Raw genomic sequence first — 61,262 nt, forward strand, 5'->3', positions numbered from 1 at the left:
GTGTTCTTTTTTCTTAATCCTTGTTAATATAGTGTTTCGCTGTAAATTTAGGCAAACCAGCACACACAATATGCCAGCCTGAACACCAACGTGCCAGTCCTCCTTGGAAAATCTGTCCTTGCTCAGACCCACGACCACATCCTCCTCATATGTGAGAATGGGTTTGTGTTTCAGTTGTAGGTGTCAATCTGCAGACGCTATCGTGTGGTGTCATTGACTGAAACTATAGATGCAATATCTCCCAGCATGCAATGTGTGTTGTGGCTCGTGTCCTTTCGATTCTTTGAAGGAGACTGGCTGAAAGAAGAGTGAAAGAAATAGCAAAATAGATTTTTTTCATCATTCACTTTAATTCAATCATTCAACTTTATGATACAGAAACCTGGAAAAGATGTGCTGCGTTATATGAGAAAGGAGGTTCGATAATGGAACTGTGTTTTACTTTTATGGCCCTCTATTAATCTCACTGTGAGAATGACTGATACAACTAGATAGAGATGAGATTCCTGGTATTAAGATGTTTGTTTGATTAATTGCGTCAGCATTTCTTTAATTAAACTGGGCCACTTCTTCGACTGAAAGTTAACCCTCTGTTTTCAGCAACCCTAATACAGATTCATAATGCTAACCGTCATACATTATCTGGGGAGGAGTGGGTGATGCACAAAAACAGTTTATTGCCCATTAGGGGCTTGATAATGGTTCTGTTGGTCCATTAAATGTTTGCCCATGTGTGTGTGTGTGTGCGGAAAAAACTTTATCTGGGACTGTCATTGTCCGTTGTGCTATCCCACATTAGCACTTATTGCCACAGTCATGTTGTTAATGTCTCAGTGTTTTGCAAGCACAAAATGCCGTGATGGGAGTGAAGGGGTCTGAGGCCCATTTTAATTATAGATTAATCTGGAGGCCATAAAATGCTTTGCGTCAACAAACAAAACTCTATTTCTCTTTACCCATGGTGGTGTGGATGCTATAAATGTTAATGTGCAGTTACTGTCACTGCTTCAACTGCACAAACACTGACTAGTGATAATACACAATATTGTACTCTATCCTACACGCACGAATGCACACACACACACACACACACACACACACACACACACACACACACACACACACACACACACACACACACACAAATGCACACAGAGACAGAGACAAACAGTCAAATGAAGTTGGCTGACAAGTGTTGTTGGCAAGTGATTTAAATCTCTCCAAATCTGTTTTCGAACACCTGGCAGAGTTTACATTGGTCCTGCTCTTCAGTCTGTGTTTTCATCTGTATTCCCTAGAGATTACTCACCAATCATCAGCACATTGTATGCTCAGCTTTCTTTCTCCACTTGGGCCGTTCCAAATGCGACAACAAGCATCATGGTATGACCACCCGTTTTAATTATTTTAGCTTTGTTTCAGCGTAATAATGTTTTGCCCATCATTTTGGCATGGCTCTAAATAATACTACAATACCCATGAGCCTCGGCCACTGTTGGAGAAAAAGCCAGTGCGAGGTGAGAATTTAGAGGTAGGAAATTCAAAACGTTTTGTCGATGCAATTGAAAACAAAACACAGTCCCAGAATCTCTGAATTCAACCAAAATGAACCAAGTAACTTCCTGTCACTCCTCCATGTGGGATACAGATGTGATCCGATGTCACACTTGGCTCCCCTTGGGTATTGTGCTTGCTACACCGCTTTATAAGCCTGAAACACTTCAACTGGCACTCTCATGCCTTCCATCACGGCTACTGAGCCACGAGGCCATTGAGGACAATTTATAGATCAAATTTCTGCTTACTCTGGACAATCGATCAGCAGCGGTATGCACGGGATTCCTTCTTATCTCAGTAAGCTTAGAGATGAAGAAGAAACAGTGAATCAGTCAGAGCACTGAATTGCTGAGAGAGTAGGTTTAAGATTTCTGCAGTTCTACACTTCCAGGATTAAGCCTCTGTGCTTTCGTATTTACTCCCTGACTGACTGGGCGGATGAATGACAACTACCTTTGCAAGCCTCTGACTTCCCCCATACCCCCGCTGTTATTTAATTTTAATTTTCAGAGCTCTCATTTCCCTTGCATGGAATCAGGTACTTTGTGTGGGCGTATTGAAACATTCCAAAGAAAAGGTTTTGATGACAAAATATGCACAACATGGCAGCTTTCTTCCAATGGTGAAACAGACCAACAGAATTTACGAGCAAGTGCTCCAACTAATTTATAGAGCATTTGATTCACAGGGATTTGGGGATGCCTCATCCACTCTCTATCTTTGAAAAAGCAACTTATAAAGAACTAAATAAGATGTGTTTTTGGAGCATATTTGTCCAGTTCTTGATTCTTCCTATACTTCCTGGTCTGTACAAAAAGGCTGTGATCAATGCTATTGATTCTCCACAGGTCCACTGTGTGGTGAAGGTCAGATGTGGACCTAGCTCAATATGTCCTTTTCCTGTCTGTCTCTGCAATCACCATTCCCCAGCTTCGTTGGCCGCTTGGCAGATAAGGTGTCACTTTTAGTGGACAGACAGGAAGTTCTTTGCGAGTGAGGGTGTTAAGCCACATTCATACTGTGCTGTCCAAACAGCCTATCTGATATAACTACACATATTTGTTCTTGTTGTTTGTATTGAGCTGTTTGCCAGTACGCAAGCACACTGAATCTGAGTAAACAGCTGAAGTCCAACCCAAAAACTGGAAATGAAAATGGGCCGTGACTGCAACTAAAACTAGTACACTGTGGTTGAAAAGTGTCCGTGTATCAGCTACACCCATTCAGCCTCAGTCAGTAAAGTGCATCAGATATCTTAAACCCCCAAGTCAAACATCTTGGTGACGGTAAGCAATCAGGTGACTTTAAGTTGGAACGTTGTGTTTGCTCGAGGCTTTTTCAAACCACCTGAACTCACACAGAGCTGGCGTCCTCAGGGGTCTGAGTATTCACCTCCACAGTTCACTCCCTGAAAAGACAAAAAAAACAAGACGCTGCCAGGTTGCTTGGCAAAGCAGCTCGCTTTAGACATTTGTGGGTCGCTGAGACATTGGCAGTCGCTTTGAAAGAGTGCTCTGTGTATTCTTCCATTTTCTGAGCTGCAGCCATGTAATTACACAGTTCAATAGAATCATGTAACAAATTCACTTAAAAACAATATAAACATTTATTAAAATGATTATACAACACATACTGTGGCTCCAGTATAAAAACCTTGTCTAAAAAAAATATGTAATCAACGCACATCTTTGACAGCAAAATGATTTTTGTTGTGAGACCAACACTGCTTGGCAGAAGAGCAATGTTATATCACTGAACATCTAATTAAAATATGCCTCGCACATTTGTGTGTTGTTTCATAACGAATTGCTCTGTACAGTTTCTTAAAGCAACATAATGTAAGAATTTGTACTTTTGCGATTTAACGACCCTACAGTGTCAGAGTAGAATTCACTTAAACACAGCTGTCGTAAATGTGGACATTTGTTATGGTTACATTACTTCAAAAACTAGAGAGTCGACATCTTTGCTCACATGGCCAAAACATCAAGCAAGTGCAACAACACATGACTAGTAAGCAAGTTAATATTACTAGTCTAACAGTCTGGCAGTCTTTTATTTTGCAAAGCTCTCGCCAATGACTAAAAGCCATAGGCCTACTGAGATTTAGTCTTACAGCTTCTTGCTCGGTCACTTTCTCCTTTCCTCTTCTTGGCTTCAACGTCTTCTTCATGCTCTTCCCCCCGTGGAGACTGCTGAACCCGATTCCATTGCATGCTCGCCCAGGTCCGGTTCTGTTCTGGCCCAACACTGGACTAACAGCTAACAAGCTGACGTCAGCTACTGTTAGCAGCAGCTAGCTTTCTGTTCATCAGGAAACTCGGCAAATCACAGAGAGTTGAGGCAGAGCAGCCGGAGAACAGACCATTTTCATAAACTATGATCCAGTCACACAATCTTCTGTTAATTTGAACAACGTCTTTCTACACAGTATGTCGACAGTATGTAACACTTAAAGCGACACATTTTTCACAGGGATGGATAGCATATCTCAAGCTATTTTCATGTCTAAATTGGTTTAGTGTAGTGGTGTGATAAAATAGATAATGGCTCTGTGGAATGTATGAGTCTAATGTAATCCATGTTTTATGCTCCACATCCTAAAAAGATGAATTTATTAGTCAAAACTTATATTGAATTATAACTTTGTCTCTGATTTGAGTTTTTATAGTGAGATAACAACAAGCAGACAGACAGACATCGCACTTAAAATGGCATCTTTGTCTTCTTTCATTGGGTATGCAGCAGAGTGTTCAGCTATGCTGTGATGTATTTTTATAAACGTTTGACAGGCAGGTTGTTTGAGGTCAGGGAAGAGTCACAGTGACAAAGTAGAAGCCAGGTGGGACAAAGTTGACCCTCGGTCAGAAAGATCACCGGTACAAACACTCAGCAACCTATCATGAATAATAAAACTTCACAGTGGAAAGTTTTCTTGAGACCAATAAATGTTCTGTGGTGGACATTGCCTGATGTGCATTGCTTATTATCATCCAGCATCAGGTTGATCTCTGTGTTTGTTTGTTTGAAATTACAATGGCCACACACTTTGAGAGACCATATATGGTATTTATTTGTTCGACGAATAGTCTCAACAGCTCCGCACAACCATGACATTCACAGTGGAATAATTTTAAATATATTTCAACTCCTTTTAATCACATGTTACAATCTATCCTGTCTCTAAATCATCTACAAAGTCAACCTTTCAAAATACAGATGGCCAAATTCCTCCAAAATGTCATTTCTGTAAGAGAAGGAGCGGCACTTTGAAAGAATACCTTTGATCTTCAGCGACATGCAGTGAGGTTTACCATCCTGCCATCAAAGAGCCTTGCAAGTGAAAACATGTTTGAAATCATGGATGTGTCATTGGAAAGAAACACTTCCATTGGTGACGGATTATTCATTCAGTGAATATGAGAAATATATATATCAGTTTGGCTGATGCCATTCATACACTTCTTCTGTAGTAAAACACATATAAAGAGTTTAAGTGTTGCTTAATCCAAATGTAAGAAAACCCCATTCAAAAGTACACTGACATTTGTATTAACCCGTTAATTATCAGAATGACTAGAACAGTTTGGTAACTTCAGAAAATGACATCACTTTACTGTAATGCAGACTTTAAAACTAGGAAAAAGACAACACTTATGCCATATTACGATAAAATCTAAGACGATATTTTGTCTCATATCACGATATTGGTATAATATCGATATATTGCCCACCTCTCCTCTGAACATACCGTCAGTCAACAGTGTGTTGTGTGGTTCAATCTGTACGTCTAGATAAGGACGGTGATCTTTTAAAGAACAATCAAATATTGTTGTCTATTAAATATTTCAGTTTTTAGTTGCCTTCAACAAACACCATTTCCACAAACTCAGACCATAGGCTAGACCATTGTAGGTTAAATCATAGACATAAGAAAAACCCTTGAATGTAAATTTAACCGAACCACTGAAAGAAAATGAACCTCAGAATTCAGTTCTTTGCATATTGTGTATACTGCAGCCTCTCACACACACCACACAAACACACCACTGCAGATGGAAACCTCAGAAACGATGTTTAGAGACTGATTGCCCCGGCCAAACATGGAGTACAGGTTGATGATGTGCATGAGTGCCTTAAAGTTGACCAGGAAGCTTCAGGACTGTATGGTGCAAAAGATGGCTCTTTAAAAAAAGAAAAAGCTTAAACTCCAAACAGTCTCAGCGCCTGTGAAGAAAGAAGGCGATATAGTTTGCCACCAAGATAGTGGGACAGGAGGAAGAAATACAGTCTCTCCACAAACAGATGGAGCACCAGAACGAGACCTGGACACGGCTAGAGAGAAACAGAAGGCCATGTCCCGAGAGGGAGGTGGAGGCACTTAAACATCGTCTGGCAGACATGGAATATATACTCCAGCAGAAGACAGGCCTGAGAGACTGGGATGATACTGAGATACTGTATGTTTAAAAGAGGTGACGGAAGAACTCACAAAGATGACAGAATCAACAACTATACCTTGAGGTGAAGCTCCCAGATGACAAAACACAAGAAAAATAGGAAACAGCCAAAAAAACAAAATGCTGAAGATTGTTTACAAAGGGAGCAAAGTATTGCAGCACAAAGGTCCACACAGAAAAAGAAAGTTTTGTATCTTGAAAGCAAACATACGAACTTGAGAGGGAGATATAATCAATTATACAAAGTTTGTCTCAACACCTGGGGGCTGAATAAGAAGTTGAGGGGCCGAGAGGAATGCCCTCCAAAATACAATATTTGTTTCTTAATAATATAGCAATAGACATGTTAAAGGAATGAATGCTGGTCCTTGATTGACAATGATAGATTAGTAATTGATATATCTGTGGTCGTTATATGTTTGATTGGTATAATTTACAATCATTTGACAGTGACACATATATATATTAGATAACAGATTGGGCAGTTGAAGCAAAGACAGAAAACAGGTGAAGAATGCCAATAGCACTACACTCTTTATCTACGTATCATACCACTTCTCTTCCTGCGTTTTTGTTCTTCAGATGTTCCGGCCAAAGCTTTGTGTTAAAAGGTGTGATGTGTCTCCAGCAGTTGAAAAATCCATCCCTGAAATTCTCTCTATTATACTCCCTCTGGCACAAACAGACCTCCACCTACGCCGTGACTCGTATCGATGTGCCTGACATTTTTAAATGTTTGACTGACGCTTTATCACTGCCAAAGATTTTGTCTGAAGGATGGCGTCAAGATTATGCCAATTTCCCATCTTGTGTCAGAACACTGCGATGTGGAATATTTTTGGACTGAGACTAGAAAAAAAAAAGGAAAGTATGTTTATTGAAGAAAAATAACAATGTCGCTATCAGTTAAAGCTGTTTTATTGGCAGTTTATTTCTTTAAATAGAAACATCTTAGGACACATTAAACATCAATAAAAGAAAGTTGTTCAACAATACTATCAAAATAGTTGCCCGACCTTAGTGGACCTGACTTAACCAAGCCATGAGAAGTTGTTAAGTTTGGCATGTTACACTGAAAAATAAATGTGCACTACAATAGTGTTACATTTAGGCAGCAGAAAGCTCTGATGAATGTCAAAAGGAAAGGAAAATACAGCGCTAGACATTTACTATTTATCACTGCTGGTGCCACAACAGTTTATTTTATTTAGCACAATGGAGTTACCATGGGCTGATCATCACTAGTATGAATTGATGAGCTCTTTCACAACTTTAATTTCTATGTTTGACAAACAAAAAGTATAGCTTCCTTCTTAAATGGATTTGACTTTGCAACACAGTTTTGTAATATTAATATATATAATATAGTGGAACAGAAATATGCTTCATGACATTTGTTCTCTAAAAGTTTCAGACAGTGCCTATGTATGTAACGATGGGACCAGAACACAGGAAAAAGAACTCAAATGCACAACTCAGACAGATCTAGTCACTCAATCAAAAAAACGTCGTCATTTCAAGATTATACAATTCAAATGAAATTTCATTGTCCTGGCTTACTGTAAAAGTGACTGAGGTCATACTATTTAAAAGTGTCGTGGTGCTGATGCATAAATTAAATTGTGTACTTAAAATATAAATGTACTTTATATAAACAACATATATACACACACACTTAAGAGTTCATTAGAGTGAAGTTCACATCAAACTGTTGCAGAATCTGGTTGTTCTGCTCTTTATGCTGCAGAACCTCTTGCCAGAGGGCAGCAGGGAGAACAGACCGTGGTGGGGGTGAGTGGGGTCTTTTATAATGTTCTGGGCTCTGGTGAGGCAGCGTTTTTTTAGCAGTGTAAGGAAGAGACGTCCCGATGATCCCTCTCCGCTGTCCTCACCACTCTCTGCAGAGACTTCCAGTCTGAGGTGTTGCAGTTTCCAGACCAGGAGATGCAACTGGTCAGTATGCTCTCTATGGTGCCTCTGTAGAACGTGGTGAGGATGGGAGGGGGGAGCTGTGCTCTTTTCAACCTGCGCAGAAAGTGCAGGCGCTGCTGTGCCTTTTTCACCAGTGAGGAGGTGTGAAGGGACCAGGTCAGACTGTTTGGGAGTTGCACCCCCTAGAACTTTGTGCCGTCTGTAGTCTTGACTGCTGAGCCGTTGAGGAGGAGTGGTGGGTGACAGTGCTGTTTTTTCCTGAAGTCAACAATGATCTCTTTTGTTTTGTCAACATTCAGGATCAGGTTGTTGGTGTGACACCAGTCTGTCAGATGTTTCACCTCCTCCCTATAGGCCAGTTCATAGTTGTCCCTGATGAGTCCCACCACAGTTGTGTCGTCCGCGCACTTCAGGATGTGGTTCGTACTGAACCTGGCGCAACAGTCGTGGGTCATCAGGGTGGACTCAGAACGCAGCCCTGTAGGGAAACGGTTGTCAGAGAAATGGTGCTGGAGGTGCCGTTTCCAACCCACACATGCTGGGGTCTGTTGGTGAGGAAACGCAGCAGCCAGTTACACAGGGGGGTGTTGAGGCCGAGGGGTCCCAGTTTGCTTACCAGATGCTGGGGGATGATTGTGTTGAATGCCGAGCTGAAATCCAGGAACAGCATTCGCACATGGGTGTTCTTCTCCTCCAGGTGGGCCAGGCTCAGGTGGAGTGCAGAGGAGATGACATCCTCTGTGGAGTGGTTTGGGCGGTAAGCAAACTGGAACTGGTCGAGTTTGGGAGAGAAGTATGGAGATGATATGGTCCTTGACCAGCCTCTCAAAGCACTTCATCATAATGGGTGAGTGCTACCGGCCGGTAATCATTCAGAGAAGTGATGTTGTGTTGGCAAAATAGTCTTTACTAGTAACAAATAACGGGTTCGGTACACGGGTAGGCAGTCAGGTATCAAACAAAACCAGGTAGGGAGTAGGCAGAAGCAGAGTCATGTCACGGAAGCAGGATCGAGGAAACCGGGACGTCGAAGGCAGGAACAGGAACACCGCTGGACCACTACGACACAAAGGTACGAAGACGAACTGGCAACGATGGAAACACACAGACTAAATACACCAGGAAGTGGGCGGAGTAACGAGACACAGGTGTAGACACTAACGAACAGATTGGAAACACCTGGAGCCAGGAAGTAGCCACAACTGAAACAAGCGAGAACAGGTAAGTAACAAAATAAAACAGGAAGTACAAACAATAAACATTTAACGGAAAGCAGGAACCCTTACAATGCATACCAAACTGACCATATATTTCTATTATAGAATTACTTGCCAAAATGTTAAACTAGTTAATGACATTTTCCACAATCCATCTATTATAATGTGTTTTGTCTCACAATTAAATGTAATTTCACATGTACATATGAAGAAAGATATGTACAGGAGCCCTTGCAGTCAGACTGCAATGTGGGTTACACACTAAAACTTTGATCAATTATATATTTGGGTATTTCATGCCTTTATTAGATAGCCAACAATAGAGTCGACCAAATAATGAAGGGAGACACATTAACCACGGTCACCAGAAAATGTGGATAATTTCTTGTCCTTAATTTCGCAATTTGAACAAATTATAGAAGAATTAAAAGTTATGATAAAAAAAATCATAGTTATGAAAAATTTAGATTTAGTGAGGAGACAAAGAAAGTAAAAGAAAATGTGCATGTTCTCTACTTTTTATATTATTACATTATTACAGGTCATTTTTATCATCATTTTTTATATACACAACAAAACATATTGATCTATATAGTAGCAGTTTCTGACTTAGTGCTGTGTGTGTGTGTGCGTGTGTGTGTGTGTGTGTGTGTGTGTGTGTGTGTGTGTGTGTGTGTGTGTGTGTGTGTGTGTGTGATTGAGTTTCACCATGGATACAGCACATATATTTCCGGTGGCTGTGAATCATTCTGTCAGACTAAATGAGTTGTCTGATAATTAGGGTTCCTGCATCATCATGCAGTCATTGGTCAGTGGCAGACAGCTCCATCTCTCACAATCCTGTCTCATTCCCATGCAACTCTCCTTCCACACGCACTCTCAAAGTCATTCATTATTTTCCTTTTTTTTCTGTCTATTTTTTTTTAAGTTGGCCATTGTTTCACTAACATTAATCTCAGCCTTTCATATCATGATATTAGAATATGATTTATTTTCCGTATGCTCCAGTGATCAGTAATTTAGAAAGCTGACGAGGTCTTGTTATTCTGTACTGAGAGAACATTAACCCAATCAGTTTACTTGACATCAGTGGGCTTTGACTCATAACTGTTTCCTTTGAGCCAGTAGGAGCACACACACCTTTGGAGATTGTATTCCACGTGAAAAGTTTCTCATGTAAATATGTTGAAGCTGCAGCACTGATCACAACATCCTGATTAATTACAGATATGATGGAAAACACAACTTTAGTTTAGTTATTGCTCTTAATGTTTAACACTCTCTCCATCAAAGACATCTTTGCGGTAAAGGTGTTGAACAAACAAACTATTTCTATTTCTGCTAGCTAGATAATCATTCAGATACCCAAACATTTGTTTATTTGAGCTAAATAGTTGCAGTCAGCACTGATGTAAATGGAGGCATATCATTTGATTTCATGGTTGAGAAATTGTTGCATGGGAGTTTAAATTGGATTTAAATTGTATCTCAAGTGGTTGTTTTACAAGAAGCAGCACCTGAGCCTTCATACAGTACATCCACCTACAAGTAATCACTCACTTGGCCTTCGACAAGCAATCCTTTGAATAGCAAGGATACACACATTTTCTTAAAAGTAAACTTACCAATCTTTCAGCTATGGAAAACACAATTAAAGATGGAGGGCTAAATCATTTGCACATTTTCTTTCTAAAAGTGAATAACAGCCATGTTTGCACTCTTGTTGCTTTTCTGTTATAAGACAAAGAGAAACACAAGCAATACAGCAATACAGTGACATATCGGAGAAATACATGAGATTATTTAGTGAAGTATTTATTTCTTCAAGTCATTTTACCTTCTATTAAATTAAATTAAATTAAATTAGTGACCGCTCAATACTATCCGCTGTAGATTGGATCTGCAGACTAGAGTTTCTCCTGCCTAATTTCTATGGAGAATTAAAAACAATAATATAAAGCGACTGTGAGAGAACACAAGGCGGTTTTTCAAAGGGCGCTCACTGTTTGAGAAAGCTTTTAACGATATTCTGCATAACTAAAATCCTTAAAACCAAAGTTATGTAAGAAGTATTCATTTCCATTTGGAGAATATGAAGAAATATCTAAGCATATTTTAAACCAGGCGTTACAACTGAAACATGATCTCAGAGCAAAATATAGAAAAGGTGTTTTTACAGTGTGATAATCTTTTTAAATAAATAATCACTGAACTGAAATGACTTCTTCTGTCACCTGTGCTGTGCAAATACCTGACATGCATTTCTTTTGGGGTGAATAAGAACTCACTCAGACACAGGGCTCGTGAGCAAACTCCACACAGAGAGCTTTGGTTGATAACGCTGAGTTCGAACCCTTCTTGCTGTGAGGACACAGTCTGTACTGAGACATATTTATAATTCCTGCTTATTAATATTTAGGGTCAGAGGGGCTGAACTCTATCGAAACATGTCCTGGCCTGCAAATGAGCACGCGCACACACACACACCCACACACACACACACACACACACACACACACACACACACACACACACACACACACACACACACACACACACACACACACACACACACACACACACACACACACACACAAACAGCTGTTATTCACCACCATTGTTAGTCAGCTTGTCCCAGTTAGGATTGTTTCATTTGTCCTTGTTCAGCTGGTTTGTACCAGGTTGTAATTATCTCTAAGTCAGTAAATGAAATAGGTGAGAAGATAACAGACAAAAATAGTGTTTTTGTGTTTTAAATTTAAAACAAAAGATATTTTCAGTTTAACTTTTATAAAGACCAAACCTCGTAAATAAAAAAGGACTCTTTAATTTGATTAAGAAAAGAGAAAACATATTTTGTACATTTTTGAAAGGAATCATTCTTTCTTTAATTTCATTTTGTTAAAAGAAATTGAGAGAAAATCATATTGTGAACCCATATTATGAGTTGAGTGTATCGTTACCCTAAAATACAGCTTTATAAAATCTGTAGAAGTTGAGGCAGTGATAGTCTAAAGTTTTGAGAAGAAAAAAAAACGTCTAGACAAATCTTGCTCTTTGCTCATTACCACTGTTGTGGTTGTGCTGGGCAGCTCCCAGGTGTGAATGTGATCCTGCAAAAGGAAACATTGCTCTCAGTGAAACTTTCCTGATTAAAATTGTAGTTGTGGTACAGCTTCATCAAGACAATCTGACATGGATTAAAAAATAGCCCTTTTGCATTAAATATATACCCTACTACTAATACTTTACGCTATTAGTCACACCAGCAAGCCTTACCAGTGAGCTAGTAGGCTCATTATCAGGGCTCTGGCACTGGCACAAGTAATGTATTGCAACCATTATATTATTCATTCCTGTCCCACACACAGTCACAACCCATAAATACTAAGGTATATATATACATACATACATATATATATATATATATATATATATATATATATATATATATATATATAGTATACAGTATTATGAAATGTGGTGTGGTTAAAGTGCAACAGCTGTTCTATAGTCTTCTATATTCTGCATCATTGTACTTATAAATGATTACTTATACTTACAAATAAAAAACAAAAAGTTTTATCATTGAGAGCTTTACGTCATGATCAAACTTATATTTTGTTTCGTAGCTACTTTCTCTCAAACTAATCAACACATGAATGTAAATGCATTTTTTGTTGTTGTTTAATTTCATATTCTTTTTGGCGAGCACAAGTGGAAATGACAGTAAATGGAGGGCATGAAAGAGAGCTGTCAAGTCTGTGACATATGGGATGCAGCAGCAGCCAAAAAACACATTTCTCTCTCCATGCCCATACTGAAGCCTCCATTTGACAGAAGTGATGCTGCCAACATCCATATTCATTATCACCATGGCTGCCACAGTTTTGCGTTAATGATTCATAAATGGACTCATTTGTGGAATATCAGCCTATATAAGATCTGCACATTTCCAGTGCTTTCTAAAGATGCAGCAGCTAGACGCGGTTGAGTGTAAGAAAGGCAGTCTTGATTAAATGAATTCTCTAAATTCTAAGAAATTCTGCTTCAGTATTTGTTTCTGCCTGTCCTGCTGCCTTGTCAGTTTGTTCACGGTCCAAACATCACAGCAATAACACCCTTGATCTGCCAAATTCTTTGAATCTATTGCTCATTGTATGTTAATAATTGATCCAGGAGAAATGTAATTAATGGAAATGCTTGAACATCCAGTTATTTCTCTTCTCTACTGGACAAATTATTGAGACTTTTAGTTTGGAAAGCTTTGCTTCCTGACATAACGTCACTTCTTCAATCAATAATACATGATTAATACGTCTTGGGTATGTATTCAAAGAAAAAGAAACAGTTGCAACAAAGTCTATACGTATGTGTGCAAAGGTAATATTATAGTATAAAATGAAAAAGATCATCTAAAATTGATTAAAAACAGCTCCCCAAGCTCTGACAAACTATCTCATACAGACTCACACACAGACTCTGTACCTGATTATCTTTGCCTGAATGTCTTGGAGAAACAGAATTTAAAAAGTCCTACATATACATTTGAATATTCTAAACAGGTTTACATTCTCATAGTCCTTCTTAAATTCAACACTTTGCTAAGAGGTCCTCTTAGGACTGCAAACTATTTTGTCATATTTATATATGTTGGAAGGAAAGGATAGAGTGTAGTACATTTCAAACAGCTGGGGGAAAATATTCCATTATGAAGACAGCTTACTATGTATAACAGCCGATGCAACCTCTGAGATTTACAAAACTCATTATATGAATTTATGCGATCTCTGTGCACAGTGAAATAATTTATTTACCAATGGTTCTTCTGGATGGAAAACATTTCATGTTTTATGACTCACCAGGGTCCCAAAAAACACAGGACAGTCTGTTCTCTCCACATGTCAGACACAGACGTCGTGTACCTGGGGTTTTGTACAACCTGAAAGTGAAAGAAAGAGAAAGAATGACAAAAAAAACAAAAACACAATAGACCTGGTCTGTTTATCAAGCAACACAGTAGATTTGACATAAACTGCATCATACTGACAAGCTACCTCACAATAATGGACTGATAACATAATATATATGTAACTGTCTACCACATCATATTGGGCCAGTGTCAGTCTCGCTTTATTCAGTGATAGAATATTCTGCGTTTTGTAATGTTTGGATAACAGAAATCCATATTTCCCTATTTTTCCACTACACACTAAGGCAGCAGCTACATACTGATAGCAAACAGGGCACCAATATGTGAATGGTAAACAAGTTTCATAAAAAGATGAAATCCTGGGGGATTCTTGTGCAAGCACCTGCTCCTACTTAGATAAACAGCAGTGAATCCAGAACAGAAAGGGGTGTAGATTGAGTGGGAGGGGGAAAGAATTGCAAGGGATGTATGCTCTATCATTCGACAATGACAGTTTGTAGGATGAGTTAAATTGATTGGAAAATGAATTGAGCTCAGCAGTGAGACGTCAATGAAGTGACTGTTGTCTCAGTTTGGCGATGGGTTTCTTTTGTGTGAACAAACATGGCGGGAAATGAGGTCACTAGGGTTGCTCACCATAAATGCAACTAACTTATAAGAAATAGCGCCGGCCTGTATGGTAAAAAAAAACGTGCATTCACTGTTTTTTTTATTAGCCACACTAGGGGCATGGCTCTGGGGATGGCAATGTCTTTCTGTCAGTGAGTTGGTAGATCCACTACTTTGGTCCAGACTGAAATATCTCGACAATTGTCGGATGCATTGCCATGAAATGTTTGTCTCTAGAGAAATGGATGGATGGATGGATGGATCCTGTATTTATCCCTGGGGAGGAATTTGCATGTGCAGCAGAAGTACAAAAACAAAACACACCGTACAAACAATAATGCAAAAACAAAATACAAAAGTACAAAAATAAGACCAAAAGAGTATGCCCTTTTAAACATGTGCATGGCAGAAATGTGTGCAAAATGAATGTAGGCTAATTATAAGTTAGAAGTTAAAAGCCAGGGTGTGATGGCCACTGGCAGGAAGGATCTTGGGGATATAAGACTTTGGCTGAAGACGCTTCTCTTCTCCATCAGCATGTTGTTGGGAGACGCTGTTTAACCAACCAACTCCGACAGCATTCTCTTCTCCGTCACCGCCTCCAGAGAGACCGGCGCAACTTTTCCCCCAATCACAGAGAAGGAATTTGTGGACAGATGTTTGACAAAGTCATGGTACACCAGCGGGAGGGCCTGAATCTAGCTCTTAGGGTCTTGGTCCAGGGCAGAGAAGATGGTGAGAAGGCCCGGGCAGCTGCTGCTGCTGCTGCTTTTCTACAGAGAAATCACCAGGCTCAGGGCAGTCCTTACCCAACCGAGTCAGCAACTCTCATCTCCCTCATCATAAACATCCACCTTCCCAGAGGAGCCAAAGCCAGAGCTGTCGGCCTTATTTACATTACGTGAGGCAGCATATCTGGAGGAGCCTGGCATGTCAGATCCAAAAGGCAGTGCTGATGGTTAAGCCAGTGATTTTCAACCACTGTGCCGCGGCACGTGAGAGATCATCAGGTGTGCCGTGGGAAATTATCCAACTTTTTTTCTTTTTTTTTTTAATCAATTCTCTCCGACAGCACTCGTACCGGAGCTCTGCATTATTCTTCACCTGCAAAAGAAACTATCAAACTCACAGCACACCAAAGGGGTGACAAGTGCAAGGCAGCCCAATAATTGCCAGCCAAAAACCATGAGGGAAAAACTAGTTTAAGCTCTTACCGACCAGGAGGATAGAAAGAGGGAGTATGTGTGGGTGTGCAACATACATATCCTATAGTTTGGACATCTCATCCACAGGTGTGGTTAATTTGGTGTAAGTGCTCCTGACCAGTGGGTTGATAGTCACTTAGTTATAGGGTCACTGAAATGAAATAAAAGACGTGTTGTCTGACAACACCGTTATTGTGTCTTGACAAGGACTGGGACCATACTATCAGGTAATAAAACAAATAACACGTTCTTCTTCCGAGCTTGCAAATGAATCCTGAAGATGGCTCTTATCACAGTCTGGTGCTGCAGACTCGGGCGGCAGATGAGCATTTGTCGTTTAAATGTGTTTTTGTTTTCTCCAGCTAGATTTAATCTGTGGCAGTTACAATCAGAGTTTCTGTTAGCATGGTAAATAAAGTAATTTTACCCAACAGATGGATTTAATAAAGTGTGTGCATTGCATTGATTTTGATCCTTTTATGTGTGATACACACCATTATGTATCTGTCACTTCAACATGCTATATGTGCAGAGCTGCCTGTGAGCTGCTGTGTGTTTGTGTTATACATTGTGAACATATAGTATTTTAATGTAAAACTAACATGATAAACATTACAACTGCTTAACATCAATATGATATTGTTTTCATTTGGAGCATGTTAGCATTTAGTACAGCCCCAATGAGCTTTTAGTATGTAGATGCAACTTGTTAGTAATATTTTCCCCAGCTACAGTTCTCATTGCACAGCCTGTCGTCAAAAGAGGAATATTTCGTTTTGAATTTCTTTTTCTCATGTCACCGTCATTTTGAAAACAACAATGTTGGTGATGGCTCTCTCATGAGAACTATTTTGTAAGAAACGTGTTGTCGTTGAGAGCTTATTGGTTCTTTAAATAAATCACATTTTTTTTAGGTGAGTACAGCTGCAGAGGGATAAACAATTGCCATAACTATGACGGCTCTTTCAGCCACTCAGCGGCTCATTGTCATTCACTGCATGTTACTCAGCATCAAAGGTTTGATGCACACATGGATGATGTCAAATAATAAACCTTTCTGCGCACAATCAACAGGGACCAACTGATGAAGGAGAAACTCATCCGCTCTACAGAGAGGGGCAATCACAAAGAATTCATTTAAACTCGCCAGCATTGTCATCTGTTTTGTCCATACGTAGACTTAATTACTGGCCATCTTGAAATGGTAATATGGCAGTGTTCATTCAGCATCAGGATGTAATTTGTTGTCTTATCTTGTTTTAGCCAAGAAATGACAAATGGCATTTCAGATAAGCTGCAGAGAGGACGTTCAGATGTTGGTCCTAAATTAAGTCAGTGACGTGCGGTGAGGTTCATGGCTGCGGAGGCACTGACTCTTTCAGAGTCAGATTTACAAATATATGAACCCAACTGAGTAGCATATCTCATATCAGCATTCTTTATACACACACATATTTAGCCAAAGAAGAACGTTACATTTATAGCGGCTCAGAGAGGTATTTGCTCTGCACCCTCCATAGCGTTTTTAGTCTGATGCTTTGATTAATTTTAATACAGACTGCACTATTAACAAAAAATATATTTTATTTAAGGTCAAAATTATGTTTTTAATTTAAATATTGGATTTTTTTCTCTTAGTCAGATCCCATTTTCAATAAAATTGTGGTCTCTACCTTTAAAATCTAAAATCTTCCATTTTTGTCAATCGGAGAAAGAAACTAAACTAAACGGTGCTACAGTGCACCTGACTTGTTGGCGGCGACAGTGTTTGCGTAGAAAAACAGCAGAAACACGAACCTGTGGGCTCACGTGCGCCCTCTTCAGTGTGGGCTCACGTGCGCCCTCTTCAGTGTGGGCTCACGTGCGCCCTCTTCAGTGTGGGCTCACGTGCGCCCTCTTCAGTGGCTCACGTGCGCCCTCTTCAGTGCGGCAGAGTACTGTCTGCCTCACCTGGTGTTTTTTCACTGTGGCTTTATGTCATATCAGCAAGACTAAATATGTTACACACATACATTACATACATTAACTGGACTATGGAAAGTCAGGACGCATAATACAAGTGTCTGTAAACAGCTTCCCCTGACCGCATGTCCCTGAATGAAGTAATATTAAATGTTTAAATTATCAAAATGTTTTGCAGTGTCTCTTCTACCTACTGTTATACTGTTGACACTGGTCAGGAGTTACAGTATGATGCACTTTAGTAAAAGTGTCAGTACAAAATTCTCCTTGAAATACCTTGAAATGTGGACATGACAGAGTGCATTCATTTCAGGTTAGTCTGGAGTTTCAAACAAAGGCTGCTGTGCTGCTGACCAGCAAGGCTACCAAAAGATGGTGTGGTTGTGTGCAAGTTGCAACCACTGGCAAAACATTCAAGTTTAAATCAATGGATCCAGCTTTTCTGGCAGGAAAGCACCTTTAATTAAAACACATTACCACACACACAGTGCATGGAAATCACCGTATTATATTTGAAGGACATTTAATGAAGAGACACTGTGACTCACATTCACACACTTTTATTAATTTAGTTTAAAGCTAGTACAATCCTATAATGCTCGATACACAGCAGTATCAAAGCTGGATTTGCCCTTTCTGGCGGATCCATTTTCAGTATCACACAACCTCTTTTCGAGTACACATTAGAGAATGAGACCGCTGTTGCATGACTACAGAGAGGTACATTAGTTAAATTCAATGGTGATTCTTTGAAAAACACTAAAAGAAAAAAAAATTCAATTATATTCAATACCCAGGCTTTTTAAATGAGAGGTGAATAGATGTTATGCAAGGCTGAAATTCTAGCCTCAGTGTAGGTATTTTTGTACAAAAGAGAGAAGCAGAGGCACTATGACATACAAACATTGTGTAACAGGGTCAATATATGCTGCTTAAATTACCCAGGATTTGTTTTAGGAATTTGGAGCACCAGATTGTTATATTTCAGTTCACACACAGCATTTAGGAATGCAACATGCTTCTCTGCCAATCCCTGAAATACACTTGTTTTTATTGACTGAACCTATGATTAAACTCCTACAGTTGTCTTGTTGCTTGTCTCTCAGCTTTGTTTTACCTTCATTCAAACACAAAGAGAACCTCACACATGCTGTCTCTGTTTTCATCACAGACATCAAATATTGTGTTGGAGTCGTCACTTTTTTAGATTAAAGCATCTAGTCCAAGAATTGGAGGGTTATACCGCAGCGGAAGCATATAAATGTTGTTTGTATGGAGACAAATCGGAATAAGATTCATCAACATTTCTTCTGCATTTGATTCATGATTATGTATGAGCAGTACACTTGTTCTTTCTCCCTTGAATTTCTGCACTTATCTCTGCACACAACATGGGATGCTCTTCCTTATTTGAGTCCACAGGGAGTCCACATTGATGTGTTGGCACAAAGAAGATATATCTTAGATACCACTTTAAATAACTTAGGAAATAACTTCCAACCTGCCTGGTTGGTTTTGTCTGTGCTGACATACCCCCGTTATCTGTTTGACAGACTGTCAAGACAGACATCAAGTTTTCACATAATCGCCCATCAAACCGCCTCGCTATACTATCTCTTATAAACATCATGCATCAACCATCACTGGTTGAATTAGGTAGTGTTGCTGCCCACACAAACACTCACACACACAAGCACACATGCACAGACAGATAAATCAATTGCTACCTTCCTCCACTTCAGGAAGAGCTGTACAGTAGCTGGCCAATGGAGGAGTCAACCCACTCACAGGATATTCAATTGCAAGCATGTACACGTTCATCCTCTCTCTATCTCACTCATGTCCGCCTGGGATCAATTACATTTACACATGCACCATTGGGCAAGTACTGCTGGTGTTTGCACACCCACACATGTAGAGCCAACATAGAAACACACTCTGTCACATAACATCTTATGATTTGAGCCACACAGAAATACTCTGAAAGCAGCTGGATTTGTGAATGAACTGAGAGGAGAAGAAAATGTGTCAGAGTGCACTTCCTTCTTTAAAAGAAAACATGCATTAGGTTACTCTTTAAAAACAAATATTGGCTTTACATTTGCTAACAAACCACTTTAATGGTTGCGAATCAATTCTGTAGTGTCATGAGGACAAGCAGGGAATATTTTACAGCTATTAGCACAAGGCTGGAACATTTTAGGGAAGAAATAAATGGATCTGCTATAAGCCTCATGAAACAAATAGGCTACCACTCCTTGCAATTTAATAATATGTGTTGCATCTTGTGCTACATCTGTGACTGTCTGGTGCTTCCACATCCTTTCAAAATGAGACAGAACCCAATAAGAGGCACGCAATTGACTGTGCTATGAACATGAAGGAGTGCCACTGGGGGAGGGGGACTGAGAATATTAATCCAAGTCCATTCCCTCTTCCAGGCCTCGTGTTAGACATCACCAAGAGAAATCCACTCATTACGACAGTGGAAAACACATATATCAAACACAGATAGCTGACCGTTTTCCTCGGGGGGGATCCGTGGTAACAGAACAGAAAAGCTGTTTGTCTAAAGGCTATATACTGTAGATACATACTGTATATGTTCACAGTATATCCTGTGTATGTGTGTGTGTGTGTGTGTGTGTGTGTGTGTGTGTGTGTGTGTGTGTGTGTGTGTGTGTGTGTGTGTGTGTGTGTGTGTGTGTGCTGTACTTCTTATAGGAAAGGTTTATCTCATGGCACACTGTAGCAACATAACATAGGGACTCTGCAGGGAGAGTTCATCATGGAGTTAAAAAATAGTATTTCATTACCTGAATTCTACAACACAAATAAAACATTTTGTCATCTAAAATGTTTTCTGCATAATATACATTCATTTTCACAAAGGCTATTTCTCAAGGTCATAGGACAAATAAAGAAATATCAAGGTTTAAAATCTTTTTTCAGTTCTTCATATAAATGGGAGACTCTAAGGCATGTAAGGTTGTTTAATTGTCTGATGGGAGAATAACAATCATAGGTGGTATTTGTGTCCCTGGGGTGTAGGAAAGTAGGTGACTGCATCAGGGAAGAGTTTGTTGGTATGTGCTGTTTAATGGACTGCCTGCCACACAGAAGAATACCTCTGAAACAGATGGTTACCTGAGTGGGAAAGGTCAGTGACAATCTTTCCTGCCCTTTTTCTTTGCCCTTGTGTCATGCAGGTTTTTTTTTTTTGAAGGAGAGAAGATGTCAGCTACCACTCAGCAGTGCAGACAAAACACTTAAGCTTGTCATTGGAACAGGAGGTGGAGAAAATCGTGACACTGATGGTGTGTGATCGTGGAAATTGGACCATGATTGGTTGGAAGATGTCAAGCTTCCTTGGCTGTGACAGAGCATACATCCTTTGTGGGACCTTAATAGTGATGAATTGTTGAGTGACACATTGTAATTTTTGGTGATGAAACCTGCCAAGGTGAGCTGCCCTGCAAACTTAGAGCCAATTAGTCAATAGTGGCATTTTCAAACAGAACTATATAAAAAATAGAAATGCTAATTGTAAAACATCCAGTTAGCTTTGTTTTACATGGTGTTTTGCACTACAATGTTTCTGTCATATGAATTATTCCTTTATTCCTTATTATTTATTATACATTTAGTTGTGTTCAGTATTTACTGTAGAGGCCACAGTTTACACTCACATATCACCTTTATTCATTCCAAACAACGAGAGAACCCTAATGCATGGGTTGAAAGCCCTGCAGCGCTGAAACTGCTAATATAATTAATGATGCCACAGAGAGAGCGTCAGCTTCTGCATATTATTACTCAAGTGTGGATTAGCCAAGCACCAATGTATAATGGGCTAATGGATAACTGTAGATATACCTGAAATAATGCAAACTTATTGTTTAAACCAAACCATCACACTGCTCCTTCCTTCCCCTCCCTAAGAAAAGGCGTATATGAGCCCCTCCTAACTATTTGCCTTACATTTTCTACAGATATATCTTATCTGCAGTTGCACATCAAACTCCCTACGTCCACATACACAAGCACTGATATGCATACATTAGTATATAAATACATATATTGTATTGCATCATTTCAATTTATACTCTGTCAATATACCATAATATAAAACTAATGGCAAGAGTACTTTAAAGTATCATACTGGAGAAACAACACACAATATAACTACCACTTATTTTCATACCAGTTTACAAAATCACAATGATTAAATTAGTTAAAATTGTGAAGTAAAGATTTTGATAGCAGTTATGAAATTGCGCTCGTGCTGCACTGGGTGTTTGGAGAGGTAGACTGTTATCACCCGGCACTAATTGCACCAGGTGTGCCTCTGATTGTTGAGGTAAAAGGCTACAAGCAGCTGCAGCGCTGCTTTCTAATGTAACCCCACATCTTTGCGTACACACACGCGTACTTTCAAACTGTTTTTTGTTTTTGTTTTTTGCCTCACGTGCCTTATGTTTTGCTCGCATCCATGCCACTGTGAGGGAAAATGTATTCGACGCTTAACTTCTCAACTTCTGACGACTCCAACTTGTCAGGTGTTGACCCTCAGAGACTGAAGGAGCTGACCCACCGGTCCGTCAAAGTAAGCATAATTATCGTTTTGGGCGTGATGATCACTTTGGGAAATATTGCAGTTCTCCTGGTTATTACTTCCTCCGTGGCTGGTTGGTCAAGAAACTCTCGGTACTTTCTCCTCTCTCTCACTGCAGCAGACTCGGCGTTTGGGCTGCTGCTCATGCCCTTGAATCTCTGGGTGAGTCTGCTAAAGGACTACACTGAAGGGCCAGATGCTCTTTGTCATGTCGTGGCTTTTTGCAATTCCACAGTCTACTCCACCTGCATGTATTCGCTGGCCACAATAAGCCTGGAGAGGTACATAGCAGTCTTTTACCCGCTGCAATATTCATCTTTAATGACAAGAAAAAGGACACTGCTCCTGATTGCCTTCGCCTGGTGCTTCCCTCCCTTTCTACTGTCGCCAATATCATTTCCAGTTGGCATTATCGAGGTTCATTTTTCTACTGCATCCCTGGTCTGCAATCCGTCCTACTCGACAAATGTTGGATACTCCCTAAGCCTGACATGTTTGATATTTTTCCCCTGCTCCATCATCATGACACACGCAAACCTGAGAGTGTGGTGCGCTGCCAAGAGACAGAGACTGAAACTGCGCAAATACGACTGTGCGCGTCGCACCAGACATAATGTCGCATCCAGAGTGCTTGTGCCTGTCATGGCAGCCTACTACACTTGTTGGACACCCTGCATGGCAGCTATGATCTACAATGGTAAGCAATTAAGTAGAAATAAACATTTTAAGCAGGTGCAGTGGGAGAAAGCTTACACAAAGAAAAGAAAGGGCCTGCTATATAGCCTATAGATGATTCCCTTATTCTTACCTATCTCTGTTGACACTCATTGAAAAATTGCTTCTAATGTCTATTAGGCTATTTATTAAAGTGGCTATTGATGGAATATATAGATAATGGATTTCTAAGGCTTTCTACAGACCACAACTCCCTAGCATCATTGTAAAAAAAAAAAATGCAAATGTACCTTCATAGTGAGAACATCAGTCTGCACATTTACCACATGTTGGCTCCTTTCACACATTTACTCAAATAATTGAATTCTCTAAGACAAAGGTGTCCAGAATCATTGGAGGAAGAGAATATTGTAGCTAATGCATCCTGTTGGTGTAGACTATATCTAGATGTGTGTATATAGATGGTGTTGAATGTTGTGAAATATATGAAAACTGCATATCATCCTTTTGCATAGCCAGGTTCTGTAATAATCCAGGGTAGGTTAGGGTTTTAGATCTAAAGCTCCTGATGTCGACCCAGTTGATCTTGCAATGTTACTGTGTAATGGCTGTTACTGAAATGTTTTCACTGTGTGATTTTTAGCTATAGGCTGTTTTTGTTTACATGATTTTGATTCCAAGGGACAAAGTTTGATTCCAAGGGACAAAGTTCAAAGTCAATGTTCAACCAGGGCTTTGTCTATATAGATCGTGTGCATGTGACGTCACACTTATTTCCCAGCCCGTAAATCAACCATGTTGGATGATATACACAACCAACACGGCGCCCGTTGAGAGTTGCTGCAACGCTTCGTAATTTTCTTTGTATTTAAACATCTAAGATTGAAAGAAAATGCCAATCTTGTGTGCAGTGTATAATTGTGGTCATAACGCTACACGTGACCCAGAGAGACGATTCTTTAGATTTACTAAAATCATCAAAAACAACGATCCACAAAAGAGGGATGAATTGCTGTCTACCGAACGCCGTAAGCTGTGGTTTAGCAACATAACTCGTGAGGATTTAACAGAAGAAAAAGCACAATTCACCCGTGTGTGTGGCGTCCACTTTATATCTAGTAAGAGCTCATGCTAAAGCTATGTTTTCAATGTTTACGTTAAACATTTGTGCTTATGATATACCCGAACACTGTAAGACCTTACTTCTTCATATCGCTGACTGGTAAATAAGGCACTTTCTTTACATGTGTTGGCAGCCATTTGCTCTTTTCTTCTGTGCATGTTTTTGTTTGGCTTATTCTTGAGCCTACTTCACTTGCGAAAAGCAAAGCACCAATCTGAGAACATGCTTCGCTTAATCCAGCCATACAATCAGTGTGCAAGGATAACATCGCCTGCTCTTCTCACTCACAAACCACGGCTTGAGCGGTGTATCTCGAGCTCTTTGAGAGTGATTTACACGGGCATGGGCGAGCACCCTGTTATCTTTCACTGGTTTGGTAAGAAGACTACCAACCCAGCCAGAAACAAAGAAATTATAAGCATCTAAGCTCTTGTATGCCTTCATTTGTGCGTTGGTTGCCCACGACGTTTGTAGCACAAGATAGTTCACAATATCCGGATATTCAATCGGCGGTAATGAATCTAAATCCTCAATATAATCCGACGGCTTTAGCGTGTTCGGGTCACGGCCACAAATTTGGACTTTTCGTCTGAATCTTGCCTTTGCAGAGGACTCCAGAGAGTCAAAATACTTTGAAGAAGTCGGAGTTGTTGTTGTTCGCTTTAGACTGCCATTGTTGATTTTTGTTTTTCATCCAAAATGGCGTCGCACGCATACGTCACACAGTTTTGTCACGTGTTTGCACACTACCTATTGCAGTATTTAATAATGCTTAAGTCAAATGTCTTGGTTCAAATGTAGCAAGAGAACTCAAAAGTATTTGAATATCTACTGTTAGATTAATTGGTCTTATTTTAATGTTTTATGTACGTTTACTCGCTTTTCCCCCCTCTACACAATTCTCCATCGATTTCAGCTGTTACTGTGCTGAGAGAAATAGTCAAAGTTATTTATGTAATTCTGGGCATGAATATACCCACCCAAGGCCAGTTTTATGACTCAGGCCTTTTTTCTTTTTACTTTTTCTCATTTACCCCAACCACGTGCTATCTTGAAGTAATCAAGAACGAAAGTGGAGTCACAGCTGAATATTTATAGAATTGAAGACCTTTTCCAAAGAGGGCTGTAATTCATCTGATATGGAGGAAAATCCCTTCAAAATGAAGCTGACAGTCTTAACTTAAACTTCAAAGTGGGCTGCTGTCCAAAACGCTAGTGAGCCTCACTGTAAAGTGGTTTCTTCCACTCCACCAAATATACCATTTAATTTAGTGCTTTTATATCTAGACTTTAATTTTAAGTTGATGGCTTCATATCATTGCTGTCGGGGGGGAAAGATTCACATCTCCAAAAAATAGATATGTCAATTTATAGACATGGTCATAAACCAGCCATCGTTGGACTCTGTCTGTATCATTTGTGACCCTTTTTCATAAAAAATTTCCACAAAAGGTCAACAACTTTTCTCATTCAGAACCGGCTGTCTTGTGTAAACTGTTGCTGTGAATACTTGCGCTACTTTTGACCATGCACACCACAAAGATTGTGAAATCATGTTTATATTGTCTTAGAAATATCAACAAAAAAAACAATCTATCTATACATTTTAAAGGCACACTTCTATGCATTTTATCACGCTTGGATTAGGCTACTTTAACAACATTTTTACTTTCCTGAACCAAAAATCTATTGATGGACTTCAGACTGTAGAGAACTCAGCTGCCAGGCTTTTAACCAGAACCAAGAGACGTGATCACATCACTCCTGTTTTAGTCTCTTTACACGGGCTTCCAGTAGGTTTTAGAATAGATTTTACTGATCTGCCTGAGGAAATCGGGTCAGCTGAGTCAGTGATCTATTTTTAAGTCTCTTCTTAAAACATACTTTTATCAGAGAGCCTTTCCTGATTTTACTTAGTTTTAATTTCCTTTTTAACTAGATTTTATTTACTTTAAAAAAAAAAAATATATATATATATATATATATATATATATATATATATATATATATATATATATATATATATATATATATATATATATATATATATATATATATATATATATATTCCTACATTTCTCTACACTAGTATTTATTCACCAAATAGTTTTTTTTAAATCTTTTTTCTTTTAAACCTCATTTATGACTTGTCTGTTTTTATATTTTGCTGCATTTCTGAATCACTTTGTATAGTGGATATTGAAATTGAATTATTATTATTATTATTCAATCTACATGTTTTCTTCCCCACAGCAATCTCGGGTAGCAGTGTACCAGAGTGGATTGAGTTTGTGGTGGTATGGCTGCCGACCTCCAATGGTTTCCTCAACTGCATCTTCTACTTCTGGATAAACCGAAGCTTCCGCAGGAAATTCCACCTTGTCCTCCAGAGGCTGGCTCTGGCCCTCTGCCCCAAACTGGCTGACACCCTGGGGTGCTGCAACACTTCAAAGTCACAGTTTGTATCAGGAATTCTGGATAATAACAACAGTGTCCATGAGCGTTCTTCCAGTGTATCCTCCACCTGCACCCTGTTGTCCTTGGCTTAGGATGTCTGCACCTGAAGAGCACCACTGGCCTGGTAAGGGACGGGGTCAGTGACCTCTGTGCTGTCTTGTTTTGTTTGGCCGGGCTGGTCAACTGAAGCCAAGTTGTTGACATATCCGTACATAAGGTATGAAGCGTAAGATGTTGAGTAATGGGTCACATGAGTTGCAATGCAAACAGGTTGGTACTAAGACAGGCTATGATGGCAAGTATTTGAAATAACCACTGTATAGTCTACATCATTGTAATTTGAGTTATATTGATTATATTTTTCTTATTTATATATTTTTTTTATCAATTTGCAGTCTAAAGATGGTGTTCAGGTGAGTGGGACACTAAGTTTATAACTGATTTGGATTTTTTTGTTTTACTCATGCACACAGTCTTGCCAAGATTTGATTTATTGTCAGAGACGGCCTCTTAAGCCACCTTTTTTAGTTGTTTTATAGTAGCCACCAACCTTTTCTTGCATATTTAGACTTGTTGCCTCGATCAACATATTTCACTTCAAACATTTGAGGTAAGTCAATTCACAAGAAACTGATATATAGACTTCTAATCATATGAGACATTTGTAAACTAACATCACTACCTGATAACGAGCACTTTGAGGATTGAGGCTATCTACCTCTTCTTCAATTTGAGCGGTGCGTCCAAGACCTTGGCATATAACAGCTGGGAGAAGTTAACCTTTAAGTCACGGCATTTCAGTGTATGCAAGGAGAAAAGTAATTATGCAGCAACACTAGAAAGGTCAACACATTTGTGCCGTCAAGAGATAACTTGGGTAACTTCTGATGCTGCGCTTGTTTATTTTGAGATATTAAGCCCATGATCTTTCTCTCCGTATCTTCTTCTACAGTATGAACTTGGCATCGTATCTTAATAGATTTAACTGCCACAATAAGAGTTGATTTAGATTTAAAGTTAATGAAGAGTATCGCTTTCCAAAATAAATCAAAAGAAACATTTTATTCAATTTATTTTAGCCCTTTGTGGGTTGCTGCTTGGTGTCACCATCATTCATGTTTGAGTATATGCAAATGTAAGCCCTCTCTGTGAACTTGTAGAAATGATGTGTCTACTAAATTATGTGAAAACAATGACGGACCTAAATGTGACCTGTTCATGTATACATTTTGTTTTTCTAAATTCCTAATTTTATTTAAAAAACAAAACATTCAATAATGTATTGGTTTATGGATGATCTGTGAAATAAAGCATTATGCCTTTAAATTGTGTCTTTTTACAGAATTATAATAATAATGACATGAAAGTGAGATGAGTTTACTAGTCCTAAGAAACATAAGTTTCTTACTTTTGTTGTGCCGCTATCCACATTACTAAATAGCACAACGGACAGTGAAGAGCAGTGTAACTTACTCATATTACCGTTAGTGTAGTTGTTCACTCCTACAGTATGACAGCATGTTACTGCCGGAGCTGATCTGCCTCATCAGACAAAGCATGTTCTGCGTCCAGTGAACATCACAGCTTTAGTAAGCCGAGTGGATATATCTGGGGTCGGGTGTAGAGAGCCTGCAAACAGTGCTGCAACACTTGTACATACTGTTGTTCATTTGTTTTCTAAAAATGGAATCGGTGCAACATTCCTAGCATTTCATGCTTGGAAAGTTTCGTCAATAACTAGTATGTTTGTTATTACCACTGATTTGGAAATGGAAGTTTGGTCTGTTTCAAAAACCCATGCTATTTTATAATGGACCACAGCATGTGTATGTTTGAAAAGAGCACATTAAAAACACCTTAGAGAGATAAGATGACCAATCAATTAATGGAATAACTTAAAATGACTTGTGTGATTAAACAATAGTCATCCGGGTTTGCTGTGTTATGCACAAACATTTGACATATTAGATTTTGGTATTGTTTGCTCGTGTTCACTTTCTTCAGTTTTTCATCTAAAAAGTGTCTTTTGATGAATCATTTGAATTGGATTATGCTAATTACTACCTACTTATGCCATGTTAGAGGTTAAGCCAGGGTTATGGAGTTAAAGAACATTGTTGAAATAAATCAGAAGATGAGAATATAATGCTTTAGCTTCTGAATAATGGACGGGTATACATTTGATTGTGTGCATGATGAACAGAAACGGGTCTATATGTTTAGTACTAGTTTTGCAAATAATTAAGTTAGAAGAGACAATGCATGACAGACCTACTTCCTTATTATGTGTGTAGTGATATGATGACTATATGGTTTGCAAATTAGTGATGAAATATTGATATAAGGCAGATGTAATCACATGGGCCATGTGAAGTTCATCCCAGGTATATACATTTTAAAGCTTTTTGCTTGACATTATTCATACCAAAACTGATATAGTTTTTTTTCTTTTGGATATTTTTATTAATTCTAATTAATTAATTTAATAATCCTATTGATGTGACGTGAAGCTGGGCCCCAGGCTTTGTGAGTTCCTTTAACTAGTCCTGCAAAAAAAAGTAAAGACGGGAATGTTTTTGTTGTGAGAGGTTAGTGTTTTCAGTGAACCTTTTAGGCAGTTGTCAAAGCTGAAACCCCCTCTGGAGATTACTCCTGCAGACAGAAGATTTTACACTGACATTGGTTTTCTGTATTCGGGTGTATCTCGGCTGCATGCCTTAAAACAAAGAAAGAATTTGATTTCAACATTGTCTCAAGAAAAACGAATGATACTAAATATGTGTTCCACAAATAGGTGAGCTTTTGGACTAAGTCAATCTCAGGCATCGCTTTTATTCCTTCAGCATCCATAAGTGTTTGTCCAGCCGAACAGGTCTCCCAGGACACTTGAGTGTTGTGCATTAGCAGCCTCAGCTCTCCTTGAGGATGACTGCTTAAAAAAATGACAGGCAATCCAGTCATGGGGAATGACGTCTATCTGAAGGCTTCATATACTCCCACAGATACAATATGCTGTCTCATAAGAGATTATCCTTCTGTCTGGTCATAACTGCTGCCACAACATCAAGGCTGACGTAGAACGGCTTTAATTCTTTTTGGGTAAAAATTAAGAAAATATCTACAACTGAGATCAAACACATTTCTAAAACATTCACTTTGACTTATTACACAAAATGTGTAAAAACTGTCTAGATGTCAGTTTGTCAGTATATTGTCTCTAGACATGATTTCCAATCATCTCATCGCACGCAGTATTAATCAGTAACACGTTATCACAGTAATAATGTTGCAACCTGAACTCTGACATGAATTTATTAGAGCGGGTGCACAAGTCCGATTATCCATTTTAATATATATTTTCACTGATTCTGGTCAACTGAAACAACTGACATAGAATAACATCTTGAGGTTGTAGTGCCACCTTGTGTTTATACTAAGTATGTCAGGCAAAATGTACACAAGACCCTTCAATCATATAATCAATATTTTTTGATTTGCTGTGGTGGTGCTAAATATAATAACATGCTGTCAATGTGTTTTTATTTATTTAAATTATTATTCAAGGTTTCTCTATGTTGTTTGTTGGTTGCTAAAAGTGATGCACAAAAAAACAAGACAAGTAGTAAATGTAGTATGGGAGTCTTTTTCGGATGAACTGACACGCTCTATTCCTTTTTAACAATTCATCAATTTATGTAACGAGAGGGCATCCAGTTCTGGATCTGTCCCGGCCTGATTAAATTAGGATGAATCAATGGGTGTTGATTTGTGCCTCCTGCGGTTTGCTGACTGTTAGGGCTCTTGTGGACGTTGCAGATGGGAAGGCTTTAATTTCAATCACTGCATCCTGCTCCTCTCCACAGCAAAAGTAACAGAAGAGCAGGTATTTACAGGACTCAAGTCACTGTGTGCTGGTATCACACTATGAAATATAATAACAAATCAGTGTATGAGTGAGTATTATTATTATAACCACGTTATAAGCTACCTTAATGCCAGTTTTACATTTAATCACAGTTTTTAACACGATACCAAAGTGTGAGGTTTATCATTCTCGCTCTAGATAGATACTTTATTGATCCCGAGGGAAATTTAGGCATCCAGTAGCTTCAAAGACATGACATTACAAACCTGCCCCCCTCCTCCATTAAAGATTAAGTACAAATACAAATAAAATAAATATAAAGGCTGTCTATGCATCTCACCATGAAAAGTGGACAAATGTTGTTCTTGCTAATATAAATGTGCTGCCCACCACTAACAATGTGTTACAATATCCAGGAGTTATGGTTTTAATTTCCTTTTGGTCATCAAAGTATGAATGAACATGCATCTAAACTACTGTAGCCAAGAGCAGATTTTAAATGAAACCCAGTTAATCTGTATTTCTTTCAAATTAGCAAAGTACTGTTGTGACGCACTATTGCATACTGAATATTTACCAATACACATTCATAGTCAACCGTATTTAAACAGGATCAGTGTATAAAGAATGATGAGCTAATGCAACAAGCGGTGACCATGGATATAACACAATAACTATGGCGGTGACAGTACAGAGAGGCAGCTCCATTCACTAAAGAAGTCCTCATCTAATGACACAGTACGGAGTGCGTGATTGGTCAATGATGTCTTGAAAAATCCCACAGAAGCTGATTTCCAGCAATTGCAGGTATTTCAAGAGTAGTTTGTCTGTCCTCTCTGTCCAACATACCGATCACTGTTTTTTATAGATTAGATTGTCATTTTTTTTGTTACAATCAAATCAACCTCATCATATTTAACTAATCTATCAGCAAATAGCACCACATACACATGTTCCTACTGTTTTATATAACATTTACACAGTATATCACTTTGTTTTTCAAAGATTCATTTTATTCAGAGAGGAAATGTCAGTTAAGAGATGGCATATGGTTGTCTTTAAAGTTAACTAACTAAACTTTGACATATGCAAGTAATATTATAATCACATGTAAAAATAGCATGTTATATTCAGAAATGTTTGACTGACAGGTGGTAAACGGACTGGTTGTGGAATTTGTAGTTAGTTTGTAGTAATAGGAATTCAAATGCCTTTTTCAGAATATTAATCAGCAACCTAGATAATTCAAAAAGGTTGAGTACTCAAAATATATTATATGTATGCACACAAACAGACTTCATTGGATACAATTCAAACCCTCCGCCAGTTGCCAGTACCAATCACCCAAAACATAAAATTAAGATGCATTACAATGAAAAAGTTGTGAAAAAGCAGCATGTGAATAACAGATGGCAGTGAGTAACAATACAAATAAATAATCATATTCACTCATAATTCACTGTCAGCAATTATGTCTGGGTAATAAAACATGATTGTATTACATACTACATACATTATTAATGTACAGATCAGGCAGTTTGAACATTTACACAAATTCCTGATTGAACTGTAGAAAAATGGTACAAATCTGAACACATTCCTTAAATAATCATTGAGATAATATAACTCGCCACCATTAACAAAAGAGAACTAACAAAGATATGACACTACAATTACATAATTGGAAAGATTATGCATTTGTATCCAAGTGATAAATGCAACCAAGCCATGCTTAACCAGACCAGTGCAGTAATGAGTGAATGGAATAAACACATTCACAGTAAGCTAGCCATAACATTTTTCACTTTATTAAAACTAAGAAAATGCATCGCAAGTTATAATTCAGTGTAAAAAGTTGAATGGTCACAGTTAACTAGTAACTCGATTTCATCACCATTCTGCATACTCACATCTCTGTCAGTCAGTGAAGTGATGGTGTATGCATACCAGGCTGTTAGCATAACTTTCTCTAGGCAGGCAAATGGTTAATGAACATACAGAGACGACAATGGTCAAATGCATAAGAAAGTTTAAGTTAAAGACAATATTAAACATTAAAAGACACCAGGCGTGACAATGAAATACAATGAAACTGAAGGCAGACAATTGAAGAAAGTCTCTCCTACTGTCCGTTTGGTGCACTCTATTTAGATGGATAAAGACAAAAGTGCTTTATCAAAACGGCTCCCCTCCTTTTGTTGTTGCGAAAAGACGCAGACACTCCTAATTGAGTGCGTTCAGTGTGATGAGGTTTTGGTCAAACATTTCAAGGCCTCCAGATAAAAAGAATGACATGAAAACAGAATTCCAGCACTCAAGAAGACTTGTGTTCAAATGTGTAGTAGCGATAAATGACACCAATGACAATTGCGGCAATAGCAGGAATCAACCACGTGGTCCAGGAGCTGTGGAATAAATTAAATATCAGATATTATTTTTCTGAGCCACAGCAATTGAAATATACAAAAGAAATGAGAAAGGCAACAATAAAGATAAACTATATACGTTATGGCTCAATGTTTTTCTAATTTGTGACTTTATCAGTGTTTATATTGAACATTTGAACCAATGATACAGAAATCTGTGAAAATCACATTTAACCATTTGCACAAAAAGAAAAGCACTATTTAATTGTGCGTTTAGTTTTTTACATATTTACAGGGATTCAGAAGAATTTGCACGTTCTCCTTGTTTTGACTTTGTTTTTCCAGAAGCAACTTCTGAGCAGTCATTACTAAAAACTAGTGATTAATGTTCACTTGCAGAAGGAAACTTGATTTTATGGTAGATATAAAAAGAAATATGAAAACAGATATGAGCCAGGCACATCCTGTTCATCATAATGACCTTGAGTTTGCGTCATTTTCCTCCTGTAGAAGAAAAAAAGGACAAAGAAATTGTATGATTTATCCACAAACCAAAAACATTGTATTGTCTTTGTTAATTATGTTCCAGTAACTTTTCATGTTGCAGTTCAGATGAAGAACGGGGCTTACATTCTCAGTCTCCTTTTTTCTGTCATCCTGCAAAGAAAATAAATAAATGAGTATTACTGTCCTCATATGTTCACTGACACAAATTACACTCATAAGAATAAAGATTAAGTCAGTTTCTCAGGTAGTCCATAGTTGATCAAAAGTTAGATTTAATCATATGAATTACCAGTTTAATACAAGCTGTGTGTTTGAAGAAACAAAACAGCAAATCTAGTGATATAGCCACATGAATCTTTGGGGGCATTGAAACACTATTGTGGGCAATAAAAAAGAAATACTCCTTAAAACTAACATGAGAAGGATTGTGCAGCTATCACAATTACATAGTATACACAGTTATCTTCACCAGCATTACTATCTCACTAACTATGAGATAGTATACTTAGACATGGACATGGCATACTTTATAAAACACCATTTAAACAATGTAAAGCACTCCTTCGATTTGTAATGGTAAGTGCAAATCACTGTAAGAGACCCCCGCCTAGAGCACTTTCAATGCAAGTGATTGGGGACAAAATTCCCAACGAGTCTTCTGAAAAATTCCTCTTTGCGTTTCAACAGACTGACTATTGTTTTAAGCCAGAATTTAAATTGTTAATCCTATCCTTGAGCTATGCTCAGTTTTAACATTTTGCTTTGGGGAAAAGTTTCGTTTTTGTTCCATCACACAACAGATTGTGTTGCCTCGTGCGCTCATTCGTCTATTTTGAGTGTGTTGGCATATAGTCATGTTTTTTTGTCTTCCAGGACAGTGTCTTTTCCAGCTACTCTTCCATGTAGAGCGAGATGTCCTACTGCCATGATCTCAAATTGCAGCATGGGTTTTGCTCAATTTAGTTTTCATTATTTCCTTATGATGGATGGATGATAATCAAACGACAAAAAGTGAAAGCTGAGACTGAGTGGGACATAAGAGATAAACATAAAGAGCTTAACTATACCTAGGCAACATTTTTTTGCAGTTAGATAAACAAGAAACATGAAACAATACACCTGTATTGGTACAATTGGATTTGTTCCCATTGGATACCAAACTAATGATCACATGACAGCCTTATCTAATGGATGTTACACACCAATTTCTATTTGATTTAGTGTCATCTCCCTAAATGTGCTAATAAATATGTAAAACAAAAATTATTGCACGGCACCATCTTGTAACTCAAAGCAACAATGTTTTTTGTTGTTGTTTTTTTTACACCAAAGAGATCTGGTGACACCGATTAATTACTCTACTTGACTGGGTTGGTTAAGCAATGATAATGATTTGATAGCAGTTTAACTTCAGCACTTGGCTGAGGGATATGGACTACATTTAAAGATACTAAAGGGAATCAGGTCTTTCAGTGCTAACGGAGACTTGATCTTACCATGTGAAGCTCCCCAACGTAGTACTGCTGAAGCATCTCCCTGGCATCTGTGGAATGACCCACATCCTCAAAGCTCTCCGTTGCATCTGCACCAGCCTGCTCTAGTAAAACCTCCTCACCTCCCGGATGCTGTGATCATGGAATGGGTAACATTGTTAATCTCCTTATTAGCCCCACACTCTGAATATCATACATATATACACTTGTGATTAGCCCAAATCAATGAAAACACACAGAAATACTCACTCCAGCACTGGTATTTCTAATGACCATGCCACGTATAACAGTGTTGCTTAACGTTATCTTATCTTACAGTTGTATAAACTGACTTAGGTTAAGTTAAGTGTCAGACTTCTGAAACAGGATAATCAAGATACATTTGTTACAATTGACCCAAGTAGTTACAATTAATGCTCGATTGACAACAATGTTGCTGTTACGGATAATATTATGCAGACATATCTATGGATCTCTACTTATAAGCAATAATAACGTTAGGAATGTGGTGTGCAACAACCTAACTAGTTTTAGTTGTTAGCTAACACCAGCTAACAGTCAGCAAACGTTACAGGTGAATACATAACTCATATCGTATTGTAATTCCAGGTAGTAACGTTAATCTTAGCCGAAATAGGTCATCATAGAGGTAAGACTTGGAGCAAAAACTGAAAATGTGACAATGGTGCTAAAGTAGTTGCAACCGGTTGGCGGAAAGTGTTTCTTACCTCTTCAAGGAAACTTGTAATGTCATACACTTTATCGTGGATGATGAGCCAGGGGTCACTGCTCATATTATGTAGTCTTATTTCTTCTAATGTGTAATATTTTACACCACCATCCACTGTTTCGCCGTTTTCCCCAACCTTGGTGTCATTAGCAGGTCCTCTACATGAGGGGTTGTCGTTCATTTCTTCACCCATTCTAATGTTAACGTTGATGGATACAACCTAACTTACCGACAGAGCAACAAGCTAACGTTAGCCTCTGTTATCCAGGTATCGATGTAACGCTAGCTAGCTACGTCTAAGAGTAGTTCTCTAATTAGTCGTGCTAAATTTTAAAAAAGCTCCTAACGACCAGAATTGGCGAGGTGACAAAAACAACAGAATTACCACACAAATGCTAATATTACACAACGTAACGTTAGGAACTAGAAACACACCCTAACCCGGCACACAGGTCAGCAGACATATGAAACAGACCAATGAAATGCGTGTTCCTTTACCATGCGACGCAAACACGAGAACTGACCAATGAAACTGCGACTTCTGGATTGGGGACCAATCAAAATCGACCACTTGATGCTCATGAGACCAATGGAACAGGGCTGTTGCATGAGACGAGGACATTTGCGCATACATACGTGTCTAACTCTTTTCATAATGCTTTTGTATTATTATTATTATTATTATTATTATTATTATTATTATTATTATTATTATTATTATTATTATTGTTATTGTTATTGTTATTATTATTATTATTTAAAAAAATATAATAATATAATATTCCAGTTTTAACTGCGTAACTACACTGCCAAATAATACAAACGAGTATGTGATTAATTATATGATACCAATTGATGATAGAATACAACATGCAATTTAAAAAGGTCTATCATATCATATGTAAATATACTGTAAATATATACCACATTCTCGTGTGAACACTTACATCTCTAAACTCAGAAAACCCAGCATATCTTCATGCCATTTAATGCTAGAAATGCTCTATTAATGTATGAAAACAAATAACAATTCATTTAAATGTGTTTCTTTAGTGCTTAAGAATTCAAAGTATTTTTCACACAGCGTGAACACAAACTGGAGAATTATAGTCCCCAATAAAACAGAAAATGTCCTTGGTTGTAGACGTACAGTCCTGGACATGTTTTCATAGTTTTAAGGATTCTATATGGACTAATGCATTTTAATCTATGTTATTTTATGGCATAAATACTGTACTTAAGTGATTTAACATGTTTACACATGGGAGGATAACATGTATTCTGTGTTGAACGAGTTCTGTGCTCATAGGGGGCCTGTGCATGTAATGCTACTGAACATATATGACCTTTGCCAATGGTTCACCATATACTACAAATGTAAAGTCTGTATTTCATTATCCTCTAGTCACATTGAGGTATTTATCAAAGCCTTTTAGGAGACTTAAATCGAATTGTCTCAGGAGACACTTGAAAAGAAAAGCGATTATTTTTCAGTCAGCAGCATAACCTTTGTACTGACAAAACAATGAGATACTAAATTGCTACTCATGCAACAGTAACAAAAACACATGGTTATATAAGGTTCAAACCCTGTCCAACCCCACCCCCGGAGCATGCCTGTTTGCCTCTGTACACCATACTAAAGTCTGAGTGTAATTTTCTACAACTTTCCATGTACAACTCAGTGCTACATTCAAGAACTGTTTGTTCATGCCTATTCTTTAGTCAAAAACACATCTTAAGATCATTAACTTCACTGAAAAGACCTGTTTTAAAAAACATTTTTTAGAGAAGTTTCAAAACCATTAAAGGTAACTCATATTTCCTTAACACACAATTGTGTGTTTTGAATTGAACAGTTACTTTTCCAGTAAAATAGGAACTACACTACTCTAGGCTACCAGAAACTGTAGAGCATGTGCTGGTTAATTAATTTAGTAGAAAGGACATGATCGAAGAAATTATTTTTTTAGGGCAGGAGTAAAGAACACACTGGAGCGGTGGAAGTGGACAAGGCAGAAGATGCTTGGTCAGCTTCCTAATGAGAAAAGGAAATGATGAAGGGCAGGTATTTTGACTGTTCAACATGTTCATCTTCAATGCCGGCTGTATAAAGAAGAAAGGAAGATCTTGTTGGTTGCAGTGACCAAGTTGTGAGTGGAGGCTAACTCATTTAAGAGTCTGTTTGGGGACAATAACAATACAATCTAAATTGCTAGGAAAGTCATTGAATTTCTTTGTACAACTGGCCTACATCCAAGGATTTTGGTCATCAGGTGCTAACTGAGAAGTAGAGACCATTCCGTCCAGAGTGAGGCAGCAAAGCGCTGCTCGTGCCAAGTCTGCCAGAAAATCCACAAAGAAGAAGAAGAAGAATTGTGGGATTGCAATGGCTGCTCCCTTATCTGTAAACATACGCGTTGTGTTTACGAAAGCCGCAGTTTAAATATTTCCCAGTCACAGCTACAGGCCCCTCGTTTTCTGGATTACTTACCCAGCCATTAGTTGACCTCAAATATTTAACTTGATGTGAGTGTTTCTGCATTTTAGACTCAAAGAAACACGCGGCAGTTTGCCGCAGTTTGCCGCCCGGCCTTCTCTGGACAGAAGCGGATAGCTGGCAGGCTAGCTGACGCTAGCTGCTCTAGCTGAGGTACGCAATAGTTTAATTTAATCTATCTGTTATTAAACGAGGGAACATGCAATCATTTTACTAAGTCTCAGTTAACTATCAGATTTGCTACACGTTTCCTCATCTGAAATGCATGAATATTAACTGCTGCATGTGTCATAACTTGCTTTATTGTAACCACAGTGGACATAAAACAAAACACAGGAAAGCTAGCAAGTATGAGATTAGCCTCATTTGTGACTTTCGAGTAGGTTAACATGTGAAATGTGGAGGTCACACATGTGGCTAAAGTTACTAATGGTCAAGAAGTCGTTGATTGTGTAAAAGTGTAAATGTCATATATGAATGATTTACAACTTTATGAGATATCTGTGTTTTGATGGGTTGTTTCTGAGTAGCGTTAAATAGTAGATACTAGATTTGTCTCCTTGAGCTAAAATGAATTTGATATTAAAAATAAGTGTTGTTATGAAAGACAAACGCTTTTAATTGTACAACGAGGTTCAGTGTAGGGGTAGATTAATTATTGGCAGTATATGAATTGACATATATAATTACCCATTATTTTCTAAAGTGATTTATTAAGAAAGAATATAAAACGTTCTCTGTTGTTATATCATTGTCAATTAGAAGTGAAACATTTAGGTGACTAATCAATCCGTTGATTGATTTTCTCTGATATTCATCTGCAGCTATTTTTAGAATAAGTTAATTGTCATCAAAAGTAATTTGTAAGATAAAAAACTAAAATCAAACTGGTTCAAACCTCTCAAATGTGAATGTTTGTTTCTTTTCCTAGTTGTCTATGCTGGTAAACCTTGGGTTTTTGGCAATATGAAGAGGTCACCTTTGACTCTGGGATCTTGTAATTGCTATTTTCTAACATCTTCCACATCATGGCATTCATGATGCCGAAAAGCTCAAACCATTTGTTAAAAAGAATAATTGAATAATTATACCTAACCGGTGTTGTCATGAGCAACAATTAAGTAGCTTTACACATTCTCAACTTTTGCACGTCATTATTTCCCCGCAGATAATGGATGACGATGTGTCCATGCATAGGCTGGAAGGGACTGATCCAGCTGCTCAAGTTGGTGGACTGATTGTAAAGAAGAGTGCTGCTGCAGAGCCCCATGTTTTTCGGGCACCCACTCCACGCACCTCCCTGCTGGGCTTGGATTTGCTAGCAGCCCAGAAAAGGAAGGAGCGAGAGAGTAAGGAACTGGCAGATGCTAGTGCCGATGACAGACAAACAAAGAAGTCAAAGGTTACCTCCTACCAGGACTGGGAGGAAAGTAAAAGTGACTCTGATGATGAAGAAGAAGAAGAAGAAGAAGAAGAAGAAGAAGATGATGATGATAAGGACAGTGGTGCTAAGAAGGAGAGGTAAGCGCCGGTGCTTCACACAATAATATTTGATCGATAATCATGGATAACGTATAGACAGGCAACATCTATCCCTCATGTCTATGGAGATTGTATTTATTTCTTAATATGAAATCCCTTGTTGCTCTATACTCCTGCATCTTCCTGTTTGAGAACATTTTAGAGCACTTTTTTTGTGGAGTTTTAGCCTGTGAGTCATTTAAGACACCAGCTCACTAAAACACATTGTGAGTCATTGCAAAACATGAATACACTTGGAACATTAACACCCCTTTCTTTTAATATGTATTTCCTTTGTTCCTGTTATATTTGTTGGAAATTTAGTGCAAGAATATGACTAATGTGTAATATTTTATTGCCGTCTTGCAGCAGGAAGTATCGTGTGACTGGCTCCGAGACACCCTCGAACCCCGGAGGGGTTAGCGAAGAGTTCCGACGCAGACATCAGCAGAGGGAGAAAGACAGACGTGAGCATGGAGTCTACGCCTCCTCCAAAGAGGACAGGAACAGAGAAAGAGACAAAGAAAGGAGCAGAGACAAGGGGAGAGACCGAAGGAGTGAAAAAGGTGAGTCTAAAGATCCCTCTTTGCCTCACACATATTCTAATGCAAGTACACTTGGTTGTAGTCTACAATCATTCATTAATAATAATAATAATAATAATAATACTTCTCAATTGGGAAGATCTGCAAGTTTTACCTGCATCATATTATTGCAAATTAAATACCTTTTTTTTTTTGACTGTTGTGAGAACAACTCGGGCAACTTGTGACTTTTTACATTAACTTTTTTATAAGGTATTTAAAAATCATAACGGGTAGATCCATTGGTAATAAAAGCAAACGTTAGATTAGTCAGGGTTGTTGAGAGTAACTTTCCCCGTCTCTGTTTGTCAGAGGAGCGAGAGAGCAGCCATAGCCGCGGTAGCAGCAGCAGCCGGTCGGAGAGAGGTGACAGGAGTGAGCGCTCGCAGAGAGATGGCTGGTCTGATCGCATCAGTCGGGGGAGTAAGAGAGAAGAACCCATGACGCCACAGCATCGCCCCAGAGGTAGTTTCATTTTATTTCAATGTATTATTTATAATTGACCTTGTACAAAGGATATTATGTTTAAGTGGTTGACTAAACTTATTTTGTTTTAACACAGATTCTTTCACACCCTCACGCTCCAACTGGGAGGAGGATGACAGTGGTTATTCCAGTTCACGGCATTCCCAGTGGGAGTCTCCGTCCCCTGCCCCAGTCTAACAAAGAGATGGATCGCTCGGAGCGAAGCCACCGCTCCGGCCGAGAGAGTGAGAGGAGAGACAGGTAAAGAACTTTTATTCATTTGCCGTACAATGTAGTGGGAATGCAGCAAATTCTACTTGATGCTTACACAACGTCTGTGTGCTTAGATCAATAAGAGGCCGCTACCCTGACGACACACCCCTACCTACCCCATCATACAAGTACAATGAGTGGGCCAATGACAGAAAACATTTGGGTTCTACGCCTCGTTTATCACAAGGAAAAGGTACTATTCTAAAAACGAGCCAGTTTGTGCTCACATGCAGGATTTAAATACTCTTTGTCCCATAACATTTCTTACTCGGTCTTTTCTCCAGGTAGGAAAGAAGATGGTGCGGGAGGAATTATGTTTGATAATGTGGATGAGAAAGACCAGTGGGATGAGGACCAGAAGGTGAGTGAGCACAGTTATCCCTCATTTAAGAACTCATTTCTGGTGATGCGTTTAAAGAAATGTATGTTTCACATCTCTGATTTCCTCACTGTTTTGCAGCAAGCAGACAGAGACTGGTACATGATGGATGAAGGCTATGATGAGTTCCACAACCCTTTCACTACCACCTCTGAAGAATATGTGAAGAAGAGGGAGCAGATTCTTCAGAAGCAGACTCAAAAAAGAATATCTGCCCATAGGCGACAGATCAACGAGGTACAACCGCAGTGCTTTATATCGGCCTAATCAGAGCTGTGTCTGCGTGCACAGGAGTTTACTCCATAAAGGTGTACTATTGTCTGTGCTGGTCTGTCTTTGTAACCGGATGTGTTTCCTGTCTCAGGATAATGAGCGGTGGGAGACCAACCGTATGCTGACCAGTGGTGTGGTGCAGAGGTTGGAGGTGGATGACGACTTTGAGGAGGACAATGCTGCTAAGGTTCATCTACTGATTCACAACCTTGTTCCTCCCTTTCTGGATGGAAGAATAGTCTTCACTAAGCAGGTAAACAAGACCTCTAGTCACTAGGTTTACTGTTTTGGTTAACAAATGGCTCTAACAAAAATATTTGATAATGATTCGGTGCTTTAGATGTCATATCTTTTTCAGAACTAGAGATGCCCGGAATTTCTTTGGCCGAATTTCTTTTAATGAAACTCTGTCCTGCCGATTCAGTTTTTCTTCCTAGAACTATGATTGACAGCATTATGTGTGTGTGGTCGTGTGCGCAGCGTAAAACCATTATGCGGCACACATGTGTAAATTTGAACTGATCGTATGGCCGATCAGCTGACAACTGGCCGGTTGATTGATGCGTCTCTAGTCAGAACTTAACTTGAAGAGATTTGTTTTTGATCTGAATGTGTGTGTGTGTGTGTGTGTTACCTCCTGCAGCCGGAGCCTGTCATCCCTGTGAAAGATGCAACCTCTGACATGGCCATCATCGCTCGTAAAGGCAGCCAGCTGGTCCGTAAACATCGTGAGCAGAAAGAACGCAAGAAGGTTGGTTGGATAAGGAACGAACACTGATGTTATTGATATTGTATACGTTTTAGAGCTAAAACCAGTAAGGGTTTTAAATGAATACATTATTGTTGTATTCATCTGAATGGAGAAATGTGGTGAAGCACTAAACACAAAGTAGATATGAGCTTCATACTCAGCTTTTGAGAAATGTCAATGGGGTTTGTTGGTGTGCAGCTGTCTGGTTGATAATGCCAACGCTGTCTAACTTCAGTAAATCATTTATTCATGATCACCTTACATGGTCGGTTGATGACATTTTAACTGCCGACCACTATCAGTGAGGTGAAACAACTTGACAGGTGTGTGTGTGTGTGTGTGTGTGTGTGTGTGTGTGTGTGTGTGTGTGAGAAGTTACTGACTGGAGCTTTAATCTTCATAATCATAAGATATAATTGTAATAATTTTGTTTTCAGGCACAGCACAAACATTGGGAATTGGCAGGCACCAAGTTGGGGGATATCATTGGCGTCAAGAAGACCGAGGAGTCAGACACCCATGGTGGAAAAGCGGTAGGCGAGGACGGCAAAGTAGACTACAGGTGACCAGACTATAGACTACTGTCTATGCAAATCTTGGATCTAAATTACAGTTCACATTTTCTTCTTAATAATTCACATGCTCTGACCTGCCGTATTAATCATTTTGTGATTTCTCTCTCTCTCTGCGTTACAGAGCAGAGCAGAAATTTGCAGACCACATGCGAGACAAGAGTGAGGCCAGCAGTGACTTTGCGAAGAAGAAGACCCTTCTGGAACAGAGGCAGTACCTGCCTATTTTTGCTGTCAGACAGCAACTCCTTAACATCATAAGGTATTGATACCCAGAGTTCATTGCTCTCAAGTATTGTTACCAATTTTCACTTAAAAAGTGTTTTTACATCACATCCAAACTGTGATGAGTTATTCTTTGACCAAGTTATAATGTTGACTTTTTAAATCTGCAGGGACAACAGCATCGTGATTGTTGTTGGGGAGACGGGCAGCGGGAAGACCACCCAGCTGACTCAGTACCTGCATGAGGATGGCTACACCAGCTACGGCATGGTGGGTTGTACTCAGCCCCGAAGAGTGGCAGCCATGAGTGTGGCCAAGAGAGTCAGTGAGGAGATTGGCACCAACCTTGGAGAGGAGGTGAGACCGCTGTCTGTAGTTCAAGCAAACCATTTCTACATGTGGGAATACTTTGGCCCTACTGTTGTAGAACCCTTGTGAACATCTAATATGAATTCATTTGCTGTTGAGATCCTTAGGATTAATTTGATCATGCAGAACGGTTTGAGGAGTTCATTGTATATATTCAACATAACCCTCCCCTTGATCATTTGTCCAATCGAGCTACTTTCAATGTTGTCTGATGTAAAAGAAACACGTTTTTCCATCACTCGTCCTTGTTATGATAATATTTTATCCTCTAATTTCCTTGATGAGATTTGGCAACCTTTTGGTACTAGCTTTAGATTTAAATACATTCCAAGTGCAGCCCATTTATGTGACCTACTTTTTTTGGGTCCACATTGCTCGTGAACTTAGCTTGTCTTTGCAGCGACTCCATTTCCTTTGGAGACTCTTTTTGGTATCTGCGGGAATATTTTGTTCATATTAAGTTATAGTATTAATCTTTTAATTGTCCATTGCGTATTAAAACTGCATGTGGGAAGAGCTAAGTTAACTTTGAAGCAGAGTTTTATGTACAATCTGGTTAAAAACCTGAATTGTTGCCTTTTTGTTTTCAATATCAAAGAAGCAGTTTAACTGATATTGGTCATGTAGTTGCCCCAGGACATCTGGGACTTTAAAGAGCTACTGTGTCCTTGCAGTTGTTTTGAAAGTCCTGTACACCAGTGGTCCCCAAACACCGGGCCACGGACCGGTACTCGTCTGTCACATGATACTTTACTTTAAAAAAAAACAAGCCCACAAGCAACAATGAGTGGAAAACAAACGTCTTTAAAGAGCTTTTATGGAAAAGGGAAAAGACCCAATGAGGAGACATTTAAAAGATGACATCAGGAGTCCACTTGTAGCGATAAACACCTCAATACGTGTTTATCGCTACATGCGCCGCTCTGCATAACATACAGGCTCGCAAATGAGGCAACGAAGCCTTCATAACGCCGGCACCCGGCGTTAAAAGACAAGCCCTTGGAGTTGTTTTAAAGAAAAAAAACATGAACAAGAAAGACAAACAATTACTGATGGCCACCACATCAACACATGCGAGTGCACTGAGAGCGTCATACTTAGTGACTAACCGTGTCGCTAAGAGAAGAAACCTTTTACTATTGGTGAAGAATGTATCCCCCTATATTGGACCGGCTCGTTGCAGAGACACAAGCTCAGGGCTCACACTAATTCAGCGTAATGGTGAGTTTTTTTATGCACTTTATATTTGTTTTTATGCCGGCCGTATCATTTTATTTCGTCATATTTATTCCCCCCCCCCCGGTCCGCGAACATATTGTCTTACATGAAACCGGTCCGTGGCATAAAAAAGGTTGGGGACCGCTGCTGTACACTACAGTAATTACTCCATAGCAAGTCGTAAGCTGTGTAACACCACCATCTAGTGGTCAAAGGTCAAATATCATGTGTGTTGTTGGCTTGTGGTTTGAACTGAGCAACGATAAAGGGAAACACTGGAGCTGCTTAAGTATTAGCTTCAAAACTGCAAACACTGAGATTAGGTAGTAAAGATCATATGTTAGTAATCCCTTTGCGTATCATACAGTAGATCACAAAGATGCATATTATTTTGAGTTGATTTGTATCGACTCTGTTGCCTGCAGGTGGGCTACGCAATCCGTTTTGAGGACTGCACATCGGAGAAAACCCTGATAAAGTACATGACAGACGGTATCCTGCTCAGGGAGTCATTGAGGGAGTCGGACCTGGACCACTACAGTGCCGTTATCATGGACGAGGCTCACGAGCGCTCCCTGAATACTGACGTGCTGTTCGGCCTGCTACGTGAGGTCAGTACACAACTACCTTACAACCATTAAACATATCTTTTATTTGATTTGTAAGACTTGTACACGGCTGCATCTGCTGTTTGTCTAAATGATAAATGACCTAGTGAGGTTGAGGTTTCAGTCTGCATACGTTCCACTCAACTGTCTCTCTTCTGTCCCGTTTCCTATCAGGTTGTAGCTCGACGTACTGATTTAAAACTCATAGTTACCTCTGCAACTATGGACTCGGACAAGTTTGCTGCATTTTTTGGCAACGTACCTATTTTCCACATTCCAGGAAGAACTTTTCCCGTAGACGTCTTATTTAGCAAGGTATGTTTCTGTTTCACTTAAAGGCACTTACACAACATCCTAAATACATTACATCATATTCTCTAAGTCCTTTTGCCACATTCATATCATTATTATGCCATTATTGCTTATTTATTATTATTATTATTATGCCGTATTTTAGGAATTACTGTTCATTTGTCATTTTTCTGAGACATTTTCCTTCATAACACATATTTTCTCTTTTGCACAATCATCTTGGATTGTAATGAAATCTTTACCCTTTTTAAAATGTGTTTAACCGTAGGACATATTTAGCCTATATGACAGACATAAGACCAATTAAACAAAATAAAAGTATATATTCTGTATCACATTTAGTATTGTAACTACAACACACCTTTCAGTTCTAAATGTGGCATACAACAATAAAAAGCTGTTCAAAGAATGATACTTTATTAGGATCATTCCAGTGGTTTAGTTTTGTACTGGACTCATTAGTTGTGTTTTGTGCTGTGCAGACTCCTCAGGAGGACTATGTGGAGGCAGCAGTGAAGCAGGCCCTGCAGATCCACCTCAGTGGGCTGATAGGAGACATCCTCATCTTTATGCCCGGGCAGGAGGATATCGAGGTGAGGGGCAGGGCTACTTTCATCACTCAAATGGCCGCTGCATATTCATGTTGGCATTAAGGACTGTGATCTGAACTTATGTACAAAATGTTCCGTATAAGTAAAGTTGTAGTTGTTGCTCTCAAAAAGACAGAATGTAATCTGTCAATCAATATAATAATAGTTTTGAATTTTGAATGACATTTTTTGTTTTATTTCTGTTTTGACTTTTCTATTTAGTTTTAGTTTTAGTGTGTTTGCTCATTTCAGTTTCTGTTTTTCAGGAAAGTTTAGTTTCATATATTTAGTTTAGTTAGATATATTTATCTTGGTTGAATGGCATTTGATCTACTACAATATTTAAATCATGTTCTTCTTATTGAAGTCTGCAAGACTAGACTGCATGTGATAAACAATAAGGATTAATTGTGATGCAACTGCTGCATAGCGCCATCTCCTGGAATGTTTACGGCAATACTTAATTTAGTTTAGTTTAGTTTATGATAATAACCCTGTCAATCACTGGCCACTTCCTGTCAACGGTTTATTTACATATGTTGATGAGGCAGAGGAGGATCTATCCATTTTGTGTTCCTAATTGAAGGTACATTGTTGTCCTTGCAGGTGACGTCAGATCAGATCACGGAGCGGCTGGAGGACTTGGATAATGCTCCTGCTCTGACTGTGTTGCCCATCTACTCCCAGCTGCCTTCTGACCTCCAGGCCAAGATCTTCCAGAAGGTTTGTATCTGTAACTGCCCACAATGTTGCAAGCATTTCTACACTTTACATCTATGAGTCCTTGTAATGCAAAATAAGTTTTTCATCATTCATACAGTATAACTGTCTGCTAACTGTGCATATGACAATAAATATCTTGAATCTTAATAAACACAAGTGAGAAAACAAAGCTAACTTTAATTGATCCTCTCCTAGGCTCCGGACGGTGTGAGGAAATGCATTGTCGCTACCAACATCGCTGAAACCTCCCTCACTGTGGATGGAATCATGTTTGTCGTAGATGCAGGATACTGCAAACTTAAGGTACTCGGTCACATCATATACATATATTTTCACACTGCAGTTCTTGAAAGCACCTTTCCAAGAACTGCAGGTTTTACCAACTACCAAGTTTAAACCAGTTTTTGTCGTGCTCACTTCTTCTCTCTGTCAACAGGTTTTCAATCCTCGCATTGGAATGGATGCGCTACAGGTTTATCCCATCAGCCAGGCGAATGCCAACCAGCGTTCTGGCCGAGCAGGACGTACAGGACCAGGGCAGTGTTACAGGTGATGGTCGTTGTATTCTGTCTGCAAAGTGGGCACACTTTATCCTCAAGGTCGCCCATCCCTGCTCTAATGCAACACAAAGTGGGATGTTTTTATCGGGTCATTCCTTTAACGGTCTCCTGACAGCCGGAACACACAGCACATTATTTCCCCACTATTCACACTCAGAAAAGAAAAATATATTTCTTTTCCATTCCGGTTTTCCTGTCTCCCAGAGATTGAAGCATGATTTTAGCATAACTGTTGTTAAAGTGTGTTTTCTCCCTTCAGTCGTTTGAGATCAGTGCCGTCCTCAGATGATTTGCTCAGAGCTCTGGATGTGTGACATGAGTGTTTTTCAGGGCAGGAAGAAGGCCAGAACTCTAATCTCCAGAGGATTTCATGCAGTTTAACTTTGTTTACGGCAGGGAAATGTGGCACAAAAGACCCTGTCAGAGGTTTCACTTGACCTCTCCCTCCTTTGCCATATTTATTTACGTAAAGATTGACAGAGGCACACACACACACACGGGGTGAAGCATTTTGCATTGCTAATGGGCCAGGATGCTTATGAAACTCCACATATCGCTGGATTAATCCTGCCCACCTGGTCTTACACACAAGCTCACACAAATCTATGAAGAATCAGTTTTGGAGGAGCTTTACACGGAGTACAGTCCAGGTGTTTGAGTAGCTGTGGATGTGTGTATGTGTTAGAGAGCAGAGAGACTGAGTCACGCTGGTTTGCTCCGCTTGCGTGGAGAATTCCCCGTTCAAAGACCCTTTTAGCTGTGACTGCAGGCACTCACTCACAAGCTCAAAACCTCCACATACATTCAAATCATTCTGTAATTATAAGCGCCTGCTTCACACCGCTGTAATTGTTGCGAGAGCGTTGTTAAGTCGGGTCCTTCACTGTAACTCAGGCTCTGGATGTTTCCCTTAATAAATTGAAGCTTCCTGAATTTTTCTCTGCGGCTGATCTACATCTGGCGCTCACTGCTTATTTACAATCCCACTGACGTGTCGGCACATATTGATATTCAATTTCTCTGTCCCAAAAAATACAAAATTGTACATTTTTCTTGTTTAGAAAAAATGATTCTTGGTGACTCAACACTCACTGTGTGTGTGTGTCTGTCCCCTCTTCTCTGTCCAGGCTCTACACTCAGAGCGCCTATAAGAATGAGATGCTGACTACCACCATACCAGAGATCCAGAGGACCAACCTGGCAAATGTGGTCCTGCTGTTAAAGTCTCTGGGTGTTCAGGATTTGCTCCTCTTCCACTTCATGGATCCACCACCTGAGGACAACATGCTCAACTCCATGTACCAGCTCTGGATCTTGGGAGCTCTGGACAACACAGGTGGGGGGGGAGTCAATAGTGTGATTACTAGAGTTATCATAAAAACCTTTTTAAATGATGTATTCGTTTACAGGACTTTGACATTTTTAATAGACTTTTAATATGCTGAGTATTGTGATTTATATTCAAACTAGGGTTGAAAGAAGTTCTTTTCAAAATCGGTTAATTTACCGATTGTTTCTCAATTAATCGATTTAACCGTTTGGTCTTTAAAATGTCGACAAATTGTGAACAAGTTCTCAATGTGATGTCTTCTAATGACCCAAAGATCTTCAGTTTACTGTAACAGAAGAAACATACAAAAAGCAAATATTCACATTGGAGAAGCTGGAACCAAAAAGGTTTTTGCCATTTCTTTATACAAAATTAAAAAATATTTGATTATCAAACTTGCAGATATTTGTTTTTGTCTGTTGACTAGTTAATTTTTACAGAACAAAAAAAAAAAGATTAACACTTGTCCATTTCCTGAGCGTGCGTTATATCGGTTTTCGTCTTCTCGCCTCTAGTCGTAGGCCTTACAGGGCGTACAGCTGTCTTATATATACAGATGGACCAAACAACACAATCCTCCTCCTTTTGAGATGAAGCTGAAGCTGTGAAAGAGAATATTGGGTGCTTCAGGGTCGTGTTTCCCCCTCAGCGCTACCTTAAGCTCCTACATAGTGAAGCTGACACCACAAACACAGGCAGGCTGTTTAAAAGATGCTGCAGTGATTATGCAGACGCAGCAGAAATGCCTTGAGGAGGTAGTTGTGAGGTTTAGCCAGTGGAGTAATTGCCTAGTAACTGATCTTTGTATTTGATTTGACTGGTCGGGTCTCATTTCTGTCTCATCCGTAGCCAGATTCCAGGGGATTTAGGGATTTGGGGATGAGGGGGGACTTTTGATGATTCCCTGTATGGTATGTTAACAGCAGATTATCTCTGATTAAGGCTTACCTGCCTCAAACTGGTGCTCTGCTTCTCTGCTTTTCGTCCTCATAAGCTTCTCAGACACTGTCGTCTAATCATTTAAATCAGAACTGGCAAAGTTTTTGATCTTGCGCTCTTTTTTTCCTTTACAAGTATTCTCAACTGTCAGCAGTTCATCCTCTCTCACGGTGTTAGACAAATAAGTGTCACATTACGCTGGCTTCACCCTCACGCCAGCAGGCGTTTGATGGAAAAGGAGCTTATCACTCGTCTTGTGCTTGTTCCTCCTTAATACGTCATGCACTTTTATAATCTTCACGACTGACCCTCATAATTGTGTTCCCTTTTGTCCTTTCAGGTGCTTTGACACCGACGGGGCGTCTGATGGTGGAGTTCCCCCTCGACCCCGCCCTCTCCAAGATGCTGATTGTGTCCTGCGACATGGCCTGCAGTGCTGACATCCTTATCATAGTCTCCATGCTGTCTGTGCCGGCCATCTTCTACAGGCCTAAGGTACATTTCATAGAGTTACTGTGTAATTGACACTACGTACTGTTTAGAATCAATTTACTGTGTCTGTGGCTGCCCCCAACCCTAATCTCATTTACATCCATTTCTATTGCAAGGTTCATTTATTTGTAATTTTACAACACAGGGTTGCACAATGAAATGTAATTTCCCCTTCTCTATCTACATTATATATACACTATTAAGGTATTTTGTTCTGTTAATACGCTATAATCGATATTTTTGTATTAATAATAGGTCACCGGACTACTTGTATGTGAAAGCGGTCGCTCAAAGTGATGAAGCCACAGAGAATTATCCCCCAACTCTGCAGCTCCCTGAGCTCTGTGGAGCGTTTTCAGCTAATTGTTGTGGGTTTCCAGCCGGCAGATTTCCCATTCTAACTCTATCGAAAGCTAAAAGCTCACTACACTACCTGTCCAGGACCACATGGCAGACAGACACTTAGACACTAGCTGGAGAACATATTGGAGCATTTAGCTAATTAAAGAATGAAGAAATGAATTGACACGTTTAAATGCCTAAAGCAAGTTGTTTGTGTAGAACAATATTTCACAAGGAAACAAATAAACCTTCATATGAAAACAATCCCAATTATGTGAAATGTATCTGTGTGTCTGCAGGGTCGTGAGGAGGAGAGTGACCAGGTGAGGGAGAAGTTCGCAGTCCCAGAGAGCGACCACCTCACATACCTTAACGTCTACATGCAGTGGAAAAACAACAACTACTCCAGCGTCTGGTGCAATGAGCACTTCATCCACACCAAGGCCATGCGCAAGGTCAGACTCCCACCTGTTCTCTCCGTCAACACCCTCTGATACATCAAGATGATCATGTAGAAATCTAAATTGGGCATGCGCTTTCTTGCTTTTAATTTGGCGTTTGAATATGTAGTATGTGATTCAGATCCTGTGAGGCCTCTTCAGTATCCAGCTGAATTATTTTAAGTAATGGTTCGCCTTATACTCTGAGAATATTTCACCCGACCTCCCGAGATATATTTTCCCTTAAAGCAATCGATTGCAAGTCAACAGGTTGGACGTGTTTCCTACGTGGTTCCACTTCCAATACATATTGTTTTTGTGCAGGTGCGTGAGGTGCGCTCCCAGTTAAAGGACATCATGGTGCAGCAGAGGATGAACCTGATTTCCTGCGGGTCAGACTGGGACATCATCAGAAAGTGCATCTGTGCCGCATACTTCCACCAGGCTGCCAAGCTCAAGGTACCACCGTCACTTTGCTCAGTTAATATGTTACGCCTAGTGGTAACTGGTTGTGGCAGATTTCTAGCAGCATAATTACAGAGTGGGGAAATATCCCTTCTGGCCTCACATTAATACAGCGCTAAAATCTGAAAGGGAATTTGAAATCATCACTGTATAATCTAGGTTCTCCGTTTGACTTTATGGGTAGCCGGCTAACTCGAGCAGTCGTAGCAATGCAGGATATACTTCGAATGTATTTTCCTGCTGTCTAAGCTGCTGCCAGGTGGAGAAGCAAATTAACCCATAAGACCTGCTTTGCTCTGACCTTAAAGTGCTCCCATAGATGCAGGCGCAACCGCACTCACTGAGACCAACACACACCGTTAACATGCAGCAGACTACACACAGGGTCCCGCTTTCCTGTCCAGAAATTCTGAGTCGCACATTTAACTTGTTATTAATGCCTGTGTTTGCTCCCAGGGCATTGGTGAATATGTGAACGTGAGGACAGGCATGCCGTGTCACCTCCATCCTACCAGCTCCCTGTTTGGTATGGGCTACACCCCGGACTACATCATCTACCACGAGCTCGTCATGACCACCAAGGTAAAAAAGCCCGTCGGCCTGCAGAACTCGGTCAGCATGGAAACATTTAATGATTTACTGTACGTGTTCGTTGAGGTTTAACTTGCGCTTTGTGTTGTAGGAGTACATGCAGTGTGTGACTTCAGTGGATGGAGAGTGGCTGGCAGAACTTGGGCCCATGTTTTACAGCGTCAAACAAGCAGGAAAAAGCAGGACGGTAAGGCAACGCAAGGCTGGTACTTGCTCAATACACATTAGATGTATTCACAAAAGAATGTCCACAGGAATGTCCCCATGTTTGTACTTTTGGTCCGGTGCTGATTTTACTTTTTGGGCTTTGTGCCTTAGACCAGTGGTACCCAACCGTTTTGTCTTGTAACCTCTTCGAATGAAGAAATGGCTACTTGCGACTTCTTGCCACTGGTTGCATATGGCAGCCGGTTGTGGCCAGGTTTTTCTGTATACCTTTCTCACCTGTTTGGGTTGCTCTTTCAGGAGAACCGTCGCCGGGCCAAAGAGGAGATCACCAACATGGAGGAGGAGATGTCCATGGCTGAGGAGCAGCTGCAAGCCCGCCGAGAGGAGCAGGACAAGAAGAGCAACACCGGCACTGTTAAGTAAGTCGGCGACCACCTCTCCTTTTGCCTCCTCATTACACAGAGGTCCTCATCTAACAATGGTTCCCCGTGGCCCTCATTTTCCATACGCAGTTGAGATAGAAACATTTCATTTACCTACTTCGCTGCCAATCCATATCTTTCCCCCCTCCCTCTCTCACTCTCTCTACTCCTCCTCTCTCACTCTTCATGATGAGCTTTTCTCACCTCTGGTCCCTCTAGACGAGACAAAAAGAAATAATATTGACTCCTGGCTGACCCCCATTACTGCAGCAATTTAAATTGTGCCATAGCAGAGCAGAAAAAGGGAGGGGAATGTTCAATTTCAAATTAGACCAAAAAAATTAATTTCACACCCTTCCACCAGCTGTACAGAAAGAAATCAGGTTATAAAGACAGATTTAGAAAAAGAAAGAACTTTTGTTGTTAATTAATCAGCTGGTTTATCTGTCTGCCTTTTCGTGACTACATCTGTAACAGATCTGTAAAAATAATCACACTGGAGGTGTAGGATTAAGAATGAGATTTAAGCAGAGGAAGCTGGATGTGTGATAATGAATGTCTCCGGCTCTCCTGGGCTCTCAGCTGCCTTTGTCCTCCGGCAGGCCTCACAAGCGTTTCCTTTATGAGTTCAGTGTGACTAAGATGAGATATTTCTCTGGGTGCGCCTTCATTTGCCGGCTGCTTGGTGTGAGGAAGTGTTAGAAGCCTGTTAAGACTTTACGTGACTGTAAGGTGATTATCTTTGTATGTTGGACAGTTGCTTGGAAAAAAACAAGACATTTTAACTTCACTTTGGGGTTCAGGAAAGTGCCATGGGCCTTACTCATTTTCTTTTGTTCTGATATTTTATAGACCAACAATTAATTGATTTAATCTTGAAAAGAATTCTAGGTTAATTGATAAATAAAATAAGCCTTAGTTGCTGCCCTATATATCAAGTTCTATACAGGCTATACACCCATATGGCTATACGGGCTAAGATTTATGGATTTTCTCTCTTCCCAGGAAATCACATGTTTCTGTTCATTTCTGTATGGGTTGAAAATCAATTAGCAGACTGCTGGAAATAGCTTGAGTTGTGCAATCCATCATAGTGTGCGACAAATGTTCCTTTTATTTTTTTTGTCACACTTACAACACTGTTATGCGGTAGTGCAGGTACAGATTGATTGAGTTTTCTTGTACAGAAATGAAAGACAAGAAGTAGATCCCCAGATTTGTAGAAGAAGAAGAATTACTTTGTCAACGTACACAAATCAATTCTAATAAGTCTTTTCACATATCCCTCCTAGTTACCCATACATACAGTCCCCCACACAAGCAGCCTGGTTTGCTGTAATGTAAAATACACAGACTTTGTAGTGAGTGGTCTAAAACATGCATGACCAATGATATGGTCCTTTTTAAGAACCCGTAGAGGCAAATCCGTGTTTAAATTCAGTATATGCTCCACATGTGTGCATTGCTGTTATGAAACTACTAGCCGGTTGTGTATTAAAGGGAAGCGCAACAATTTCCCAGCGAAGACAGAGAGAATGGGACACTGTGACAGAAGGGGGTTATGGCCTGATGGTTGTAATTGCTGCAGGTGTGTGTGTCTGTGTGTGTGAGGAAGACAGAGATGAGGGAAGTGTGGGCAGTGTCAGGGTGTCACGCTGCTGTAATTAAAGATGATAGATTGTGCTGTCAGAGGCGTCAGGCGCTCTACGTCCCGACACTCTTCACAGAGACACCCGCTTGCCTTTTCGCTCTCCTGCAGTCCTGCTGGATGTTCACATTCAGCTGCACAGGCCAGTCTTCCCTCACCTTCAGCCTTTTCAGCTTTTAAATGCCAGCTGCTTATCTAATGTAAGAGATGTTTAAGCATGTAACTAAACAGAGCAGTAAAGTGAGTGTTACAGCAAATACAACTTGTCTTCTTCCTCTTCTCTGATTCAGGGTTGTGAAAATCTGCACACCGGGAAGAAAAGACGAGGCCCCCATGACGCCCAGACGCACCCCTGCTCGCTTTGGACTGTAGAACCCCCCCCCCCATCAACCAATCATGTTGACTCCCCTAGACTCATTATTACCCAGACCTGGACCACACCAGCACAAGCAAACAGTGTAACTTCCAGCTGCCATTTGTCCCTCCCAGCATGGCCAGAATCAACTGCAGTTCATGTACAGACCACTAGAGTGAGAACTTGTATAAGGCACAAGACTCAAAGACGAGCCAGCTCCCTTCACCTTCATCAGCCGATAGCTGTTTCCATGATACATTTTAATCAAATAAAGGACTGCATTGTTGTTTTTTTGTATATTCAGTATTTATATGTTGTCATCACTGAAAAGTGATTTTACAAATGTCTATACAGTAATGATTTTACTCAAACTAGAAGCATTTCATTTTCTATGTTCTGTTGCATTTTTTTCCATCTTGAATGTATTATCAGAGGTAAACTGATAAATAGTGATCTAATTTCAATGTTACTTGTCTTTGTGTCTTTGCATTTACTAGTTCTTGTTCTGTCGTGGCCTGAAGTGTGTGCGTGTGTGTGTGTGGTGTGTGTGTGTGTGTGTGTGTGCGTGTGTGTGTGTGTGTGCGCGTGCGACCATTAAGTGCTCTTCTACGGACTGAAGCACTATTCAAACTGTACTTGTGGCATGAGTGTCTTCAGACTCTAGAGTTGTATTGTAATGCCCCCCAATACACACACAACACACTCATGCAGGCTTAGGCGATTGACCTTTTTCTATTTTCTGTTAACCCCGTTCCACCACTGTAATGTACCACAGCTTTGCTTCATACAAAACATTATCACGCTGGATTAAACCTATCAACGGTTTTATTTTCATGGTCCTTGTGTTCAAAATAACACAGTTTCCTTCGTAGTTTTCCTCGAAACAAATGTTTGCAAATGTGTCTTTTTAAATGGGTAAATGTGTTTGTTGATGTACGCCCTCGTCTGCCCTCGCAGCTGATCCGAATATTGTGCAGCTTCGGATAGACTGGTCGATCTGTATCAACACAGGTCAGCGAGGGCCATGTTTGGATAGTGACAGTGGCTCTCTTTTGTCTTTTTTTACATGGATCTGAGCCAGCAGGAGGACTGCTAATGGATTTTTTTTGTCTCGACATCTTTTGTAAATGAAAAAAATAAATGTTAGCTATTTTTTAAATCCAAGGTGATTTCATTTGATATTGTAGTCACTAATGTGTCTTTGTGCACCGCAAGTGCCCAACATAATAATGTTATTTAGATGCACATTTTTAAGTGAGTTTTGCAGCAGCATGAATGATGGCTCAATAAGTGAAAGTTATGTAAATGAGTTCAGGCTATAAATTCTCTATGTGGCATGGGACGCCCTATAAAAATAAAACATCAGAAGTTCTGCGCACACAGAATGCCTCAGGGTACCCACGGATCCTTAAAAAGTCTTAAACATCTTAAATTTAGTTTCTAAAAATGTTTTAAAGTGTCTTGAATTGTAGAAGAGGAGGCAGTAAATCTGGGTCAGCGAGGTCAAGACCTCTCAGGCCTCGTTCTTGTTTCCCTCTGTCGCTCTGCCCCTGGTGCTGCCGGCGGGGTTTTATCAAGGCACGTGGTCATTCTCATTGGGCCACTCGTGTCCGCCGGCCGACATTTTATGACATTTGTAATGGCCTACTATACTTCGACTTTTTTAAATGACTTTTTTTAATGTTTTATGGAATACTACAATGACTTCATGACATTTCTTCTTACACACCATGACTTGTGATGGCACTTATTATGGCATGTTCTACTATCACTTTTTATATAACATTACTTTATGAGATACTTCACCATGACTTGTTTACGCTATACCTGCATTTTATGTTTGTCTTTTTACTTTACTTTATACTTCATACTTTACTATGACTTTTAGAAGTTTTTGTGACATAATATATTTTGACCTTTTATGACATTTTAGCGACATAAAACTTTTTAAAGACTTTTTTTTAATGACATGCCTTTTTATATATTTGTTTATGAAATACTTTTTTGTTACATTTCTATAACATATTATACTATGATCTTTTATGACATAATATACCATGACTTTTTCTGAAATTTAATTTAATGACTTTATTTGAGACATACTTTTCAAAGACTTGTTTTAATTACATTTTTTATGGCATTTTATATACATACTATAATATGACTAACAAAGATTATGGCATACTGTACCATGACTTATACTTTTACTACATACTATATATTTACTATACCTTACTATATATATATATATATATATATATATATATGTATATATGTATATATATATATATATATATATATATATATATATATATATATATATATATATATATATATATATATATGTATATATGTATATATATATATATATATATATATATATATATATATATATATATATATATATATATGTATATTTGTATGAGATACTACCGCTATGCTATGCATCTTTTGACTTTAGAGAATTATTTTATGACTTACTATTCCAGGAATTTCTTTATAAAAATTATTTATGGCATACTACACTGACTTTTTAACAATATTTCTTTATGGCTTTATATAAAATAATTATAACACATGATACATTTAAAAATAACTACTATACCATAACTTCTTTATGTTATAATATGAATTTCATGTAAATCTGTACTGACTTTTTATAACGTTTTTGTAAAATACTACACAATACATAATTTATTTTACTTTTTTAACACTAATCATTTTCTACAGCCAGAGATTTAATCAGGCACTTTAAAGGTAACACAACTGTACAGACAGCTGTCATCAATTGAGCTGCAGATTACTTCTGGATTAATAGTTTTTCCCATAGTATTTTACAAACTAGTGAAATGCTCATTATCTTCTTAACGTCTTTAAATGAGGGCTGCAATTTTCAGTATTGATCAATTGTTTTTCAATCATAAATCCAAGATAAAATCTTGAACTTGTTTGTTTTGTTTGACAAAAAGCCCCAAACCCAAATCCTCATGATTAAGAAGCTAAAACCAGAAAAACATTTGACATTTTTACTTAAACAATGACAAAATAGTTGCTGATTAAATACTGTTGGTTGACTAATTAATTCAGCTCTACTTCTAATTGCTGTTTTTATTTGGAATAGCATAAAAAGAAGCTAGCGGCATATAATGTTTGACATGTTTGACTAAAACAATTAATTGATTATATAACAAAGTGAATTGCCTCTCTGTCAATCAGCTATGAAACTGGCACGTCCAAATTACGTTAGATGATGAAGACATTGAACACTTGGTTGGTAAAAAACCGTCACATTATCCAAACTGTCCTAACAGTTGACTGTCGTGCATGTCATGAACGTTTTCTTACAACTAACCTGAGGTCAGTGAGGTCATGGGCATTGGTGGCACAACATGTAAATATAAATATGGAGCATCCCAAAGTGAAATGAAATTCCCAGAATGGTTGTTTTTATTGTCAGCTTCACAATTGCAGGCGGAGGCGAGTGAAACTGATCAGAGAGAAACAAAAAGCCCAGGTCTGTCCCTCCCTCACTCAGGCACTCACGCCCACATATGTCACACACATCTACATGTAGTGATCCCCGAGCTTTGAAAGCCCTCAGCTGTAAAGACGTTGATATGCTTTAGATGAAGAGCCAGGCTATATGTGGGTGGATCTTGTGTTTGGCTTTACTGAAGCTGCATGTAAATATTCAGGTCACAAGACTGTTGAACAAAAGCCTGGTGTTCCAGCGTCTTCATCACAGTTAGGTTGACATGTCTTGATGTCTCTTAGCTGAAACCGCTCTTACTCGATGGCATCAATTTGGAGGGAAAAGACAAAAAAAAGACGCCAGCCTGCCTGTGATTTCTTCAAATGTAGTGCACAACAACTAGCAGCGTCTTTCTCTTAGCTGAATCCCTCTGCAGCACTCCTTTCTTGTTGGTCAGAGTCTGTCTCACTGTAACCCTCATGCAAATAAGCATGATTATGAGTGTTCCCATGACCCCCTCAATTCTCCAAGTCATCTTGATTGAGTGTGGCAGGCGGAGGCGGGGATGGATATAATGGACTTCAGCAACTTTAATGAGACAAATCTCAGCTATGGGATGACATTTTGAAATAGTCCTTGTGAATGACAGTGTCAGCAGTCACCTTTACCAAAGCCTTCCAGGGATGGTCCATGTAATGATGGAGGGAATTAAAATGGCCTCCAAGGCGGTGGAGAAGGGAGCCATAGGATTAGGGTGCAAAGCCACGCCTCTTAAATGGGCTCTTCTGCCACACCCCAAATAAAGTACAGCTGCACATCGTCACCCTGAGATTTGATGGAGGGATTAGGGTGAATGTTCGTTGTTGACCACTGTGAGATTTGTTGAGATGAGCTGTCCCTCACATTAAGTGCCCCACCCTCCCCTTGTTGTGTGTCTGGTGGCAGACAGGGACAAGCTCTGCTGTCATTACAAACTTAATAAGACCAGAATTGAGATTGATGAGAAAAACAGAGGCATCAACCGCTCTTTTAATTAACTCTTGTCCCGTAATGGTGCGGGGACGGGGGCACGGAGCAAAGAATGAGACATTTTCTTTCTCTTTCCACCCCTTTCTGTTTTGTTGCCTCGCTCACCCCCGATAATGAACAGCCTTCTGGGACCCAATTACATCCAAGGCTGCATTAGGAGCACAGCAGGCCCAGTGGAAACTTCAGCTGAGTTTTCACTCATCTCCCCCCTCCTCTCCCTGTTACCCTGCTGGAGATGGCCTTCACTTTATTGAATTTTGAACGTTCCCCACCCCCCCTCCCCCCCTGTCTTCTGTAGTCGCTAACCTTAACCAGTTCTGAATCCACATGTGGTTTATGATGGAAGCAGAAGGCGATGTCTGCTTGCTGTTGGCTGTCCTGCACTGCTTGTGGTTTTGTATACAATGTGTAATAGGTGATGTGAATCGTGCACTAAAGCTTGTTTTTGTGACAACAAACACACTTTCTTGTGAAAGGAGATCAGAATCTGTTCATTTATGATTAAATATCTGTCAGAGTGTTGTAGATTAAGATGAGTCAATCAACAACTGTTGTTTTTTTTAATCAAAAGGCAAACTCAATCATTAACATTTGTACAAAGCGTAAACATTTTTCATATAACAAAATCATACATTTCTTTTTTGTCAAGGACACGAGGACACGTGGCATCACTTTAAATCAAGTTTAATGGCAATAACAAGTCACAACAAAGACAACCGACTCCAAAGTCTAAACAGCAGTTGTCATCTTGGCATGGTAACATTTTAAATATCGATAAACACAAAATCCAGCTGAGGCTGATGGGAATGTTATTAGTTTTGCAAGTATTGTGTTGGACAACAATTAAGTTGAGGCATCACCAAAGTTATTACAATTCATCCTCTGAATGTCTGTCAACATTTAAGGGTAATCAATTCAATATTTGAGACATTTCAGTAAAACCAAGGAAGAGGAAAATTCAGAGGCATTTTGTAAAACAAATAAATAAATGTTATTAGTCACCATATTTTGTGTTAACATTCTTGTACAGAGCATTCAGACACTTTACTAGAGCCTGGGAGGCCTTTGTGGGATTTGTACAGTATGTGATGGCTGAATGTGTTTTAGATGGGGACTGCCTTTAAATGCAATGCTTGGGGACATCCAAGGCATTAATAACAATTATTGGTGTTCTGTAGTTTTCTCAGACACATTAAGTGTGGCGTATTGACTGCTTTGCTAGAAAGAATGTTGCCTATTGATTTGGCCAAGGCAGAAACTGATGTTCTCCTCTTCCTGTGAGGCTGGAATTAATCCTTACATGCTGACAGTGAGTACAAAAAACGTACCTACTACGACCCCGTGACTGCAGAGCCACCTCACTGCTTCCGTGCACGCTCACGGTACATCCTCACTGACGCCTTCTGAAAAGTCAAACGAAACAAGGGATGGGCACGAACCAATGCACGGAATGACAACGTGCTGCAAGAAAAAAATAGCTGCTGCAACATTTATCACTAACTACAATTCCTACTTTCAATATTGTTTGTATAAATCAGTAAGTACATTTTATTTTGAAAACATTAACTGCTGTTTTCATGAACTTTGTTTTTGGTTAGTATAAAGTCAAATTGAATTTTTACCAAACTAAACACATACAGTTAACTTCTGTTAGTAAAAGAAGCACATTTTGGAGTGTTGCAGCATGCAGTAATGTTTTCACTGGTCCATTGTCTTATCCCTAACCAACACTTTGTGTGTACTGTACTACCATGCTTGGTCTACCTCCCTGTGGACTGTATGGTTACTAACAGCTCATCCACTATTGCTTAGGGGTCTTATTTTGTTCTAGAAGAAAGACTTTATACTGTCAAACTCAGACATCCCTTGTGATTGAAGGCCGATGGGCATGGAACTCTCAGAGCTGCCCTCAAAGCTGCAACAACGCCTGCTTTCACACA

At 39.3% G+C, this 61,262-nt stretch overlaps 3 protein-coding genes across 3 annotated transcripts; 2 read left to right on the top strand and 1 right to left on the bottom strand.

The window, feature by feature from the left end:
• Positions 1–22,194: 22,194 nt before the first annotated feature.
• On the top strand, positions 22,195–28,065 carry LOC115003695 (adenosine receptor A2b). Its single transcript, XM_029425599.1, has 2 exons — positions 22,195–23,187; positions 26,542–28,065. Exons 1-2 carry the CDS (start codon positions 22,386–22,388, stop codon positions 26,835–26,837), a joined length of 1,098 nt encoding a protein of 365 aa, XP_029281459.1. The 5' UTR covers positions 22,195–22,385; the 3' UTR covers positions 26,838–28,065.
• Positions 28,066–31,665: 3,600 nt separating this feature from the next.
• cyb5b (cytochrome b5 type B) lies at positions 31,666–36,173 on the bottom strand. Its single transcript, XM_029428710.1, has 5 exons — positions 35,705–36,173; positions 34,980–35,108; positions 33,607–33,633; positions 33,458–33,480; positions 31,666–33,015 (listed from the first exon to the last, which is right to left on the bottom strand). Exons 1-5 carry the CDS (start codon positions 35,897–35,899, stop codon positions 32,925–32,927), a joined length of 465 nt encoding a protein of 154 aa, XP_029284570.1. The 5' UTR covers positions 35,900–36,173; the 3' UTR covers positions 31,666–32,924.
• A 4,461-nt stretch (positions 36,174–40,634) lies between these two features.
• Positions 40,635–55,980, top strand: dhx38 (DEAH (Asp-Glu-Ala-His) box polypeptide 38). The gene is made up of 24 exons (XM_029460291.1): positions 40,635–40,776; positions 40,874–41,037; positions 41,124–41,242; positions 41,334–41,410; positions 41,510–41,665; positions 41,793–41,954; positions 42,345–42,452; positions 42,890–43,014; positions 43,149–43,286; positions 43,420–43,606; positions 45,262–45,447; positions 45,619–45,759; positions 46,239–46,349; positions 46,953–47,069; positions 47,265–47,372; positions 47,506–47,618; positions 48,757–48,965; positions 50,239–50,393; positions 51,032–51,187; positions 51,497–51,631; positions 52,094–52,219; positions 52,320–52,415; positions 52,694–52,815; positions 54,757–55,980. The coding sequence occupies exons 2-24, from the start codon at positions 40,910–40,912 to the stop codon at positions 54,836–54,838; spliced, it is 3,057 nt and encodes a 1,018-aa protein (XP_029316151.1). The 5' UTR covers positions 40,635–40,776; positions 40,874–40,909; the 3' UTR covers positions 54,839–55,980.
• The last annotated feature ends 5,282 nt before the right edge of the window (positions 55,981–61,262 follow it).

Source organism: Cottoperca gobio, chromosome 3, assembly GCF_900634415.1.
Source record: "Cottoperca gobio chromosome 3, fCotGob3.1, whole genome shotgun sequence".
Lineage (NCBI taxonomy): Eukaryota > Metazoa > Chordata > Actinopteri > Perciformes > Bovichtidae > Cottoperca > Cottoperca gobio.

Coding starts and splice junctions, on each gene's coding strand:
- LOC115003695 (XM_029425599.1), top strand. CDS start 22,386: ATGTATTCGACGCTTAACTTCTCAACTTCTGACGACTCCAACTTGTCA. Junction 23,188..26,541: donor GGCAGCTATGATCTACAATG/GTAAGCAATTAA, acceptor TCTTCCCCACAG/CAATCTCGGGTAGCAGTGTA.
- cyb5b (XM_029428710.1), bottom strand. CDS start 35,899: ATGGGTGAAGAAATGAACGACAACCCCTCATGTAGAGGACCTGCTAAT. Junction 35,109..35,704: donor TTACAAGTTTCCTTGAAGAG/GTAAGAAACACT, acceptor CCATGATCACAG/CATCCGGGAGGTGAGGAGGT. Junction 33,481..33,606: donor GAAAAAAGGAGACTGAGAAT/GTAAGCCCCGTT, acceptor TTTCTTCTACAG/GAGGAAAATGACGCAAACTC.
- dhx38 (XM_029460291.1), top strand. CDS start 40,910: ATGACAGTGGTTATTCCAGTTCACGGCATTCCCAGTGGGAGTCTCCGT. Junction 46,350..46,952: donor CCGGGCAGGAGGATATCGAG/GTGAGGGGCAGG, acceptor TTGTCCTTGCAG/GTGACGTCAGATCAGATCAC. Junction 47,070..47,264: donor AGGCCAAGATCTTCCAGAAG/GTTTGTATCTGT, acceptor ATCCTCTCCTAG/GCTCCGGACGGTGTGAGGAA.